The sequence below is a fragment of the Petromyzon marinus genome, chromosome 18 (assembly GCF_048934315.1).
Source record: "Petromyzon marinus isolate PM22_M1 ecotype Great Lakes invasive population chromosome 18, UKy_Petmar_22M1.pri1.0, whole genome shotgun sequence".
Classification (NCBI taxonomy): Eukaryota; Metazoa; Chordata; class Hyperoartia; order Petromyzontiformes; family Petromyzontidae; genus Petromyzon; species Petromyzon marinus.
Window position 1 is genome coordinate 5,909,642 of NC_133684.1, and position 71,499 is coordinate 5,981,140.

At 46.2% G+C, this 71,499-nt stretch overlaps 3 protein-coding genes across 9 annotated transcripts in view; 2 read left to right on the plus strand and 1 right to left on the minus strand.

The window, feature by feature from the left end:
• The first annotated feature begins 8,604 nt into the window (after window positions 1–8,604).
• On the plus strand, window positions 8,605–43,003 carry GALNT7 (polypeptide N-acetylgalactosaminyltransferase 7). Of its 3 annotated transcripts, none has more exons than XM_032956620.2 (12): window positions 8,605–9,003; window positions 12,383–12,912; window positions 23,829–23,995; window positions 25,014–25,144; window positions 26,258–26,337; window positions 29,016–29,198; window positions 29,826–29,943; window positions 32,269–32,385; window positions 34,805–35,023; window positions 36,256–36,354; window positions 37,350–37,478; window positions 39,804–43,003. In XM_032956620.2, the coding sequence occupies exons 1-12, from the start codon at window positions 8,875–8,877 to the stop codon at window positions 39,939–39,941; spliced, it is 2,040 nt and encodes a 679-aa protein (XP_032812511.1). In that variant the 5' UTR covers window positions 8,605–8,874; the 3' UTR covers window positions 39,942–43,003. The 3 variants fall into 3 exon arrangements, with proteins under 3 accessions (XP_032812511.1, XP_032812509.1, XP_032812510.1); XM_032956618.2 differs by lacking the exon at window positions 32,269–32,385 and adding an exon at window positions 33,231–33,353 and having other exon boundaries at window positions 8,608–9,003; XM_032956619.2 differs by lacking the exon at window positions 32,269–32,385 and adding an exon at window positions 33,231–33,353 and having other exon boundaries at window positions 8,610–9,003; window positions 12,386–12,912.
• Window positions 43,004–51,730: 8,727 nt separating this feature from the next.
• On the minus strand, window positions 51,731–56,937 carry LOC116943614 (high mobility group protein B3-like). Of its 3 annotated transcripts, none has more exons than XM_032956621.1 (5): window positions 56,783–56,937; window positions 53,697–53,914; window positions 53,431–53,579; window positions 52,934–53,108; window positions 51,731–52,820 (listed from the first exon to the last, which is right to left on the minus strand). In XM_032956621.1, the coding sequence occupies exons 2-5, from the start codon at window positions 53,844–53,846 to the stop codon at window positions 52,668–52,670; spliced, it is 627 nt and encodes a 208-aa protein (XP_032812512.1). In that variant the 5' UTR covers window positions 53,847–53,914; window positions 56,783–56,937; the 3' UTR covers window positions 51,731–52,667. The 3 variants fall into 3 exon arrangements, with proteins under 3 accessions (XP_032812512.1, XP_032812513.1, XP_032812515.1); XM_032956622.1 differs by having other exon boundaries at window positions 53,697–53,911; window positions 56,783–56,893; XM_032956624.2 differs by lacking the exon at window positions 56,783–56,937 and adding an exon at window positions 55,230–55,652.
• Window positions 56,938–58,581: 1,644 nt separating this feature from the next.
• The window catches only part of SAP30 (Sin3A associated protein 30), a 19,167-nt gene continuing 6,249 nt past the window's right edge, over window positions 58,582–71,499 (plus strand). The window contains exons 1-3 of one of the 3 annotated variants that reach the window (XM_032956625.2): window positions 58,582–60,211; window positions 61,625–61,887; window positions 68,582–68,707. In XM_032956625.2, coding sequence (XP_032812516.1) covers window positions 61,708–61,887; window positions 68,582–68,707 — 306 coding nt within the window. In that variant the 5' untranslated portion in view covers window positions 58,582–60,211; window positions 61,625–61,707. The remainder of the gene's footprint in view (window positions 60,212–61,624; window positions 61,888–68,581; window positions 68,708–71,499) is intronic. The other 2 variants (XM_032956628.2, XM_032956626.2) reach the window with 2 other exon arrangements.

Here is a 71,499-nt window from a genome sequence, read left to right on the forward strand (position 1 = left end):
CACGCGTACTCCCACACTAAATAAAGACCAAGACAAAGATCCCAAGCACATGCATAGACCAAGACAAAGATCCCAAGCACATGCATAGCCACACAGACACGCATTTATACTTGCACCCCTTATATACACACACACGCGTACTCCCACACTAAATAAAGACCAAGACAAAGATCCCACTGTGTAGCCTATATAGGCTGTTGGGGCACGTGATAATAACAAACACCTAATTGTATCACAATAATTTAATATTTGAAAGGTGCATTTCATCCGTAGATCACAAATGGGCGTCACAGTGCACCGGGCACTAATTTAAGCTCTGAGTTGACATACGAGCAGTGACCAGGAATCATACTCGGGTGGCCAGGTTCAGAGTGCAGTGTGTTAACCACAAGCCCGCTGATCCCCAAGCACATATATACAACAAAGACAAAAGTCCCCTCCCCGCCCACATAGCCTTTAACGCACTATGAGGGCAAGTGCTGTTCGTGAGCACCGATGAAGGCTTGGCACGGCACACGAGGGGGCGGCTGTCCAGCACCACGCCCGGCCGCCTTTGTCTCAATCGTGGCGGTGTTTACACACCGCACCAGGTACTCATTTGATGCTGAGACGGCCTAGGGGAGGCCCAGGACCGGTTCAGATAATCGTCACCGATGTTGGCCGTGAGCTGGAATCGAACGCGGCGCGCTCACCACCACACCACCGCTGCCCGCTACGAGGCACGCACGCACACACAGGAATGCGACGTAACACGTGTATACTACTGTCAAGGTGACCCACTTATAAGCTATACACGTGTGCATGCGTATATATATATATGGCTATATAGCTGCTATATATGTTTTGGTGTTTGGCCTTGATGAAAACAAAAGCCCATATTTCTTATTCACATTAAACTTTCCCTTCATATACCGTGAGTTATAAAAGGGCCAGTTTTATTTGTCGGCGTGTGTTTTGTGTTTTTTTTTAAGTGAACATGGATCTCAACTCTCAAGCAAAGCGCACCGTAATAAAACCAGCCGTTCCATCGTGTGCACAGATTTCGTAAATACGATTATAAATTGTGCCGTACATATTGGGCAGTTATAGGTAAAAAATGCAATTTTCAAATAAATGTTTAAAATGACTCGAATGCAGCACAAATGTTTTGTCCTTGAATTTATGGGAATTTTTTTTCGTGAGTCGCTTGGTGGGTGGGTGGGTGTGAGGTCTTGAGTGTCAGTGGGTGAATAGATTAAACAAATGATTTGGTGATGCTTCTGCTGCGTCGGCAGTGGTACACAAGCACAAATAGCAACAACATATCAACACGTTCGTCAAAAACACCGTGGCCTTGAACGTAAAAAAATATAACATACGATAAGTGACGTTTCGGACTATGGCTCTTCTTCATTAAATGGGTGAATGTATAGGTGAGTGTATACATTAGTAAGTGGCTGGGTAAGTGAGTGAGTTAATGGCTTTGTGGGTGAGTAACTGGGTGTCCGAGCACCTGGTTGGGTGAGTAGCTGCCTGAGTGCCTGTCTGAGTTTGCAAGTAGCTGGTTGGGAACACTGGCTTGGCGAGAAACTGGGTTAAATGGCTGAGTGGATGGCTGGCTGATTTAGCGGTTGGCTGATTAGGTGAGTTAGTTCTTTTTGGCAAACGGCCAAGTGCGAGGGCGAGTGACTGGATTAGTGACCGAGCGAGCGGCTCGTTTAGGTGAGCGCCTGGCTGGCTGAGTAAGTGGGCGCGTAGCGATGCTTGTGGGGCTGGGAGGACGAGCGGCTGGGTGAGAGAGGCGCGCGTGTGCGGGGCGGGGTGCCACCGGTGGCCGCGGGGCGATTTAAGTTACGGCCACTCGACGGGGCGACACGCGGAATGGAGATTTAAAATACTGCTTATTAAAGCTGTTAGTCATGGCCAGTGGCCGACGAGACAGATATGACCGGGTCCTTCTTAACTCTCAAGCGCTGGGCGCACTCGCAGCTGCTTCCACATTTCCACCTTGAGGGCTGCCCGAGTGGGTCTCTCAAGCATCGGCCCTGGTGCAATGCAAAGTTGTATAAATAAATGGCAGCGCAAATTAATTGACCCCCGTGGGACGCAGATTGCATTTTAACAGGCCCATCACTACGGAATCGGCTCGTTTTCAAATTGAACTCGCAGTCCTTCTATGTAAGTAGAAACGTGTCCTCTGAGATGTTTTTTTTTGCATGAAAGACCTCGTTATGTTTTATTTTTCTGATGGCCAAATGACCATAAATGCACCCCGACCTCGTCAGATCTCAGACGCTAAGGTGAGTTAAGCACGGATAAATTATTGGATGAGAGACTGCCTCAGAAAACCAGGTAGGCTTGGGCTACAACGTGGCATGGACATGGCTGTAGAGCAATGGATTATTGCATCTATATGTGTGGAGCTTTTTTATTGTTAAGCCTTCATATGTGTGGGTATTCTCCAGTCACTCTGATTTACACTGAAAAGTCAATCGCTCATCACTAGAATTAGCCAAACGTATGAATGCAGGACCGTCCAGAAGATGTCTCGAGACTCTGAGGCCTTCCTGGGTAAACAAGCCTTGTTAATAAATAAATAGCGCTTTTTTGGAAACGAGGTGAATATATTTGGGCGCTATAAATGTCCACGTAATAAGCCACTTTGTTGAGCTATTATTTGTGGCCAGGTCGCTTCTGGAAAAACAAACGATATAGCACAGTGGGCTTTACCTGGAAAAGTAGAGTTGAATCTAGTTAGCACTCGAATGGGTGACCGCAAGGGCTTGCAGGTATTGTAGGTGTGGGCCTGCGAGGTGGCCAGGAGGTGGCAGTCCAGTGTTAGCCCTTAGCTTGCGTGCTGGGTTTTCCCTAGCTTCACCAGACTCAGTTTTGTATTGTTATTACAAAGCTGACTCAGTAAATAATGAGTGGAATTAGTTCAGATGGAGTACCTCCTTGCCTGGTTCATCTTTGGACGTGTATTTTGTTATTTTCTGCATGCAGGTTCAACGTAGCTATCCCAACCTCGAACGATTTGTTTTTATTATCTATAAATATTTTGTCCAGGCCTTGACTTGGGAGAGTTTGGATGGTTGTATCAATTTCCACCAAATAAAATACATTTTTATCGCCCACAGAAGCTAAGTTTCCTGGTACGTATTTTATATATAAGTTGTCTTTTCCGGAAATTGATTGTGATAGTATGACATTATCAGGCATGCTCTGTCCACTGCTTGATGACAATGGCCCAAAATTCCAACATATAACAATCACTTGCACCGAAATACTGATATGTGATGGCATTAAAGTGTTCCGCCGTAGGAAATGTCCAAATATTTATGCATCAACAAATTTAACTGGAGAACCCTAAATACTTTATGAACAAAAAATGCAATGCAACGCCGTGCAGACACTGCCACCTGGCGGCCGTGTCCCGTCTGTCACGTGGATGCCTGAAGCAGAGTTGAAGGAGACCGACACATTCAAGAACTGGCAGGGCATTCCACTGCGGGGGTGGAGCGATGCAAAATCAGCTCGTGCGCAGGAATGAGCCGGGTGGATTGTTCATGGACTGTTGCATCGCGTGACGGGTCACAGATGGTGACCTTCATTCAGCTGTAGATAGTCCATGGCTGATTATGACTATGACAGCTTTCGAATTGGAGTCCTACTTCTCTGTTCCTAGTCACCGTGTAAAGATTCAGACCTCGATATCTCCTCGATTACCAAATGCGGATCTGGAAGCTTCCTAAGCGGGGTTATTGCCCCCCCTGCCCCCCCCGCCCCCTCCCTGGATCCACCACTGACCACATGGTTCATTTTTATGAACCCATATTCAGTCTGTCAGTCCAATCAAGATATAATTGAACTGCGTACACGTGTATCATAAATTATAACTGACAGCCCTTTGTCAATCCACTGCTGGATGAAGGCCTCGCCACACGCCATATTGGCCATAGTTGTTTAGACCATACTTCACCACGCTGGTCAGTGCGGGTTTGAGAAATGAGAGAGAACTCAGGACGAGTTCAAATGGATTCCGGTGCAGCTGCACCGCCTGCACACTCGATGGCTACGCCACTGGCCAAGGCGAGGAATATGAACTCGGGTAGTCAGGTTCATTGCTTAACGCACTAACCACGACCCCACCACTCCACCTCAGTATAAAATAAATGTTGTAAATTTGTATACGGTATGAGTAAAAAATTTTTTATCAACGCTCAAATGAACGTTGGGTGTCATTTGTGACCGAGTGAATGAAATTCCACGTTGCTGTGGCAGAGACCAGCCCATCCATATGATGACCGTCCTGTGAGCTCACCAATAGGATTGCGACATTTGGCAGCTATCACCTTTTACCCTTAACGCGTATGCGGATATAGTTATGGTTTCTACATGTCGGGTACAAAAATCAGGACGTGTGATAGAGAGGAATGATATCTCACAATGCCGAAAAGGGGGACAACTACATAATAAGTGCGCGGTCTTGAGGCGTAAATTACTACGCAAGTAACTTCAGAGAAATGAAGAAAACATTTTGGAGGAAAAAAAAAACCCGGGACAGTTGGCAACCACGGGTACATGGCATTGTAAAGTAATGAATTACTCATTGTTTTTTTCGGTAAAGTCACGTATGTAAAAATACAATACAATTACATTAAAACAAAACGTACGTGACTTTACCGAAAAAACCAATGAGTAATTTTATGCAGTCACGAAAGCTTTAATTATCTTATCAGGTAATGAATTGTTTAACTTGACGTCGCCTCCTACAACCCCTGTTGTGTCCGCATGCCTTTTGCACCTGGTTACCTGGCCACGAGCGTGTTGTACGACGGCAGTGGTGAGTCGTTGTGGGTGGGGGGGGGGGTGTGCACAGGTGCGGCTCCCGTGAGAAGGCCGAATGCGGTATTGCCACGTGTAAGGCGCAGAGGCTATACATAGCCGTGACGCGCGTGGGTAAAACGTCGGAAGGATAATAATATAAATATATTACGATACGTACAAATATGCAGCTGTACGCGAGTGTCTGGTCTGTAAGTGGCCACTTTTTAATTGCCCCGAGAATTTCATTTCACTGTTTAGTGTGTCGCTCAGAGTAGAGTGGGATTCAGACTCGTTAGAGTAGAATAAAGATCATGGTGGAATTCAGAGTTAGAATGTATCAGTATTTAAACTTGGATTCACGTGGGATTCAAACTCAAAACGAAATAAAATTTAACTTACACTACAGTAGATTTAGATTAAATTGAGTATGGGATACGGCTTCTAACTAGACTGGGATTCAGGTTCTAGCGAGACTAGGATTCAGGTTCAGGCGAGAGTGCACTTCTGGTGCAGACTCGAGTGGGATACACGTATTGGTATGGCTGGAGGTGTAATGTAAGCTGCAGCAAAAATTTACGAAGCTAAGGGCAGGATTGTTGTTGGAAATGGCTTCAGTTGAACACACATTTTGTTAAACATCTTAATGAAAGTTTAAACATCAAACCAGACCCTACTAAACACGCTTACACGCACGGCCATGCTTACAAAATCCCCAGATTGCCGTTTGATTTTCGCTGATATATACGTATCAGTCAGTTTATTTTGGGTAAGAAGAAGTTTTTGTAATATCAGCGTTGACCTGACCAAAACGGCTGATATGACGGTAGCCAGCACGTTACATGGGAAGAGATGGTTTTCAGGGGCTGCATATCACAAAAGAGTATACCTACACACACAAATACACAGTCATTTTAAACATTGTACAGTATTGGATTATTATTTCTGACAGTTCTGGGTCCATCCGTGTTCTATTCGGCTCTGCATGAAAAAGTAGGAATATATTTAACGTGTTCGTTTTTTTTGTACGTGGAAAAGATAAACGTTTTCGTTGTCAAAACGTAATCAGCTGTTGCACTTTTAAAACAATGTGTTATTACACACAGGTTATGCCTGCAAATTAAAGTCTTATTTCATTGCACCACGGGTCTCACTCGCAACAAAAACATAACAGACGTAGACATTATCTATGGGACCCTTTTTTGTCAATATCAAGATGATACAAAACAATGGAGGTGTTAAAATGTTCATAGATATAACTGCTGAACCTTGGATATTAATTATTTGGCGTTTCCATTGTCCATTGTACTCTTCGCCTTTTGGCATTCTCTGGTCGAACACTTGTGAGACAAGGCCATAAAGTCTCCGGTGAAGGCCAATCAGTTTCAAGGACAATGTGTATATTATCAAAGCATATTTGTTGGCATGTTTACCACAATTATGTTTAGTTAATGCAGACTTGATGCCTTCTGATAGATGTCTATTTGGTGTTTAAACATCTTAACAACTGTATTAATTGCCAGGAAGGGTAGAAGTATTTTCTCTTTTTTATCAGACATAGACAAAGTGGCTTTTAATTGCCTCTCTGGCGTGTCAAAGGAAAACAACACCAAAAACAAACACCGCATCTTCTTTAGTAGATACACACCGAGAGTATGTGTGTCTCAGTCTGTTAGAAACGACGTATGAAACTTCGTTTTTGATAAAAAAAAAAATACTTTCAATTTACAGCTGAAATTGTCATTATGGCACTGTGGAGAACATCACCGCGATGCAGTGGTGTCACGATGGTGCCAAATGGCAGCGCACCTCACCATAATCGGTTCCCCCCAATCTTATCCCGATTGTGCTACCCGCGCCGTGCCACGAGGCGTAGTCTCCATTCGGATATTTTGCAGAGCAGCGGCAAACCTCCTGTCTCCGAGAATGGCCCACGGAAGCAGATTTAAGAGAACTACTTTCGGCGGCCCCTTCAAGTTAATGCTGATAACTACAGTATTTTTTTGTATTTTGTCAGGTAAGCTATATAGCTTTTTCCAGAAGCGACCTGGCCACAAATGATAGCTCAACGAAGTGGCTTATCATCATGTAGAAATGTATAGCAGCCAAATATTCTAAACGCACGTTGATTCTAAATGTGGAGGGAAAAACCGGAGAGCCCGGAGAAAAATCCACGCGACCACGGGGAGAGCGACACGCAAACTCCAACAGCAGAAAGTTCAGCACCTTGTCATCCATCCTGCCACGTAAGATAACACTTTTATCGTTATATATATAATTAAAAAAAAATTCTGAGCCAAATCTGTAGAGAGTCATCGGTGATTGGACTGAGTCCATACACCTGTAACAATTGACACTTGAGTTTGACCTAATATTCTAAACCAGGATCTAAGCAGTGCCAGCTCAGCGCCCTAACCTCTAAGCCACCCAGCCACCTCGCTTGACCCGAATGTTTTTCACGTATTTTTTTCCCTTTACCGATGAAGCATCAAACGAACTAGTTTCAGACAGTCCAGCCCAGAATTAAAACGTGGGTGTGGTGGCGCATGCCTGTGGTCCCACACTTTAGAGGTAAGAGTTGGTAGATCAAGCAGATTTCCTAAACCCTGTGAGGCTGTGATTTGGCCATGTAGATGGTAGTACATAAAAATGTATGTTTGCACCGATTCGTGTACAGCTTGTGAGTGTTAACCCCTAGCATTGTATGGGTCATCACCTCCTACATGAAGCCAAACTCTGATTAATGGAATCGGCCGAAATATCGCAATGTGGCACCCTCTTGAAAAAAAATAGTCTTGAGCATTTTCCTCAATACATGAATTACCTTTACCGCATGATAATAAGCATTGTAATACAAAAACAAGTATTTACATTATGAGACCTCCTTTGCCAGTAGCAAGATATAGTAATAGGTTTTTACCCTTTTACCTGGCAACAAAACTGACACCTTTATACAAGGGATCATGTTTGCATTAACCACAAAACTTGCGGTCAAAATTCAAACAAAAAGACAACTCTGATGTTTGCACTGTCCTTGGAATTGATTGGTCCACACCCGAGATAGGTAAAAGGGTAAAAACCTATTACTATTACAAAAATAAGTAATGTACTAAATATCCCAAAGCAGGATCCTCTTGAAGAGGAGTCTTGAGACTAATTGTGGCTTTCTTAGGTACCCCCCCCCCCCCAACTATAGAGGCAGTTCTAGACAATCACACTCGAGGGTATTTGGCCTCCTCTTCCGCGTTAGCCTGACAATCTTGGAAGAGGTGGGATTACCTGAACTTTACCCCAGGTGTGTGTGTATATATACTACTGTACTACTGGGTGGACAGAGGTGGGTGGAGTTTAAACAATATAACAAACAGTGTCCATTGTTTCATATACCGTGCCTGGAAGATCGTACGGGCCGACTTCCAAGATGTCAAGCCCAGCAGCTCGCTAACCATTACGCCGCCCTATTTGCGTGTTTGCACGCCGTATCGTTTGGTTGCGGGAGGGAGGGGGGGGGAAAGATCCAACTTGACACGTCTCAACCAACACCCACAACTTGTGGCCAGGTATGTGACACGTGTGACGGCCTGTCACACACGGTCTAACATTCCCCACAACACATACGCCGCATTGGCAGCCTGCACGAATCGCGCCGCCCGGCTTATCCGCTCTAGCAAATCCAATCGATTTAGGTCATACCAAATAGAGACCCCCCCACCCCCAATATCCGCTGTTGCCACCTGGAGGTTTGGGCCAGGGGGCGGGGTGAGGGCTATGGTAGGGAATGGAGGAGGAGGGGGGGGGTCCATATTTAGCATCGCGCCTCCCCGGGCGTTTAAAAGCGCCGGTCGCCCTTCCGTGGACCGCTCCATGTGCGTGGCTCGGCGGCAGCGGCGGCAGCGCGCACACTTTTGCCCGCTCATCTCTCCCCCCCCACCACCGCCACCACCACCACCACCTTTTATTTTGTTTTGACGTCTAATAAAATAACGCCGTTTCCATCATTTGCCTCTGAAACTTTAAGAAGGGGGGGGGGGGGGTTGGTGGGGGGGTGGACGGAATAACGAGTGAATTAAAATGCGACTTAAAGTGGGAGTCGTTCTGCGCAGTGTCATCACGGGGTTCACGCTCTTCGTTTTGCTCGTGTTGTGGTCTTCCCTCACGGGGCAGAGGGACAGCCCGCCCCGGCAAGACGCACGAGAACAGGTCGGTGGACACCTTTCACTGTGCAGTTAATACGTGATTTTTTTTTGTTTGTTTAAATTTAAAATAACATTTATTTGGCAAAATGATGACGGCCGCTTTGTCGGCAATCTGTGGGTTGTCCGATTTTGAGCCGGCCTTGCCTGGGGAAAACTGCCGCAGCCTGCATGCAGGCCGTCGGCTTAGGGCTCGGGCGGAACGAAGCCCGTAAAGTGACACAATGTGTGTCTGCGTTAAAAGATCAACGTTTGCTTTAATGACATTTTTGTTTTCTTCCTTAAAATTCTACGCGAAAAAAAATCTCTTTTGCAATGATATCGCTTTGCTTGGTGCGTAATTTATTTTAAAGCGTACGATATTTTGTGTTGATGTATGCCGGTGTTATATGGTTATGCCAAGCAGTGGATTGATCATGGGCTGATGATGATGATGATGCTGCTGGTGATCGCATTGATCACTGGCTTGTCATTATTTTTTTTTAACTTGTATCACAATTAGCCTTGATCTAGCCACTGCTGGCTGAATGCCAACTCCAGCCGTCCGGCCAGTCCTCTGGCGGCCTCGCCATGGTTACACTTCACCATGTAGCGCAAGCCCTCACTACTACTAAGCAAGACGAAACCCATTGTTACTTTCCTTACTTAATGAATCCTTAAGAAAATACCGATTGTCTCTTTTTATTAGTTTTGCGTTCCCCCATGGAGCTTACCTGGCGACGGTGGTGGTGGTTGCTGCAGGAGGAGGAGGAAGAGGGTCCAGCCGTGACTTGTTTCTTACCTTTTGGGTTGCCACAACTCCGTCGTCTTAGCCTCGTCCTGCCTGCCACCTCTTCCTCCCTGTTTAGAACGTGTCGGAACACGCACCAATGTAACGTTTAATAACTTGTTATTACACATATATTAACGCGTCCTTGACTTAAGAAGACAACCCCCCCCCCCACACACACAAACTCGGAACCACACAATTCGCCTTTTGTCCAAGATCTGATTGACCGGTAGCTTTTGAGAGATTATTTTTTTTAAACGTAAGTTAGGGAGATGGGGTGTGAGCCTAAGATATGCCATCTTCCAGCAGTAGATGACCGGCTGATGATGATGATTATGATGCTAAGTACAGCCATTGAATTGTTTAGAAACCCAAACCACAAGGGAAACTTTTAGTGGCCTCAAGTTATATGGCATTCACAACATGCAGGAGAATGGTCTTTAAAACATCTACTTTCTTGACTGTCCAAGGAATGTACTGTAAAGGCCAATTGAGGACCGATTTTGCTGAAAAGGTTTTTTTTTTTTTAAAGTGTAAATCTGTGTCATTTTGTCAGTGTTTAAGTTTCAAATCCCTGCACGTGTAAGCACGTGTAACCGGTATGCCTTGCAGGTAGAATACTGTACATTTACATACACTGCCTTTTAACATATCCTGTTCGGTATGTATCGTTTAAAAATTGTCCCGTAGAAGCCCTTTTGTAAACTGACTGCCTCACTACGTGGCGATCAGTCGTGGAAGACGTTTGACCATACGTCCCCACCCACGCTGGTCATTGCTGGTTGGTTGAAGAGTATACATATTTACCTGCGATGTTCACAGTAGTTGCAGTTTTTATAGCATTTGAGCACATCTAACTCTCCCGTAACCAATTGCGTTTAAGAACAACGGTGGCATGTGACCCGCATAGGCATACCAAATTTTTTCTGTGCCCTGTAGATGCATAATTCTCAACTTGGTGCTGAACAGGGAGGGGTTTTGTTTGCTCTGTTTTGCCCCGCCACAGTTATGCATTGCACAATGTCCTCTCTCCCACCAGCAACATCGGCATGGATGAGAAATTTGATACAAATAATGACCGAGGATTTCTTTTTTTTTCCCCCATGTTCCTTCCATAACAAAACCGCTAATTTACCTGAATTGTTTGCACCTGGTTATAAAAAAGCGGCCTGAGTGATATTACATTTCCCTGCAGAACACTGCAAGAAAACTAGTTGAGGTTTGATATCAAACTACAATATTGTCCAGAGTAAAGTGCGGTGTATATTAACTTACAGCCTTTTGTCAAGTGCTAATTGAGGGCCTCCTCCGGGCGTGTCCGTAATAGGGGTGGTTTGACCATACTTGACCACATTGGTCAGTGCAGGGTGGTGAAGGCGGGATGGATCCAGGACCAGGTCAGACATCACTTACCGTTGCTGTTAGCTGTGGTCAGGGATCAAACTCTGGTTGCTAGGTTCGTTGAACGACACACTTACCCACTCCGCCACCACCTCCTCATGCCCCGAATATAAGAATAGTTATTTTCCGTGTACCTTTTCACTTTTTGAGTGTCTGTGTATACAGTTATATACACGGTAATGTTTGTTGTATATGCCACTTCACCATCAGAAGAGTGTGCCTACTGTGTTCATGCAGTGGCAATGGAGACCTTGTTAAGAGTCATCATGTTCCACTTCATTCCCTCTTCATCCCAGTTATAGCCGGTCTTGTCGGGGCTGCCGCGTGTACACTTTTGCATTCATGGACACTTAAGCAGTTTGCTCATTGCTCTCAAGATCACGCCACTGCACTCTTAAGCAGGATACAGAGATTTAGCAAAAAAAAGTTTCCTGGCAAATGGTTTCCAATATTTACCTATGGCATATATATGTTGTTTGCGGAATGTCAGCTGGCCAGCAATGGTGAGTGAAATGCAACAGTGCTTGGTCTGTTTGCTCTACAGCACCTGTAATGTTACACAGGTCATATATTTGGAATGTTTCATTTATTGTAGTAAACATGCCTTTTTCTATCGTATTGTGAGCGCATTCTTGTGCAAACGAATGATTACGTGTAGGAAATTATAACTAAATATGATTCCCTTTAACCACAGAGCCTCGTGAATCGCAAGACTGTGTTTTGCAGGAGGGCCTGACTACCTTAAGATATTTATCCAATTCCATTTATTATTGTTTTGGTAAGTGAGTGGGAAAAGAAAGTACCCGAAAAACATCCACACGTGCAGGAATAACATTGAAAACTCTTAAAACAAGGATAAATTTTGCTGTACTGGCATCTTTTAGCTATCTCAGGCTTTAGGATTTAATGAGCTTTGTCTCCGTGGACTTCCACTTGGATATCATTAAAGTTCATGCGTGTGTGTTTACATCGCTGAAAGCTACTAACACTTAATCAATCAGCCCCTGCGCTCTGTTCCAAATTAATGTTTCCCAGAAGCTTTTTCTCAAATGTGGCAACCTTGAACTGGATTCGCCATCTGCAACAGGCCTGCCGTTGCGATTACCTGCCTTGGTAATTCATGAACATCAGTGGTATCAGCAGCATGGTTAATTAACAGCACTGCCCTGATAATTAATATCCTTGTGTCCGCAATGCCTTGGACGTGCGTGTCTAGCAGCAGCAACAGCAGCAGAGGGAGCTGAACGAGCTTCCGAAGCCGCCTCAGGAGGATCGATTCCGACCTGTGATCCCCTGGCCGCACGTGGACGGGCTGGAGGTAAATCTCGAGAACATCCGTCGCCAGAAGCACAAGCGGGAACAGCCCGGCGAGGATGGAGCGCCAGGCCCCAAGCCGGATGGCGACGGTCTCGGCGGCGGAGACAAAGAACCCCTCGATCGCTTCCATCCGAGAGGCGACGCGGCCGAACACAAGCGGGCCGTCAACAAGCAGTACCTAACGTTCAAGCCAAACAAGGTGAAGTACCCGGCGCCCGTGCTGAAGCCGGGCGTCCTGGGCAACTTCGAGCTGCCGAACGGCGAGGCCCCCGGCGTGCCCGGCGGCCCCGGCGAGGAGGGGAAGCCGGTGGTGCTGTCGCCGGAGAAGAAGGAGCTGGTGCCAGCCAGCATTAAAGAGTTCGGCTTCAACATGGTGGCAAGCGACGAGGTGTCACTCGACCGCTCCATCAACGAACTCCGTCACGAAGAGTGAGTGTCGCTAACGCTTCCCCCTCCCCCCCCTGCCATGCTCACAGCTGCCGGAGTAGACGGTTGTGGTTTGGTTGGTTTATTTTATTTTTGTCTTTCCAGTTTTTGGTTCGGTTGCATCCTCGGCGTCGTGGGGCATTGCAAACCTGTGTGTTAGAGAACCTCCGAAATCCCTTCAAGTGGCCACGTTTTCATCAACACACTCTGCTACAGAGTAATGTTTGTGAAATTATTGTAAAATGTATTATTTATTCTTAAATTAAGAATTTTACTAAATTAAGGAAAAACTATATATTAAAAATATATATACAGTCATTGATGATCACCTGGCTGAGACTCCGGTTTTACTACAGGTGGCTGAAACCCGGATTTGAACCCAGGACCTTGGCGGCGGTGTGGGCTCACTGCTCTGACCCCTGAGCCCGCTGGCCCACCTCGCTATGCAAATGTATAATTCTTGCATAGGAATTGTCGCAAGCAAAGTCGTTGTTCTTGTACACACTTGTAAAAAGGATCGGGATTGCCCGGAGAAAACCCACACACATTGCGGGATAACACATGGTAATTTTGGTTGACATCAACATCCAACGTTTGTCTCAAGCCACCGGTAATAATCTTTATTGATTAGAATTTGACCAATACATAAATAAGATATTTATTAAAAAAAAAGTGAAAATCTTGTCGGGTGGTGGAGGGTTAATGACAGGAAGTTTGGCTTAATATTACCACATGGTCTAACCCTTTAACAAAAATAGATCATGTTCCATAGTATTCATTCACCTGTGTCAGTCATTCACCTGTGTCAGTTATTCACCTGGCTTTATCTTAGAGTTAATTTCTGTCCCTCTATTTAAATACTTTTACCTGACTGTTGACTAAAATTTGTTTTTTTATTTTACCAGGTAAGGCCTACTGAGCTATACAGCTCTTTGTCAGAAGTGACCTGGCTAACAGAAATTATAGCTCAACGAAGTAGCTTATGTGGAAATGCATAGCAGCCAAATACTCTAAACGTGTCATTCTAAATGTGGAGGGAAAAACCGGAGGACCTGGAGAAAAATCTATGCAACCATGGGGAGAACATGCAAACTACAAATATACAGATGTCATGGTCGGGATTGAACCCACGGCCTCCTGTATACCAGGCCAGGTAGTTAACATCTTGCCACCGTGGACGCCACAGTGGCAAAATGGCGTTGGTGACTCTCCAAGTGAAATTTATCCAAGCCAGCATTAGTGCGGTGATGCATTGTGCAAATGGCTCCGGTGTGTCTTCGGAGAGCAGCAGTTCCTGATTTTTATTTATTTTTGTTTTTCAGCACGGGTAGTAAAGCAAAAGGTGACCTTTCAGGTTGTTCAAAGCGGCACGCCTTGAGTACAGTTTCTCTATATTTTAATTGTCTTCGGTTGGCCAGAACGTAGCTGGTGCCACATTGACAGGTGACGAGTGTTCATAGTGGCTGTTTTTGGTCAAGTGAGATCAGAGTTCATTGTTCGGTTAGTGTACGTAACTTATCACTCCCTTTCTCTAGCCGTTCATGCTGCCGATTACCTGCTCAAGCTCACACTTGCAACCTTTCCCTTGGCTTTGACTGGCTCTTTTCTTTCTATAAAATAAACATGCTCACAGTGTCTGGACATCTTCTGGAGACGCAGTTATGCTTAGACGCTATATAAATCCACATTGTACTGTATTGTCAAGGAGGGTGTGTTTTGTTGGTTCATGTACATTCAATTTCTGGGTAACAACAGTGGTCGTTGGTAGGGGTGTGTCATTTCACTATCGCAAGCTCGTAATTTAATACATTGTTCAGATTCAGGGGTCGTGGTTCGATCAAAGATAATCTTAACCTTTTTTTACACACTAGAAAATGTAGTGGTCTCTCGTGTGCAGGATGGAGGTGGGGGGGGGGAAGTCCCGTGAACCCATTACCTACAACGCATACAAAATGAAAATAATGGATGTTTACACAGGTGGTTAGATTTGTGTGTTATGAACTTGAGAATAGAATCAATGTGGTTTAATCGGTTCGACGTCACACTCCCAGCAGTTGTTATGAACTTGGCCTGCCCCTCGTCTAAGTTGAGAAGAGCTTAAAATGACTGCAATGCTGAGTGCAGTGTCGTACACCAACTCATTTACGCCTTGCTATGGAGCATCGTGGGTAAAGCAAATACAGTTCGACGCACTCAAATATAACTTTCCATTCTTTCTCGCCACGGGAAAATAATACACTTATTCTTATTTAGTCAGCCTTTTGGCTCGAGTACCCACGTGTGCGGTCAATGTCAGCCCTGCAAATATTAAAGGTGGTCTTTGGTACTGGTTCTTCCACCATGCCGCCCGTGTCATTACGACATTAATATGCCACTTGCTAACGGCACTTGTAAGAACAATCTACCCCCCCATTCAGATCTTTGGTCTGTGTGCACTGGTTTCAGGCTGTAACCTTTTGCAGCGTTTGTTAAGGGAGACTTGAGTTTAGTGAAGCCTCTGAGTGACTACACCACCAGGAATGCCCTCCCTCCCATCTCATTACATCTCCAAAGCTAAGCAGGCTTGAATCTGCATAGTGCTAGGAATGATCACCACCATACATAATTAAATTATCATAGGGCTTGCTTGCAGGATTACCTGGTGAGCAGGAGAGTGCCGTGCAGCAAAATTTATTGTACTGAACTAGATATATTTTTTTACCAGCTAAGTCCCACTGAGCGACATAGCTCTTTTTTGAGAAGTGACCTGACCACAAACGATAGCTAAACGAAGTGGCTTATCATGTGGTGGAAATTTATAGCATACATACAGAGCAGACAAATACTCATAAGTGCATGTTTCTAAAGGTGGAGGGAAAAACCGGAGGACCTAGAGAAAAGTCCACGCAACCATGGGGAGAACATGCAAACTCCAAATATACAGTTTAACACATAGGCTTTCGCAACCAATATCCATAAAAGGTTTTTTTTTTGTGTTAGATAGCATAAATATAATATACAGCTGGTGTCAGGGTCGGGATTGAACCCACGACCTGTATACCATGCGAGGAGGCAGTTCACATCTCGCCATCGTGGCTACACATGTACCCTCCTGGCCCCCACTAACCCGTACTGACCAGTGCGGTGAATTTTGGTCGAGTAACTCCCACGACCACCCGCACCATGCTGTGGAGTGGCCCTCGTCCTTCAATGGATTGACCAAAAAAAAGGTTCTACTTGTACAGGTATACGAACCTCTTAGAGTAAAAGTGAACGGTGTCCATGGTGAGAGTGCGACATAAGTTTTTACCCCCTTTATGAATATATACGCAAACATGTATATGTAAACATATTCCAGGATGCACCTGGAAGACGTAACTCTATGCAACATGGTCTGTCAACAATGCGAGGTCGATTTGCGTTTGCCAGGTCGTGGTCGGGCTGCGGAGAATGCTTTGTGAACAGCGGACATTGAGCCACCTAAAGAGGAGTCGATGTTTGCACAGCGATAAGGCAGTGTGTAGTGCGCTAATGATTAGCCATGTAATACCCTCTCTGGCAGTCATCCATGACTGGGTTGGCTCTGCTGGTTGGCTGGCGTGCGAGATCTGCAGACAAGTTCCTGTTTGCATCTAGAACGACGTGGCACAACTTTAGCGGTGGCTTTGCTAGGTGTGGGGGCGTTTGCGATTGCCCCTTGCATATATTTATCTTTGCGTGTAGCGCTTTGGGTCTGACTTCATTCTTATTTGCAAACAGCTTTCCACAGAACAACTTGTTTTAAAGCACGTTTTTTCCCCCCTCTTCGTGGCTTTCACGTTTTAAAAAGCAAAAAAAATTTCCGTGCACATTTCAAGACTCCTGTATAACTTGTTACCATATCACCTGGAATCTGCCCGATCCCATCATATCACAGACACTAAGCAGGGTTGAGGCTGGTGGATAGTGTTTGGATGGGTGACTGCCATGTGCAGGTAGCATGTTGCGAGTCTGCGTGGCTACGTGGTGGGCAGCAGAGGACCGTCCAGCAAAATCCATTGCTTTAACGCGAAGGCTTTCGCGACCAATATTATTCACGGTAACTTATCTTTGGGTTGGATCGCGGAAATGTGTCGTAAACCCACTTCCACTCGACCACAGCCAAGGTTTGACACGTGAGAAAAACGTCCCAATTTGTTACTGCTGTTGGAGAGCAAACCCACAACATGTGCAATTCGAGTACAACGTTTCACTGGTAATTTTTCAACCTGCATCATCAGGCGATTTTCAGAATTGCGAAGACATCTTCCTGTCTTCAGTCTTAAATCTGGTCGGGTGATATCATCACTGTGTGCCTACAAGTGCGAAGGACCCGGGGGGGAGGGGGCAGTGGTGAAAAACAGGAAAGACTTCTTCACAATTTGGGCAATCGTCTGGATTGATGCTGTTTGTAATCCCCAGCGAAATGCGATCTCGCCCAGAAAACTTTAACAGGAAAAATCCGTTGTTGTCCATAGCGTGGGGGGGGGGGAGGCTCTCGTCTCCCGGTGGATTGACAACAGGATCGCACGCGTCACCGACTGTTGTGAACCTTGGAATAGAACTTGCCAACGATTTGTTGTCAGAGTAATGGGGGCGGGGAAGGAGGCTGAGATGGGTGGGACACGTGTGCAATATGGAGGGTGGGGTTACCGAGACGAGTTTTCGCGTGGCACCCAAAGGTCTGAGATAAAGCGGAAGAGCATAAACCAGATGGTGTGAGAATTTATAAGTGGACCTTGAAGATCAGACGTTGACCTTGCAGCAACTGTGGGATTGTGTAGAAGGATGCGGGTTCGTGAGTTATGGAGTCATCAACGGCATTGACCATGAGGACCTCTTGACCTTTGACCTCTGACTTCAAGACAGTTCAGGTGTCATGCACCCCCCTATAGTCCAGTCACATACTGTTCGGGGTTGGTGGATCGAGCAAAAATGGAGCCTGCATCTGCGTGAGACACCAACCCTCGAGGCAATACAGCAAGTAGTTCTGCTGCATACTGCTCGGGCTATCTTTGCATCATTGTGACTTGCACATGTGACTATTCATCCACCACAAGTATATAAATACGCAAAGTAATTGGCCAAACATCCCAATGCAAATCAGTCCTGGAATTTTCCCATTTAGACGTCTGTGGTTTCCAGTCCTCATCCTGTGTACAACCGCCAGTCGGTGATGGGAATTCCATATTCCTGTGCCAGTGGCCAGTTTTTTTTCCAAGGAATAGCCACTTGGAACAATGCCGGTTAGTGTTTGTCTTTCAACCGAGATTTGAATTTGTAACCTGTACGTACGTATGTCCGTTGAACTTTTTTTCACACTGTACGTAACCAACCACGCTCATCAGATCTGCTTGCTTTTTAAGCATTGTGTTGCTCCATCGTGATACACACATTACCTAAAGGGAGTTTTGTGCCAAAATCTCTTACTTTGAATGAGGATAATGTTTTTGTATGCTTGGTCATACCGGGAGAGATGTTCGCTCTTGGATATCTCCTCACCCTGTGCTCGTTCCCCCCCATCCCATCTGATCTGTAATTTTAAAACTGGGCTTCCTTTATGCACTCGGCAATTGTAAATGGTGGAGCGGATAAGTGGCACCGGGGCTGATGAGCCTTATGAGCTGAATTGTTGGCTCAAAGGTAAAAAATATATATTCAGCATTTATACCTCTTCACCATTAACTACGTATCACAAGCTTTTCCCATGACACGTCAATCATTGCAATTGGTGGAGCAATCGGAGGCGTTCTCAGGATAAACGTACATACCGGGGTTGTTAAGTGATGTTCTTTTTAGTTTTGTCGATACTTACAACAACTTAAAAAAAAACTTAATCGGTTTACCATCCTTCACCAACCATCACGAACCAGCGTGGTGAAGTATGGTCAATCAAGCGGCATGACTGACATGATGTGGCGAGGTCTTCATCCAGCAGTGGAATATGTAATGTATTCTCCGCGGAAAGGATTGTCACTTGACAGATCGCATCCGAACGTGCCGAGCGGTTTGAACGTTTCTCGCGTGCCAATCAGTTTTTTTATTTCATCGCGAAATTGACCTGAATTTTGACTCAATTTCACGGCTTTTGGAACCGGTAATCGACTCCATCGACAATTGTCGAGCAAATCTGTAACTATCCTTCAACCCCAGTTCATAACCTGCAGATTCACTCGCTTGTATACCGGAGGAATTCAGTATTTTTTATATATATTTTGATATGTTCGCCGGGCCACGAGCGTGGCTTGTTCGCGGTGCCGTCATCGCCTATTTCCACACGGGCGTGCTGATTTTGCTGTCTAATTGTAAAATCCCTTGGCGGTCGCTGCTTTGTGAAGGCGAGCATTATTAGAATGCAAGCTGCGGTGCGATCACGCTCTCGTCAGTAGTCGACGTAGCGGTGGGTGGTTGGCTATGTAACAAAGCCGAACAAGCCTAGCAACATGCACTACTAAATGGCTCCGACGACGTATTAACAAGGCTGCCAGTGTAACAACATGGAAAAAAGTGCATTAGTCAGGCATGGGCAGTGCGTCATGTCCAACAAGGACATGAGATTTATATATCTATTCTTTTGCAGTGTGTGTGTATTTGTACAATTTGCAAAACATTTGTGTGGTGTATCCCGATTATAGTGCGACCTCCTTCAGTGACTCTCCGTAAGTATATTTGAACAAAACATTTGGGAAGCACATTTTAGCCACATGTCTATATGCTGATATAGTGGGGAAATTATTCAAAGTATAATGATATCTATTGCTGTTGAAACCATGGTATTTCTTAATAAATATTCTGCAGGATTATCATCACATGGCTGGACATTTTCACACATTAGGCAACCTCTCGGTCTAGATTTGTTCTTATTCCCCCTGCCCCCACGATACATACGTGATGTAATTTTGAAGGTAATTTAAGTTGTATAAATTTGGGCTTATAGATTTGAGTCTGATTTGACACATACGCGAATCTGTTTGCACCACCATCGACGTTTGATGGCGATGATGGAAATAGATTTCCCGCACCTCCGATGAGCATGGTTGACTATGTACGGTACAAAACAAGTTCTGCATGTATACAGGAAAAATGTCACTACGTCCGACACTGCGGCATAGTGCGCATTTCTCACTCGCCAACAAACGTGGACGCGTTATTTCTATGTGAATGGCAGTCCAAATTGATTGACATACTGTCCCCAATTAAAACGCCACTTTCATGATTATGAGAAATTATCCAGAGCTTTAAATTGACTGCAATATTCATGCAAAATTGTGGAACTGCACTGCTATATTATGTACCCACTATTTTTGGGAGGTTTTTTTCCATTACACTTTTAATTTGACTCGTTGGCATCGCGCCATGCAGTGAAGAAATGTCCGTTCGGATCTGGCAGAAGGAGCTGTATTGCCATCCCATGTTCAAGAACATTCTCTCAAAGATCACATGAGCTGTGATCTGACCCGAACTCGTGACCGAGCAGCTCCTAACCCGCAATCCGCTTCAACACCAACCGGACCCAACCAGCTTTCATTCGACCCAAAATCTGACCCGAACCAACAAATATTTTTCCAAGGGTGCTCTTATTCCCGTAATGTCGTGTATGCTAAATTGAAATATATTTTTCAGTGGTTCGAATGGGTATGGTTCATCATGGGTGACTTGCGTTGAATGTGACCTGAGTCGCCAGCCATAAAAACATCTTTATCCTGACCAGAAACCGGCCTCTGTGTGGGTCACACCCGTGAGTAAACCATGGGTACCTGACCCTATGCAGGATTTTAGTCTGAAACCCACATTTTAAACCAGGATCTCAGCGGTGCCAGCTCTAGATGCAACACCTGGCCATCTCCAACAATATTGTTATTTTTAAATCTAGAAATCACACTCCATTCATTCTCACTTGCACACCCTACAGCTGCACAAGTTACGCACACACTGGCATCAGAAACACGGAAACGCACGTGCTCTCGCATTACGTTTCTGGCAGTATTCCTGCAAAAATGTCATGATTTTTTTTTTCCCATGAAAGCTTAACTTTATTTTTTCGTGATGATCCTGCTCAATTTTTTGGTGATTTAAATTCGTGGTGAATAATGGTCATCACCCCCATGGTCCTCATGGCGTGAAAACACCTTAATCCAGCAGTGGAGTAACATCTTGTTCCAGCATTAATAGGTGCCCGCTTAACAGCATTTGCTCCAGAAGTCTGAGAAGTTTAATAGAATGTGTGTATTTACTTTCATGTGTGTTTTTTGTGCATGTCTGGCCCTGTTTGTGTTGTTGGTGGGTAAATGTGTGTGGTATCCATGTGCTAATGTGCAGCTGTAGAATTTTTCTCCTGCCAATTGAGCAGAAGGGGCTCGGTGCCGGGGTTGCTGGGATGGAGTCACTGATAGTTGCACAACCAATGCGTGACTTAACGGGAGTTCACTGTGCTAAGATGCTTTGTGAAAACTGTCCTTTTATAAGATAATTGTTGAATGAATACCGTGTCGGTTATGTGGGTTGTTCACCTACTTTAAGCTCGCTGGTTCTTGCGGTTTTGGTGAAGGTTGGGGTGGCAAAAACCAGTTCAGATTTCACTTGCGACTGATGTTAGTTGTGACGGGAAATAAAACTCGGGTGGCCGCCAGGTTCAGAGTGCATTGCGCAAACCATAATGCCCTGTCGCCCCGACAATTATTGAGTTAAAAGGCTGGAAATTATTTGTTATTTAAAAATGTATTCAATAATTACTTGATTTCCTACGCAGCTGAATGCTCCCATATGCAAATACAGCCCATGGTGTATTTGCGTAACAAGTCCGAGTCGATTTTAATTATTGCTCAAAACGTGGCGGCTTAATGGCACAAATCTGCCACCCAAATCGCAATGCTAAATAAAATCTTCTTTGGTTCTTTCGGTAAAGTCACGTAGAATGATAATAAAATAATAAATTGATAAAATAAAATAACACAATAATATTCTCACGACGTTTCGGCCACAACACAAGCGGCCTTCATCAGGTGAAGGGGGCGAGACTGTCTGGTAGGACAGCGCTGACCCAGTAAGTCTGCAGCGCTGTCCTCCAGACAGTCTCGCCCCCTTCACCTGATGAAGGCCGCTTGTGTTGTGGCCGAAACGTCGTGAGAATATTATTGTGTTATTTTATTTTATCAATTTATTATTTTATTATCATTCTACGTGACTTTACCGAAAGAACCAAAGAAGATGAATCATTGCAGTCACGAAAGCTTTAAAGCTAAATAAAATGTTTTGCGTTGTGGATGTCTCGGCTGATTTGGTGCAGTTGCCAGCGCACGCTTTGTAAGCACTGCAATCCCAGATTGTGAACCAGCTGTTTCTCTTTTACTTTCAGTGATTTTTCTTCTTGGAAATGTTTTTAGTGTTTTGTTTCCAGAGCAGCAGGGATTTTTTTTTCCCCCCCATGATATCATAATGGATTTTTTGTTGTTGCTACAAACGGTTTTGCTGCCGCGCCCAAGCTGAGTGGTGGCGGTGTCACGTGAGGCTTTTGAGAACCGTGCAGGAGAATATCGAAATCCGTTCCGTTCACACCCTGAGCAAATGCCCCAGTCTGTTCTACGTGTTTTTAAAAGCTTGCACTGCGCTATCCTCTGAGAGTGTGACGTCATGATCGATTGCACATGTTTTATTATTTTTATATAAAATGTAGATGAGGCACGTCGATAACAACCAGTGCTAACGATCACGATTGCCGTTCATTCAGTCCCTTTTTTTCAAAGCGAACAAACGTTTTTCATGATACTGCGTTGGCAGCAGTGCCCACCCACACATCGCAAAAGCTCGATGCAAGCTTCAACGAAAATGCCCTAAAAAAAGGGAAATCTACATATAATGGCCAACGTTTCAGCAGTGGCCATTAATGCGCTCAATGTCTCCCTATTTTATTTTTTGAGAAGCGTTATCGATAAATGTACGTAGATCTTTCAAGGCTAGATTTACGCATTGTTCTCTGACTTCCAAGAAATTTGATGGTGCGATGCTGCTCTTCTCTATTCACTCACAAGGGGCCGATCGTGCTTGACAGGGCCTGCGGTACGATTGGTCTTCTGATTCGTGTGACTGCGTACGCACAAAATTTGTTGAAGTGATGAAGACGTATAAAAAAAAAATTACTCAAACACGGGCAATTTCTATTGTTGCGGTAATTGAATTCCACAAACTTGTTGACTTGCGGGCGAGTGGCAATCTTATTCTAACCCAGTAAGTCTGCAGAAATGTTCCATGGCTTACCGAAACAATCGTTTTTGGCCTTGGCTCTCCGAAGTGGTTTTTCAATCATTACTTAATACTTTATCCGACATTATATTTTCTTTGCGCTACCACGTGCTCCCAGTACATGGGGAGCTCCCCAGCACGTGGGGCGAAGAGGGAGCGACATCGCCCATGCTGAGCAACACCACGTGGCACAACCAGAAAATGTATCGGAGAGCCGTAAAGCACAAACTACAAAAAAATTGTACGCAGCAGTCTTAGTTTTGGCATTGATGCTTATATTTTATTTTATTGCACACGTTTCTTGGCCGGTGCGTTTTTTTCCCCCCCTATCTGCTGTGGCAAAGCGCTTGACCTTTATTGCCGTTTTCTTCATGGTGCTCCACATGATAAGCCTCTTTAGTTGAGCTTTCATTTTTGGCCAGGTCGCTTCTGAAAAGAAGTTAATACCTAAGTGGGCTTTACATAGGAAGATAAAAATAGCTAAGTTGTATGTCTATATTCTTAAGTCTTTTGTTTACCTTTCCTATACTTTGCACTCCTATCATGTTGTTGTACTGTTTGTTGTTGTAACGTTCTTACCCCGTGCCCCTACTGGACATCTGCGAAAGAGCTTTACAGCTCATCGGATTCCTCCAGTCTAAGTAAATAATCTGATTCTAAAATGTTCTCATTCTCGAACGCAGGTGCAAGTTCTGGCACTACGACGAGAATCTGCCGACGGCCAGCGTGATCATCGTGTTCCACAACGAGGGCTGGTCGACACTCATGCGCACGGTGCACAGCGTCATCAAGCGCACGCCCGCACGCTACCTCGCTGAGATCGTGCTCATCGACGACCACAGCACCAAAGGTGCGTCACGGCAACGGCAGCCGTGCCGGCAACGGCAGCCGTGCCGGCAACGGCAGCCGTGCCGGCAAGCGCTCTCGCACGAGCCTGTGGCGTCGATAGCGTTGCTTGCTTGTGTATGTGTCTCTCGTGTCATTTGGGGTTTTATGGCTCCAGTGCCTTCACTGGGGGGAGCCTTGTTCTCCTCTGATATCCGTAGGCATCTGTATCTCGTGTGCCTCGAGTCTCGGGGGTGGGGTCAGTGTCACTGATAGTATTTCTCTCCTGTAGTCTTGTTTAGGATCTCTCTCTTGTGGTCTTTGTATGGATCACTCCGTTTCACCTGCAATTGCAGTATAGTTTATCGCCTCTGATAACAATAGGGGGAGGTCTCTTTCTCATGTGCCCTGAGTTGGGATTTTCCTCTGCTGATATCATTAGAGGTCTCTCTCAAATGGGGGGCTCTGTAGGGCTCCATTTTTCCTTTGGTTTGTTTTTCTCTGTCGACATCTCTTACGCTTTCAGTCGGGGTTCTCTTTGCTCTCGTTTCAGAATGGGGGGGTGTCCCTGTCCCCTATGGATTCAACAGAGGCTTTGGCTCCTCTGATATCAGCGAAACCTTCATCGTGGTCTCGGCAAGGGGTGTCTTCATCTAATGTGTGTGTGTGTGTGTTCCGTAATCCGTGTGTTTTACTTGCTGCCTCTCGGTGTAAGTCTTGAGCATGCATTTTCTCCATGCTTCTTTGCACACTTTTTTCAGTTTGTTAAATTTTCTTCGTAAAAATTGTCATGTTTTAGCTACAGCAGGAAGTAGGAATTCATTTTTTTATTGTATTGTGGGACTCCTGCAGGGCTATATTATGTAGTATTCTTACGGTGACACATGCACCTCTGATTAGCACGGTTGGCTCCGTACAGCATGAAAGAAGTTCTACATACGTACATATTCTACACACTTTTGGGAAAGCGTTGCAGAATCCATGGGTACGCATTATTTTTTCTTCGTTTAATGCGCATCTGTTTCTCCCCCCCCACCATGCAGCACACCTGCTGGACCACCTTGATGAGTACATAAAGAGGTGGAACGGCCTCGTGAAGGTCTACCGCAACGAGCGGCGCGAAGGCCTCATCCAAGCTCGCAGCACGGGTGCAAAGAAGGCCACGCTGGGCCAGGTGACCCCCCGGCCTGATCTTATCCCACTTGACCCCATCCGGCCTCGTCCAACACCCTTTGAAAGTTCAGCCAGCACACATTTTCTCACAGACTCCGTTTCTTTCGGTGCGCCCGACATAACGAACCGGAAATACGTCGCGGCGAGCTACATATGGGACGGCCGCAAAAAAACCCACGTAGCATTCAAACGCGTACACGAACGGCTCTTTGTCAAGCCACTGCTGGATGAAAGCCCCCCACCGCGTGGTGTTGGACCATGTTATTGCCATGCTGGGCAGTGTGAGTTGGTGTTGGCGGAGGAACCGCATCGATTTGGGGCCACAAGTATAATAAAGCAATGGATTGTACTGCACCCCCTGTTGCCCGCCCCCCCACCCCCCACGTAGCCTCGCAGAGGCCGATAACCTTCTGAGCATATAGCCACCAAGCAAGCATTACCCAGGCTCAACCGTGCTCATTTTATATAGCACATGCTGTGAATACGTAAAGTTTTGATTGCAAGGTAAGGCTCACGAGGTCAGTCATCGACTACAATGGTGTTGATGCTACCTTACCTTGCCATTGCTTCCTGATGCTTAGATTCCACAGTTGTTTTAGAGGTAACACTCAGTCTCCCAAGGTCTGCTTTTTACAGTATCCCACTATCTGACTTCAGGTCTTCTTCCCCTTGTTAAGCAGTTGATGTGTCCTTCAGTCTCGTAATCATCACCGTCTGGCTTTAGGTCTTCCCCCTTGGTTGCTGAACTCTGGGTGCCTCTCCACTGCCCTTCTCGGTAACTTGCCCTCCTCTGCCCTGCACACGTGTCCCAACTTCCTTCTCCCGATTTGTGTCGACAAAACCTTCTCTCGCATTCTATGCAAAACCGTCAAGTTCCTTACCCTATCCTGCCCGTGACATTCTTAGCATCAGGTGGCAAGCATTTGTGTGGGAAAACCCAGAATGCCTTGTGTGTTATTGGTTAACATACCTTCACAGCAGCCTGTTTTGTAGCCTCTGGCCTTGGATAGTTGTATAGGGTCACCTTAAAAAACGTGGAGGCAACAATGCGATGTGCTAACCACTGATCTGACGCCCCATGTTGGTTTGTGTGGTACCCACGTTGCAATTTCAGGTGCTGATTTACCTGGACGCGCACTGCGAGGTTTGCATCAATTGGTACGCGCCTCTGGTCGCCCCCATTGCTCAGGACAGGTGAGTGGAGTTGGCCGCCTTCACACATGACGCAACAGCTGATTAGCAGACCTTTAAATTCTTATATCTGTTTGTGAACGCATGGGTGAGCTTTCTCCGGGCACTCTGGTTTCCTCCCAGTCGAACATGGGGGCGGGCCTACGTCAGATAGCTGTGCCCAATGGAGGTCAAGAACGGGTAACGCCAGCAGAAGCGAGCGTCGCTGTGTAATCGGGGGAGAGAGTGAGCTGCTCAATTCAGTTCCTGAAGAATAAGCTACCAGCATGTGGAGCGAAACGTCGGACATCGTGCCGACAAGCACGTAGCACAACACAAGAACCACATCATGGGCCAGCAGTTTTGTTTTTTGTCTTCCCTCTCCCCCCTCCCCCCCCCAATGTTAGCTTGATTGAGTTTTTGGCATCATTTTAATGATGCCAAAGTAATTATTGAAATCTCTCAGGGTTTAGAGTACGGCCCACGAAAGTGGATGTCACAGAGCTACGTCTGAGACGCTCGGTAACCTCTGGCATAGACAGGAGGGGACGGCGCCTTCCCACTCGCTTAGCATATGAGAGTAATATTTCATGGGACCTCCTTTGCCAGTACCAAAATATAAGAATAAGTTTTTCCCATTTTTATGTGGCAACAAAACAGGTGTTAAGTTGTTAAAACGCCAAACTGAAACCTTTTACAAGGAATCTTGTCTGCATTAACCACAATACTTGTGGTCAAAATGCAAACAAAAAACACTGATAATATATGCATTGTCTTTGAAACTGACGTTTGCATTTTGACCACAAGTATTGTGGTTAATGCAGACATGATTCCTTGTAAAAGGTTTCAGTTTGGTGTTTTAATAACTTAACACCTGGTTTGTTGCCAGATAAAAGGGGAAAAACTTATTCTCAGAGTAATATTTGTCATATGGCGGACAAACCGGCCCGTTTGCAACCATCTGGAACGCTCTTCCTTCCGATATTAGGAAGCCACTGGAGCTATGCACTTTTAAATCATCGAGATTGAAAACTCATTTCTTTAGTTTAATTTGTTTTTACTTCCCCCTGCACCTCTGATGAGCATGGTTGGCTACGTACGGTGTAAAATAAGTTCAACATACATACAACATGTCATCAAAATGAAGCCAGAGAGCAAATTGTTCAATGTCCATATACATACAAACCAATATTTTTATTCCCATATCTGGAACTTAATCAAATGGATAAGTGAACTGCACTTGAGAACCCAGTTTAATCACAGGATACTGCATGGATGTGAAGCCAGGACCTGAACCGTGCCAACTCGACCCGCTGACCTGTGAGCCATACGGCCACCTCGCTGGCAGTGTTTGTCTAAAACAATTTGAGCCCTGGTGGGAGATGCAGTGCTTTTTGGGACTGTAACGTAAGACTCGCGTCTTGTTTGTGTGTTTAGATTGCCAATAAAATTACGTGGGGGGAGGGAGGAGTGGGCCTGCATCCAAAATCGCACTGCTTTTATCCTTTGTGTAATTTTGGCAGCCTAAGATAACACGTGACATTAGTGATAAATATTTTGGTGAACCGCGCCTAGATATAGCATTGTGACTCGAATATTAGGGATGTACCCCCCCCCCATCCCTGATTGAATGAATAACCATCATCTGTAATAATAGAGTTTTTTCCCCTTTTTTCTGGCAACAAAACTGAAACCTTTTTACAAGGATTCATGTCTGCATTAACCACAATACCTGCAGTCAAAATGCAAACAAAAAACATACTATGGTAATATATGCATTGTCGTTGAAACTGATTGGTCCAGACATGAATCCTTGTAAAAAGGTTTCAGTTTTGTTGGCAGAAAAAAGGGGAAAAACCCTATTATTACATTTTGGTACTGGCAAAGGAGGTCTTATGATGAAACCATCATCTGCTTTTTCCCAGATAGCTCGGTCAGGAGAACATCAGACTTTAAATCTGAGAGTCCAGCATTTATGTCCCTGTTGGCGCTAGTATTTTCGCAACTCAGATTCACCACGGTTGGCTACGTACGGTGCGAAAGAAGTTCTACATATATACGTTCGGGGTCACGATTCGATTCGGCAGTTGGTTCTCTCATTACATTATGGTGAATGGCAGTGCCTCTAGTGGCTGCAGGGGTGGTGTTGAATGCATTACATACCATGCATGCGACATGAGTGTGATAATGTGAAACTGCTAAAACGATAAATTGATACCCGCTCAGAAAATGTGCAGAGGCACAATAGTGGCGGTTCAGTGTTTAACACGCTAAGTCACAATACCAGGGACCATGTTTCATTTCCTCGCTGTGGACAACATCAGTGGCTTGTTTGGAAACTCAATTTATCCTAAATGAGTTCCTCAAACTGTGTGCAAATATCTGCTGTGAAGAGACAAAGGTGTCTGGGCATGGTTTGGACCACAAATATGAATTTGTATGTCATGTGACCTGCCAATCGACTAACTGTGTTGTACCCATTTATACTACTGGGTGGACAGAGGTGGCGCAAAGATGGAATAGGGGCGGTGGGGGGGGGGTTAATAAACTTGCACGATTTGTTTCAACTGCCGCACCAGAAGATAAAGAATCGAACTGGCGACCTCTTAATCACAAGTCCAGTGTGCGAAACCATTACAGCGTGGCCCCAACCTCCACCGTCCCCTCCGCTCTTCCTCCTCCTGCTCTCCTTCCGCACTCAGGACGGTCTCCACGGTCCCGCTCATCGACGCAATCGACGGCAACGACTACGTGCTGCGGCCTCAGGGCGGCGGGGACGAGGACGGCTTCGCACGCGGTGCCTGGGACTGGAGCATGCTGTGGAAGCGAGTGCCGCTGAGCCAGCGCGAGAAGGACAAGCGCAAGACTCGCACCGAGCCCTATGGGTGTGTGCCTGCAATTGCGGTGGTTCTGTGCGCAAAATTCTTGTCATTGTCTCTTCGTAACCCATCATCACGATCCATGGGCATATAACCCGTAGGAATAAGACCTATATTAGGAAGCCACTGAAGATATAAGAACTTTTAAATCTAAATTGGAAAATAATTGATTTTTTTTCCCAAATAGTTTATTTTACAAACGATTTTGGTACACACAGAGGGGAAAACGAATTTCTTTAGAACTGCTTTTCATGTTAGTTTGTTGTCCTTCACCCGCACCTCCGATGATCGCGGTTGGCTACGCACAGTGCGAAAGAAGTTCAACATACAAAAAGGTAGCTGTCGAGTGTGCAGCTAGTGCAACTGCACCGGGGGGTAAGTGGGCCAGGGAGGTGTCCAGTTGCTGGGCTACGAAGAAGGGGGAGGGGGTATATTGGACAGGGGACGCCCATTTAATTTGCACCTCCGATTACCACGGTTAGCTACGTATGGTCCCAAAGAAGTTCGACATATACGCATACTATATGACCTAACCCAAAAACAAACATGGATCAGTGCCGTCGTAGTTTCTGTGTGCGGTTAACAGGAGTTTGGGCATGGTAACCGTGCTGCTGCTGTTGTTGTTGCGCCCAGGTCTCCGGCGATGGCTGGCGGGCTGTTCGCCATCGATCGAGACTTCTTTTTCGAGCTGGGACTCTACGACCCAGGCCTGCAAATCTGGGGCGGTGAGAACTTTGAGATCTCTTACAAGGTACGTGCCCGCCTACCCCCTCCCCCCACCACCACGAGCAAACCTGCAAGTGATGCAGTGGAGGAAAGCATAAATGCATGAACGCATTTAGCAATAATTTTTACTTTATGTGGCTCTGGTCAAGTAAGCTAATTATTCGGTGATACTCCGTTGGCAGTGATGCCCAAAACACAAATAACAACTCAATACATTTGTGAATAACACAGTGGCCTTAAAAGGAAAATTTTGGGTGACATTACGGGAAATGGCCATTTTTCATAGCACATTAATGGATTGTGTGTTTTGTCTGTACTGAAGAAGAGGCATTGCCTCAAACGTGTCGCCTATTATATATTGTTTCCTTTTTATGCTACAGTTGCTGCCGAGCTAAAGTTGGCGCAATATTCCGTATGGCAACACATTGTACGATATACAAGGCCGACGATAATCATGTCATTCGATTTGCTAAATATCATTATTGGGTGATTATCTCTTGTTTTCATTGTCATCAGTGATGGTCTTTCCACAGCTGGATGAAGGTCTCCCCATGCCACCGCCATCTCTCGAAATCCATGAATGTTAACGTTGCTCATTTTATTTTTCTAAATATTATATTTCTTAACCCACTAATTATGAAATAACAAACAATGAATGCAGTTCTACACTTATAGCTATTACCCCTTCAAAATAGTGCCTTCTAATACATTTTTCAGTTTGATGGAAGGAATAGCAGTTATGACTTCATCGTTATTTTCATCACCAGCCAATTAATAATTACTTGTGTAACACGCCATGCTTGTGCGTGTGTGTGTTTATCCATTGATGAAGTTGCAGTGATTATACGACTTGAGTGAACAGCAGTTGAACTTTTAAAATAAACTTTTTTGATTGTTGTAAATAGAGCAAAAAGAATACAACCAAACCGCATAATACAATTAGAACATTACAGGAAATTGACATTGTGATAATCGTCGCATCATGATAATGTATATCTTACGAAAGATGATATTGCGGCCACACAAACCGTCGAGGCCCCAACAAGGCATGAAGCTGACAATCACTCAGGTCCTGCGTTTGACGTTGGTAGGCCACCCACGTCTCCTCACCTGTCGTGTTCTCAATCTCTGTCTCCCTCTTCTCACTACTGCCCCCGTGTGCCACGGCTAGTCACGACACTGACCATCCGTCTCAACTCAAAAGGGTGTAAAGGATACGGGTGGTTTTGTGTTAGATGCACACGTGCCGAATGTTTGTACGAGGTGGGCATCTGTGGTGGTGTGCAGGTAATGTGTAATGTGGAGTGTTGTTGTTGTTAGGACAGAGCCCGGCTGCATCCTGCCGATGGTGCATGTTAAGTAAAAATTGTGATCTCGGCTCTAATCCGTTTTTAACGCTTCTTTCCTACCTGTGTGTGTACACGTGCGATTATGTCTTGATTTAATACGCCACTGCTTAGACAAGGTACGTTGTATTGTTTTAACGTATGCGCAGGTTACTTTAACTTGTCCTTGTCTGCATCTTTGTGTGTGCAGTGGTGTGATGGGGGTTTTGCACGCTGCGCTGAAATCCTAGTGACGTATTTTCGACACCCCCACAGTGGCTATTGGTATCTGAGATTTGTCTAGATGCCCATTGGGTAAAGAGGAGAGAGCCTTGTTCACCCACTACTGATGAAGGCCGCCCACCATGCCATGTCGGTCTTGTGGGTTGTTTGGCCATATTTCATAGCAGTGGTCAGGTAAGTGTTGGAGAAGGCAGGGAGCATATTAGTACAGTTAATTCAGTCAGTGTTACGTCTGAGACGCAGTTCAATAAGTTAGTTTTCTGTACTGCCGTCTACTGCCCAAAACCCAGCCCCTGCTGTGCATGGTGGTCCCCCATCCAAGCGCTATCAAAGCCCAATGCTAATTTGCCTCCGAGACCTGACCAAATCACTCGGAATGTGCCCATTACATCACGTGTGCACATGTACAGCCCTTTTACCAACTCTCAACTGAACGCCTCCCCCACATAGTGTGGGTTATGGGGGGGTGATTTGACCATACTTCACCATGCTGGTCAGTGTTGGTTGGCGGTGGGGTGGGGGGATCCATTAGATCTACTCGCCCTAACATGAATGCCATATCCACTCAATAAGAGTCCCTGGTTAGATTAGACATAGGCAGCTGGGCGTGAGAGGTAACGGTCCCACAACTCCCGCTCATACATCCCAATAACCGCCTACAACTTGCACAGGCTCAACAGGGCCGATCGCCGTCCACGGTCTGCCTGCGCCGTTCGTGTCTTGTCCCGCGGCCCTAACGTGCGAGCCTGTGGCCCCCGCCCCCCCCCTCATGTGCCGGCAAGTTGTGGATGTGCGGGGGCAAGCTCCTGTTTGTGCCGTGCTCGCGAGCCGGCCACATCTACAGGTTACCCGACTGGGCCGGGTCGCCCGTCTCCGGAAAGCCCTTCTCTGTCGTGCAGGTTACCGTCGCTCGCCGCCGCCGCAAAGCGGTCACGCTCTCGCTCCCTTGCGTAGTTATCCACGCGCCCCCTTCTGCCTTCTGTGTGTCAGTAAGCGGGCAGGCGCCGTAGGCTCCCAAAAACGGAGAGATTGATTCCGAGTGAGAGGTTGGCCCATAGTCGACCGAAAATATTTTTGCCATTCGACGTAAAACTTGCAGTCGATCGGCAGTGGCCGTGGCTGCGGTTAAAAAAAAAAAAGTTCGAGCATGTGGCCATCCTCTTGGCGGATTCTTCCTGGGAGAGCGACGTGGAGAAGCGAGATGTGCCCGTATGTTGGGTGGGTGCTGTGATATCCAATCAGCACGGGGGCTCCTTGTGTCTCCTCCTCCACTCCCCCCTCGCTTTGTGAGGCTGGACATGAGATCTAGTGACCTCTCACTACGCGTGTTTGCGTATAATTGTTCATTTATATGCACCAATATATACGCGCGCGATTTTTAAACGCACGTTGACGATTTTGAATCAGAAATTCAATTGTGTGCTTCTAATAAAGTAATTTACCTAGCACCCAGGACCTCGTTAAAGAAAAGTCAATGATTCGATTGAATAAAACTGAGATCATTGAGATCTACCTCCTACATCAGCCACTGCCCGCCCCACATTTGCGAAACGTTAAGACAGCTCGCTTCTCCACCGACGTTTGAACTCGGCTGCGTTTGTGAGCCCACGCGTCAACCATCCAAGTGCCATTGCCGCATTGCCCATTCTGCACCTTCTCTCTCTCCCTCTCTCTGTATTCCTATCCTTCCCTCCCACACGGCGCACACACGCACAAAACGCGCGCACATGCCTGCTGGGTTTAGATTTGGCAATGTGGAGGAAAGCTGCTCTTTGTGCCGTGCTCACGTGCGGGACACATTTACCGCTTGCATGGCTGGGCTGGGAACCCCCCTCCGCCCGGCTTGGGCTCCTCTCTCACTCTCAAGGTGCGTAGAAGCAGGGGGGCTGGGGGGCTGTGCCACCTTTAGGAGGCGAGGGGGGAAGGTGAAGGAGGGAGGTGGCGGAAGCGCACTGGCACACTGGCGTGCTTCAAAGTGTGACATCAGTTTGATAATTTGAATGTTCAGGGGTGACTATAAAGGTATCGACCATCATTTACTAACTCACGATTAGAAGGAAGTTTTGAGCAGTGTGGTTATTAATAATTTTCTAAAAATATATACACATTTTTTCCTTAAATCTTCATCGATCTTGGACAGCGTTTAACGGAAGCATTAGAAACGATGGCAGCTGGAGATGCCGGTGAACACATCGGAGACTCTTCTCGAAACGATGCACGTCGCCAACGGCCCAGCGCCACGGCGATGTGGTGGGGATTAGAGAGATGACGCTCGATCCATTTAAAATCTTCACACTGCCGAGCGTATAGCCCGTGTGTGTGTGTGGATTAATCGTCCTAGCTCAAACTATTCTTATTCCTTCATGTCCCACAATGCAGGCAGACATTACAAGACCCCCTTTGCCAGTAACAAGATATAGTAATAGGTTTTTACCCTTTTAGCTGGCACAAAAACTGACACCTTTATACAAGGGATCATGTTTGCAATAACCACAACACAAGCAGTCAAAAATGCAAACAAAAAGAAACAACTCTGATAATGATATGCAATGTCCTTGAATTTGATTGGTCCACACCCGAGATGGCTTTTCTTATAGCCTAGTCTCCACTGGTGTTTTGAGTTGTACGCCTTATGGTGTCATCTGGTCCAATACCAGTGGAGACTAGGCTATAAGAAAAGCCGTCTCGGGTGTGGACCAATCAAATTCAAGGACAGTGCATATCATTATCAGAGTTGTTTCTTTCTTTTTGTTTGCATTTTTGACTGCTTTTGTTGTGGTTATTGCAAACATGATCCCTTGTAATGCAGGCAGACTTTGCTATTCATGCTCCTGACAGATACAACCATTTTTGGTAGTGTAGCAATGTAGTATATAATGATCAACAAATGTTTGTCCAATATGCAATTGTATATAATCCATAGCAACACCTTTCATATTTATACACGTAATATCAAAGCCTATATTCATATATTTTGTAACAATGCGATATTGTAATTAAAATCTATAATTTTTTATATTGCTATCGTGACAAACAAGGCATTATTTGGATATTTCTCCATGTAAACATTATAAGTCATTCTGTGATATCACCAACATCATCACCACACATCATCATTGCCATCCTCATTATATGGGATCGTTTCCTGGCAATGGCATCACTGCTGAAACCACGTGTTTCAGGAGGGTGACTCCATTTACAAGATAACAGCTGGCTTTAAAAAAAAAAAACAATTGGGTGCAGTCTTCCTTTGACGCGCAACGTTCCATAACGCGTCTCTCGCCCGTGCGACCTCTCCTCCGGTCGGTGGGGGCGTAGAACTACGTGCGCGTCGTCGAGGTGTGGTGGGACGAGTACCGGGACTACTTTTACGCGAGCCGGCCCGAGACGCAGGGCATCGCGTACGGCGACGTCACGGAGCTCAAAAAGTTCCGCGAGGACCACAACTGCAAGAGCTTCCGCTGGTTCATGGAGAACATCGCCTACGACATCCCCGAGTTCTACCCGCTCCCGCCGCGCAACGTCGATTGGGGGGAGGTGGGTCCATGCAGATTTTGTGCGCGTGCGTGTGTGGGTACGTGCATCCACGTGGGGGAGCGGTAGTGTGGTTGTTCGAGTACTGGGCTACGAACCGGGCGACCAGAGTTCGATTCCCACTCACGGCCAACATCAGTGATGATTATCTTCACCGGTCCTGGGATTTTCTGAGGGCAACTTGAACTATTTTGATTTTACCAGGTAAGTCCCACTGAGCTATATAGCTCTTTTTTTTTTAGAAGCGACTTGACCACAAAGTGGCTTATTGCGTGGAAATTTATAGCGGCCAAATACTCTGAACGCGTGTTGATTCTAAATGTGGAGGGAAAAACTGGAGGACCCACGAAAAAAATCTACACAACCACTGGGAGAACATGAAAACTCCAAACGTACATGTGCCAGGGTCTGGATCGAACCCACGATCTCCTGTGTACCAGGCGAGGTAGTTAACATCACACCACCATGGCACCATTCAGCCTTTAAATGAGCACCTGGTGTGCTGTGTAAACGTCATCACTGGAGAGACAAAGGCGGCTAGGCGTGGTGTTGGGCACCAACCCCCTTGTTCGCCGTGCCGGCATTCATAGGTGCTTGATAACAATACTTGCCCCAACAGTCTGTTGGAGGCTATATTGGGGATCTTTGTTTGTGCTTTGTGCATATGGGTAGAGGCTTAATGGGGCGCATGGGTTAGATGAGAGATGGACTGACGTAGTACAGGAAGATGTGGAGCTGAGTGGACTTGCCGACGACTGGTACCAGCGGTGTCAAGATCAGCCTCCTGTGGAGGAGGAGGCTTGCGAAGGATGCTACTGGGCAGTTGAAGGCAGTCGCCCTCCAACAGCAACAACTGAGGGCAGAGGAAAGGCGTTCGTAACAACGAGCAGCAGCGTGCCGGGCGCCTTAAACGGAGTAAGTTGGCAAAGTGGGGAGCACCCAGTACAGAGAACTGGGTGGCTAAAACACAGAAAGTTTAAGTGGAGAATGAATGTGCATGTGTGAATGTGGTATATGCATGTCTGGTCTGCTATGATTATTCACCTTCGTCTTTTAACTGATAACATCCGAGTCTGTCTCGTGACCTCGACCCATGAACCATCGCTATTCCAAATGGGCTCAAACTGCATGTAGCCTGGTGCAAAAATTCTGGCGAACACTATTGCCACCCCTTAGCGGCATCTGTTATCGACTGTTCTTTGTGTATATGATTGGCTTGTGCGTCCGTGGTGTAGATACGCGCATTGGGTTCCAGCTATTGCATCGACAGCATGGGGCACACCAACGGAGGAGTGGTGGAACTTGGACCCTGCCACCGCATGGGAGGAAACCAGGTGATGCGTACACACACAAAGCTAAAGGCAAAGACCCCCCCCCCCCGACACGGCCTTAACAGACTGTTTGGTCGCAAGTGTTGTTCGCGAGCACCTCCTTCAGGCCGGCATGGCACACGAGGGGGTGGCTGGCCGGCACCAAGCCCTGTCTACCCAGCGCTGATGTTTACACGCAGCATCAGGTGCTCACTTGAGGCTGAGTCGACCTAGAGGGATGCTCGGGACCAGTTCAGATAATCACCAATGTTGGCAGGGAGCAGGAATTGGAATTCGGGTAGCTGGGTTCGTAGTGCAATGCGCTAACCGCTACGTTAATGCTCCCAAAACACGCTCATTTAAATCTATATGTGCATGTACGCATGGAGACATGCACGTGTACTACACTGACCAAAGGTCATAACTCAAAATAGTGCAAAGAATCAAAGATTTGCGTGGTTCTGCGATGCAGTGCGTGCACAACACAATCCGTATTGTCAACCCACTACTGGGTGACGAACCCCTCGTGCTGTGTGGTTCATTGGGGCTATTTTATCGTACGTCACCTCGCTGGTCAGTGCTGGTTGACGTAGGCGGCGAGCACCTCCGATATTAGCACGGTTGGCCACGTACGGTGCGAAAGAAGTTCAACATGCATACGTGCATAGACATTGGAGCATCGTTATTGTAGAACAATTTGCTGCAGTGCTCCCTGCAGACAACGTAGGGCAACCAGTGGCCCCTTTAAGAATCTGTTGTGCATCGTGGTCGCCCATCCAAGCACTGTCCCGGCTGAACGTTGCTTGGCTTCTGAGATCCGACAAGGTGGAGGTTGGTGGATTTCAGATGGTTTGGTGCATCGCGGTGAAACGTGTCTTTTATGATTTTCACGGAACTTGGCGCTGGTGGCGATTTGACGATTAGGGCCTGCGACAGCGATGGCGCGACGACGCTCTGCTACTCTACGGATCGGGAAAATGTATTTGAGCGACCTTGCGACTTGCGTGTTTTCGCCACAGCTGTTCCGAATTAACGAAGCCAAGCAACTGATGCAGTACGACCAGTGCCTGACGCAGCAACGCGACGGCAACAAGATCACGATCATGCACTGCGGCATGAAGCAGTTCGAGGAGTGGACGTACGACAAGGTACGATCGCCCTGGCGATGCAATACGCCGTTCAAAAAATTAAACGAACGCGTGTCTGTGTGTACATGTGTGTGTACGTGTGTGGGGAGTGGTAGTTTAGCGGTGTGCACGCCGCGCTACCAACTCTCGGCAACCCAAGTTCGATTCCTACTCGTGGCCATCCACACCAGTGGTGATTATCTGAACCGGTCCTGAGCCTCCCCTAGGTCGACTCGGCCTCAAATGAGTACCTGGTGCGTTGTGTAAACATCGCCACTGGGGAGACAAAGGTAGTTGGGCGCGGTGCTTGGCGCACACACCCCTAGTTTACCGTGCCAGCCTTCATAGGTGCTCACTAGCAGCACTTTCCCTTAAAACCTGTTCAAACAGGCTACACGGTGGATCTTTGTCTTTGCAGTGGTGCGCTACACAACTAGCACAATCTCAACACGTGCGCTATTTAATGCTACCCTAAGGGTGAAAAAACATACATGTAATAGGCAACATTTTGGGCAGTGACATTCAGGATCGTTTTTCCTCTTTAGAACATGGTAATGACGCACGTGTTGCGTTTTTTTTATTGCATGAACTGTTCTGGCAGGTTTGGCAGGTAGCTGTGTAAATTCACTGCGCTGGAATGCAGCTTATCTCTGGTGCTTATAAATAACACCACCACATCACACCCCAGTACTCCAGTCCCTCCACTGGCTCCCAATCCGCTCCCTGAATCAATTTCAAGATCTCGCTTACAATCTTCATGATCCTCCATGGACTTAACCCTGCTTACTGCTCCCCTTTCAGCTCATTCTACTCCCTTCATGCGCTCTCCTGCCTCTCCCCACTCATCTCACTCTACTCCCCTCCGTGCGCTGTCCACTCCAGCAACGGAGTGTTTCTGCCGAAGGCCCGATGTTAAGATGGAAAGGAAAAGTGATGTTTCTTTTTTTTATATATATAAGGAACCACCTCATTTAATTCAAAATGCAAGACGTAACGTTCATGTTTGACACGGAGCGGTGGATAGCGTGATAATGTTGAAAGGCAGCGATGGAGCAGCGATTCCATCATGCCCAAGATGTTTGCTTCTCAACATCACCTCCTGTCTACCGCCCGGTCATGGAACGGTGATTTGGACTCCTCCGATACGTTGGTTTGCGTTGAGATGAAAGGGATAAAATTGTCGCTATGAAAGAACAATGGTGGTGCGTTTTATACGTAATCTGTCTTATGAGGTCAGGTCTCATTGGCCTTGAGCCCAATTCGCTCACCGCCCGCGCCACACGCCAATGAACATCGCACAGTGAAGCCCTCTTATCTCCTCTCTCCTTGAGATGCGGGTTGCGTTTTAGATGCTTTAAGGAACATTGAGTCGTCATTTGTTTTCCCACGTCTTCAACGAGTTTCAAGACACTTTTTTTTCAGGAGGGGGCGGGGGGGTCCTGCAAGATTGGAATGTTTGGCCCGTTCCGTTGTTACGGAGCGTTGTGGCGTGTGGGGAGGAAATCTCGTTCACATTTGAGGTCCGCACTGATCTTGTGCTGAGTCCATGTTCTGTACTGCCATCTTCTGGCCGCCTAAGAGTCGAGCAGGTTTGGAAGTATCCCAAACCTACATGATCGACCAACCTTGACCTACACAGCATCGTCTATTACAAGTGTGTAATACCTTGCTTGTGTGAGATGTTTCAAATGAGATTGAGAGTTGATAAGACCAAGTCGCCCTAAATGCACCGATCTTATTTGGATGGCAGAAGGCAAGCAGGTTGAACCTGGTACTTGGATGGGAGACTACCAGGGGATTGCCAGGAATTGTCGGCATGAGGCTGTGAAGTGGCCAGGAGACACGAGTGCTGAGTGTCACCCCCTCTATATTATGGGTTTTCTCCGGGAACTCCCGATTTTCTTACCACAAGCCCAACATTCATAAATGGAACATTGTCCAAACATCCCAATGCAGGACTTTCCTAATAAACAGCCTTCAGACTCACTGAGGCTTCCCGAGATACATTATTGACATTACCATATAATATTATTTGGTCATGTAGATAGGTTCAAGTTAATAAAAATAAACAAAAAACTATGACGTTTTGATCACAACACAAGCAAAGCGATCTCTGCTATGAAGTAGTACCATTGCTCAAAACGCCACCTATTATGTATTTTTTTCTTTGCAGTGCAGTCCTTGTTATTTGTGCTTGTGCGCTGCTGAGAAACAACAATGGTTAGAAAAAATGTTAACGCCTAACTCCTCAGTCCTTTTCACAGATCATGTGCTCTCATAGAATTTGGAAGAGGAAGGCAATTTTTTTTTTAAATCTCACGGGCACGTGCCCCTCCCCTTCCCCAGGAGAAGCACGTGTTTGTGTACGCGCCGAAGGGATGGTGCCTCGATCGCTCGGAGCTGCTGCACCAAGTGTTCGTGGCGACGTGCGAGGAAGGCAAAACCTCGCAGCAGTGGGAGATGAACAACATCGTCGGCCTCTAACCTGTGACCTGTGTGACCCCGGAACCACGTGACCTGCACATCGACGTCTCTAAAGCACACGTGCCTAGGCATGTAACGATTCACCGCCCCCAGTGATGTGATCGATTCTCTCGATTTCGGGGTCATGATTGCAATCGAAATTCGATGGGGTTTTTGTTTAATGTCTCGTTTTTTATCACCTTGTTTGTATTGTTTGTTTGTGTGTTTTTCCCCTCTCTCCTATGTTGAGTTCCGTTTGCTCCACTCACCCTAAATGTAATACATTTGTGCCATTTTGTGAACGACCCATACATTGTAAATAATCGATTCTCACGCGCACACTTGGATACGTGTTTCATGGCCGTTAATTTCGATCTGAATCGTTACACGCCTCTTTCAGCCACGTTTACATATATGTACGTGTGTGTGTGTGGTCTGTGTAGGGGCCGATGTATGAATCTTTGTCTTTGTCATGTTTGTATATCTATCAGCGTGTGTATATAGTATATATACTGTACGTGCGTATACGAGTTCAGTACTGTCGTGGTTTATGCACTGCACTTCGAACCTGGCTACCCGAGTTCAATTCCTGCTCATGACCAATAAGTGTTCAATATTTTGAACCAGTGCTGTGAGCCTCCCCTAGGTCAACTTGCAACTTGGCCTTAAATGAGTACTTGGTCTAGTGTGTGAACATCGGCACTGGGAAGACAAAGACAGCCGGGCGTGGTGTTGCCTACCCACCTCCTCATGTGCCATGCTTGCCTTGATAGGCACTAGTCACAACAGTATGTTACGGCTATGCGGGGGGGGGGGGGGGGGTCTTTGTGTGTGTGTATATAGCATATGTACATATATGTGTCTATATACCCATACATGTGTGTGTGTGTGTGATACTGGTTTCGTGTACATTTTGTGCACGCGTGTACATATATACAGTATATGTATTATCCTTATGGAAAATAATATTGAAACAAGTCTTGAAAAGATATAAGACGTATATATGTATTTTTTTATAAATATTTACGTTGTATCAATGGCTCAGCCTTCTCATTTTGGAACCAAATTTGTTGCAATGCTCCCGAGTTGGTAGGTGCTGCATTGGGGCACGAGAGAACAAATTATTTCAATTCTGAAGTTACACAGAATACTCGTGGACCGGCTACATACGTTTAAATAAACTTGCAGCATCTCGGTTGCTTTATTTATTACAATACCAACAACAATAATGGACCGCAGCAAAACAAAAGTTTACGTTTCGACACGTAATGCAATATTTTGTGAATTTTCAACACTTTCGTCAATAGTTGCCTGAGAGAGGGGGGAGAGAAAATATATAAATACTCGACTTTCCGGGCAAATTGCCATGAATTTCCCTACGATGATGTTAGGCCATTGCCCGAAACGTCGACCTATTGTGTATTTGTTTTCCCCTTTTCTAGCGCAATGTTATTGATGAGTGCGTCGCTTTTTATTTAATTTATGCTGGGCACAACTACCAACGCAGTGTCACCCAAGTTTTTGTTATTTTTGTGAATTGGAAATGTGTAAATTCAAAACAATTTTCAAATGTGATAGATTTTTTTTTACATGATAGATTTTTTTTATATGATAGATTTTTTTTTTTTTACACTTGAGTTGTTAACTCGAGTTTAGTGTTAGGGTCGCCCAGCCTATCGTGCAGGGCACTGTGTAAGATAGCAGAAGCCACGAGCATCTGTCGGTAGCCCTGGATTGCTCAATTAAAACGCAGGCAGGGCTTGTAATGCCGCGTCTGTGTCGCGTTGCGGAAAGTAGCTTCTGTAGCGATCGGCCACCTTTGTGCTCTTCATACTTTCAAAGCCCCCCCCCCCCCCCCCGAGTCTTTGTGCGTACACATAATCACGGCCGTTGGTAACCCATGTGTACAGGGCGGTCCAGGTGTCTTGTGATCCCCATTTAATTCTCTAAAACTTAATATGCTTGCACACCGTTGGGTGTGAAAAGGGAAATGAATAAGCAAAGGGAAGAAAAAAATGTTAGGGGCCAATTAGAGGTCACATGACATCTGGACCCCAATGTACATGTCCAGCCTTTAGTCGATCCCACTGCTGGATGGGGTCTTCCCACACCGGGTAGGTCGTGGGAAGTATTTGACCGCAGTGGGAGTATAGAAGCACAGTAGAAAAACGGATTTTAGTGGCATGAATATCTTGACCTTATTTTGACATTGTTATTTTTGTACCATCAGATTTTGGGGGCCCTGACTTGAAGAAGTCACTTTATTTTTTTTAAAGGAGATGTATTTTTCTTTATAGTTTTTTATTTTGTCAAATAATCGCTGTGCATGATACATTCCTTTTGCAGTACGGGTCGCCAAGAATACCGTTGGGTATGCGCCCGGCGTTTCCTTGAAATCTCTCCATCTTTCGTGTACGCTGCAGTGATGCTGATATTTTTTTTGCAACGCAGCCTTGTTGAGGTTCCGTTGAGGCCGTGCGGCCCTCCGTTGTCGGGAGTGGTGCGTGGCTATCGAGTGTGCAGGTGGTGCAACTGCACCGTAGGGTGGGGGGGTACGTGGGCCGGGGAGGTTACGAAGAGAAGTGGAGGGGGTGGGTCATTGGACAGGGGACGCCCATTTAATTTGCACCTTCTGATAACCACGGTTGGCTACGTACGGTGCGAAAGAAATTCAACATGCATTCATTCCTTGCAGCAGGGCCCGTGCCAACCGCGCTATGCCACTGCGTTGTGTCAATTCGTCGTTCCACGCAGACATTGTTGATCTTTTAGGAAAGGCGTCGCTGTTCGGAAACGTTCCCAGGTTTAACTTAAGAAATTCAACACATACGTCGATAAAACGTAAAATGAAAAATATATCAGAAGCAATGTTTTGAGCAGAGGCCCCTCACAGGACACACATGACGTATGTGCATATATGATGATGTGTGTGTGATTTGGAGAAGGATCCATGCCGAAGACGTTGCCTAGTGTTTATCTTTTCCATATAAGGAATTGTTATTGGGTGTGACACGCAGTCGGCTTTTACGACCACTATCCATAATAAAGCGGGGGTCTTTTCGGGTTAGATCGCGTAAATGTTGGCGAACGTTTGGAGGTTTTTTTTTGTCAACTGTGCTTGGGAACCACTGCAAATGCAGCAGAAGCACCAAAATACATGGTTTAAGTTTACATAAAGTAGCTGCTGTGACACACGAAATATATTCATTCAAGCTCAAGGCATCGCACCATTTCTAATCTTCACGACTCCTCTCTCCCTCTACTACCTACCTTATCCAGTCCCATACCACTTTTCAAATCGCCTAATTATTTTGTTTTACCTAAGGGTCTCCAAACGTATTTGTACGACTATACAAATCGATACCAGCGACCCTTACCATCGAACAACCGCCAGTCACGGCTTGTCCACCCGGCCTCTCCCTTCCCACGTCCTGTGTCATCATCTCCCGTCTGTCTCTCCCTCTGAACGTTAGGATCCGCTCGGTGGGTCCTGGTCCGTGGACGATTGTACGCCTTAACACGATTTTTCGCCTGAACTCTCGCACGATTGTGCGCGCACCGCACTCTGTCACGGGCTGGACTGCGTTGACCTGCGCCTTGAGTAACAACTCGCATAAGCATGGCTGTCAAACCCCTTATCGGTGCCCTACCTTATTACAGACAAATTCAGACCTTATTGGTGACCCCGTGCCCCTTATAAATCTCAACGTTCATCCGACGAAGTCCCATCACAGGGGGAGAAACGAGCAAATATACAAAACAAAATGTTTGCCCGTATCTGAACGGCCGTACGCCGTAATGGACCTAAAAACTAAATGTCCCTGTACAAGAATACGTGGTAAAATCGTACGGGTTGAAAGGCTACGGTAAAGGGTGTTGCTGTTGGTTGGTTTAAACTTTTTGCCTGTGCTGGCACACCGCTCCACGTCTCCCCCTACCGGGGACATGGCTGCTACTGCGTGGGGCGGAGTGGTTGTGGAGGAGCGGCTCGCTCCCACCGGCGGCGGCGTCGTCGTTGGCGCGGCGAATCGCGCGGTGCATTCGGCGGCCGGTGGTGGTGGTGGTGGGGAGGAGGAGGGTGGTGAGGAGGAGGAGGGTGGTGGTGGTGAGGAGGAGGATAGTGGGGAGGAGGAGGGTGGTGAGGAGGAGGAGGGTGGTGGTGGTGGTGAGGAGGAGGAGGGTGGTGAGGAGGAGGGTAGTGGGGAGGAGGAGGGTGGTGGTGGTGAGGAGGGTGGTGGTGGTGAGGAGGAGGGTGGTGGTAGTGAGGAGGAGGAGGGTGGTGGTGAGGAGGAGGAGGAGGGTGGTGGTGGGTGGGGGGAGAGCGGTTGCGCAACAGCCTCTCTCTCTTCACACGCTGCGGCCATTGAATGCGGTGTCGTGAAGCACGTACGACTTGACTGGACTGAGCCAGTGCGCGCACGTGTGAGTGTGTGCGTGCTGAGTGTGACTTACGTGTGTATGTTTTGTGTGTGTGGCTTACGTGTGTGTGCTGAGTGTGTGTGTTTTGTATGTGTGGCTTACGTGTGTGTTTAGTGTGTGTGGCTTGCGCATGTGTCTGTTGCTTGCGTGTGTTTTATGTGCGTGTGGCTTGCGTGTGTGTTGTGCGTGCTGAGTGTGTTGCTTGCGTGTGTTTTGTGTGTGTTGCTTGCGTGTGTTGTGTGTGTGCGTGCTGAGTGTGCGCGCGTCTCCTTCCGCGTTGGAAGAGCGGTGGCGCAGCTGTTGGCGCACTGCGCCGAGTTCGATTCCCGCTGCAACGAACAACAATAACAACAACAAAACACGGTGGCGAATATCGCGGGCTTCCCGCCTAGGTCAACTCAGCCACAAATGAGTACCCGCCGCGGTGTGTAAACATCAGCACCGGTGATACAAATGCTCACAGCACGTGTAACCCCCACGGTCCATGGAAGGCGATGCGGCGAGGGATTATGTATTCATACTCTTTGGTTCTATTCGGATTATGTATTGTTTCTTGTTGATTATGTATTGTTTATTCGCGCCTACACGCACGTCCACTAAGCATACATATCCAGAGAGATGGGCGCTCGCAAAAATTCCGTCCGCATAAGTGGAGGTGGGGGGGGCAGGTGATGGATCGATTGATCGTTGCGCATAGGTTTACTCCACACGTTTACCAGCAGAGCGAGAGATAATTGTCCACCTTTTGTGTTAATGAGTGTCACGCATGAAGAAGGCGGCGGCGTTCTTTCGCGTACTGCGAGTACAATGTGCGCGTGTGTGTGTGTGGCTGTCAGAATTGGATGATTTTTGACAAAGATACGGAATGTTCATTGGGGGATTTAATTGGGTTGACGATCGTTCAAGTTGCCGCTGTGCTGTTGGGGGATGATTGCGAAAAGCCACTTGCGTGTGTCTTATTAGCACGGTTGGCACTAACGTACGATGAGAAAGTAAGTTCAACACACAACGTAATTAACAACGCCTCTTCTCCATCGTGTCACGGTCCCAAAAGCACACAAACTTCCAGGAGTCACAAGTGGTGTTTTGTGGCGTGAGACCGCTTTAACAGTAACGGATTGATTGGTTGTAAATAGATTTTCTCTCGAATTAATTGACATTTTTGGGAGATTGTTCTTTCAAAAAAAAAGCTCCTTGATGCAATGTTATAATCGCTTTGTTGTAAAGTGTGAGATACTGTGATCCAGCCACGTGTCGAATGGCGGGGGGAGAATTGATCCGGTTGGCGGGTTGATGACAACCGCAGTTGTCTTGGGGTGGATTCTTTGGCACGTTTGTTTTTTTGTTTTAATATCCCACGGAGGGAAACTTTTAAGTCGTCTTTAACTTATTTCCGCGTAAGTCACCACCGAATGTGGTCGTGCACAAGACGCTGGCGAACACACAAAGGGGGGGGGGGGGATCTCCAAACAAGTTGAGAAAAATCGCACTGTCGTAAGTAACGCTGCGATGTATTCTAAAGTAGATGGCGTAAATATTTCTCAAAACGATACTTTACTTGTCTTTTTACCGTACAAGTTAAACATGGGTCACGTTACTCACATTTGTCAACTCGGTATCCTATTGGGCTCAACATGACATCCTGTATTCAAGTCCTGAAAGTGTAATGTTATGGTCTGCTGGTTGCAGTGGGGACACTGAAAATGTGATGTGGGAGTGTGTGCTCGCAAGCTTCAAATGCACCGTTTTCATTATTTGACTGCCCTTATCATCTACAGCCATTTCATTCGTACTGCACATACCAGAAGCTTATTTTAAAAGGCGCCTTTGTTTTGACTTTACGATTCAAGTCTTGTTGATGGGCTTGCAGATCTACTTGTGGCTCGTTTAAGTTGCAACATGTGACACTGCACAAACACATTTGCCCCCATTTGTAGATCTACTGAATGATATTCACTTGGAACGTCGCCTACCACTTAATAAGACATCCCTTGCCTTTCATAGTAGCTTGTTTGGGAGTAGGGTTATGGTAGGAACCAAACGTATGGAATACGATTGCATGTTAACCGACCTGGAGTATATCTTCCGCAAGAGACAAACACACAACAGCGGACGTGAACCCGGCCTTCTTACCCATTACCTGACGTTTTTACTTTATTTTATTACTTTACTTTGCTCAACTGATGTGTGTTAGTCGGTATGTTCATCGTTACAGGGCAAAACGGTGAAAGCTTTTGTTTTTACATTTTATTTATAGCTTTACTTGGGATGGGTTACTGTAATGCATTGTGGCTGTTGACCGATGTTATGGCCTTTATTCTCTTAATCATATGCGTTTTGTTTCTTTTACTGTCATTACAATCGCATAAAACAACCCACTGGGAACTAGGCTTTCAGCGTCGTGATTATACATTCCATAGAAAATAACTCCTGTAGGTTGATATTTGAAAAACATTGCCGAAAAGTAAAAAAAAAAATATTCTGATGCCTTTTTTGTTTCAATATGTATGAAATTGCATGTGTATACAGACTGACTGCAGATATGGTTGCTGTCTACCCCGTGTCGACACCGATTTCTGCAGGCGACCACTTTGCGACCACTTCTATTAATAATCTTAACAAAGCGAGCTTCCTTTACACGCAAATCTAGCGACCACGGTGATATTTTTGAATTGTTATATATTTTTTTTGGATGGGCTGGTGGGTTTCATTTTATTGTATAGACATGTTCAAGTTTACATTGGTAAATTATTCAGTTATCAGGTGTGTAGGACAAATAACTTGTATGCAATGGGTATAAGCGTTTTATATGTATACACAACGTAACTTGATGATGTTTTTGATCGCAAATGTCATGGGAACACTGGCACCTGTGGTTGAAGTGACATCTTGTGCCCAAAGCTGCCGTGAAGATTCCCATGATGAGGGTAGTCATGATGATACACATATATTAGGACACTCCACTCTGTTTGCCAACCTCAAATTTAATATTCTAATGTATAATCCCAGTTTAGTAATTTTGCGGGTCATCTTTGAGTTTGGCGAATACCACCATTTGACCAAAACGTCTTGTGAGCTCTCCAATGAGAGCAGTCGACGTGGTGTGTCATCTTCTTGAAGGAGTGAATCCAGTGTGTGAAATTTGCCCCCCTGAACGTGAAAAAATGCATTCCAAAATCGCCCTAAGGGACGTTTGCCCCCCCCCCCCGGAGCTACTCAATTGGGGAGAAAATGTATGTGTCTGACATATTTAGGGGGCAGACTTGCATTTGGAAAAGGGGGGACTTTTTAACTTGACTGCAAAAAGTAACTTGAGTCGTAACAGCAATTTGTGCGACATTAAATCATAAACCACTGCTAGTGCCAACGATGCACTGAAACACCGTGCCGCTGTTCTGTACTGCCCTACTGATTCATCGTTCACTGTGAAATGCACAAATTACGCGGTAAACAACCAAAAGCTAAAAAAGCATCGCTCTAGTGCAAGCCGTGCCCTTTGGCTGGAGGATGTTTGTTTCGTATAATTTTTTTTGCAAGGAATTTTAGATTTATAAGGTCCCTGTACATGCACAGGAATCTAGCCTATAAAGCAATGTGAACATGAAAGGTTTGAAATTTTGGCGAGTTGGAAATATTGAGCTGTTTCTTTCCACTCGTCTTTCTTAACTCCTTTTGTAAACTGCGGGACAAACCTGTCCCCCACGAGGTTGGTAAATGAGATGGCCATGTCAGTCTCATAATAACGGATAAACCACTGCAATTTGAATTGACGCTTCTACGGAATAATTGTTCCATAAAAAAAATAATGTGCCATGATTATAGCTATGTATCTTCCATACAAAGTGAAGTGGGGTTTTTTTTTGTACAAGTCCTGGGAAAAGGCTGTGTTTTATCTTGTGTTTTCAAGTAATTCTTGAAAGAAAATTACACCAAAAATAGATGCATGTTCAAAAAGAGAATGTGAATTGCAGATGTGCAGGAAATTCAACTGTAAATCTGTCTGCTAAGTACCTGGGATTGGTGAATTTCTCTTGAATGGGTGTTGCGTTGTCATCTTGTTACCGTAGTCTCCGTGTTATTGCGCACCCTTTTCCCGCCCCAGTATTTTAAAGAAAAAGTTGAGGCTGCGTCTTGTAACCCAATAGGTGGCCATTTGTTTGCGCGCGGCCGAATTTGTGTAACCTAATTGATACCGGGCACAAGTTTGAGGTGTGTCTTCCTTTCTGGAGCGGCTATTATAATCTGGAGAATACGGTAAACACCATGGTAGTTTGTGGTCCATCTTTGAGACACGTTAATGTGTTTTTACATTTGTGATACGAACTAGCTGTAACAGTGATCGGCAGTGCGATTCCATGATGATTATAATTTTGGCCTTGGGACCACGGAGCCACTTTTACAGAACTAGCAGTGTAGAACTGTTGCTTGAGATCAGATTGGTTCGAATTGTGTAAAACTGAATGAGATTGGCAGCATGTAGTTTTATAAAATGCTGAATGAACTTATTAGCAAGTGGAAGGGGTGTTACAATATTCCATTTCATTTACAATTCCACAAACATGCAATTTGGTCTCCTGCATCAGGTTTAAAATCAATAAAGTGGCTCCTTTAGCCAACAACCCCTTGCTTCAAATAGTTACACTTGACAGTATGCAATATGCTTCTGCTAAACGAGAGGTGATAGTAAAAAAAAACTAAATCTGTACACTGGAAATAGGGGCTTATTTTTATAATTGTGATCAGTTTTTTTTCAGTAGTGATAAATAAAGTGTATATATTGTCAATGATGTCATTGTCATAACTTATTTCATTGCATTTGGTCCTATGTTATTTTTATTCCCGCGTGACATGCAAGTGAACATTTGTAGGAAAATCAACTGATCTGTCTCATGTAGTGTGCAGCCTTTAGATTCCGTCACTTTCTCTGGCTCAGATCATTTAACAGCCATAAAAATGAATGCAAACTGGAAACTATACTCAAATGGTTAACCATCAAAACAGAAATCTCAGCATGCTTTGCATGTCCAGATGACGCCACCTTTCCTGCACATATTTTGCAGTCTTGTGCAAATGAGACTATCTTGGTCTCTTGAATTTTCACCTGGTCAAACAGAATAAACGTTAAACTTTTGGAAGGTGGTGGGTGTGAAAAATGGGCAAATTGTCCCCAGGCCTCACATAGAAACCCACAAAGGACCTATTATTTTGTCCCTAATGAATGAGGCTGCATGTGGCATACTGCCCCAGGCATATAGAAACCTCTGGATGGCCCTGGTCTCAAGAGCTGAGATTGTGGAAAATATTTCAGGCAGATCGTACTCATTTACGACTCCCCAGTACAATATGCCACCACATTCTTCTCTGATTTGTGTCCGAGGTATTCGTTGACCAACCGGTCCTAGCACTTGCCGTGGCTGAAGAGGTAGTTTGACAGGCATTAAAAATGCAGGACCAAAACAATATGTACACAACTCAAGATTGAACTCATTTTGTAAGAACTAGTTTTTGTGTTTAGTTTGTCCTTCCCCACACCTCCGATTCGCACGGTTTTTCTCGACACTGTACAAAAGAAGTTCAACATCCATATAAAAGTGTCAACCTCCAAGCATAATAGATATCGCCCAACATGCCCTTCATGCCAACGAGTCCCAAGAAAATAAAACAGTTTTTTAGCTGTCATGTCTTGCTTCCTAAAATAGGAACTTAGTTGTTGCCTTAGGCAGTGTTGAATTTATCCCCAGTGTAGGGAGGGCTAGTCGACGTTACGTTTCCAAGCATAAGTGACAGGCAACAATGGCTTAGCTTTACTGACGAGTCTTATAAACAGTGAAACAGTAGTTACTGGGGTTAAATACTAACTGGTACAGCACTTTTAAAACTCTAAAACCAAACTTTTTATTTTACCAGGTAAGGCCCACTGAGCTATATAGCTATTTTCCATAAGCCACCTGGCCACAATAGCTCAATGAGGTGGCTTATGTGGAAATGTATAGCAGCCCAAATGCTCGAGGCACATTTATAAATGTGGAGGGGAAAACCCAGAGAAAAATCCACGGAGAAAATGCATACTACAAAGGCGACAGGGCTGGGTACAAACTAACGATATGTATAAGTGAAGTATTAAACAGCTCGGCACCAGTGCCCCATTTTTATCATCCATTACCGGTTCGTGTCAGGACCGGAAACCATTTCAGGTGGAATTAATGCACCAGTTAACATGCGACTGGCCAGCAGTAGCTGTTCAACACCTATGACAGCCTAGGTCACCGCCCTCTACAAGTTTTTCAGTTAAGGTGCAGCCCTGCAACTGGTTGTTCATGCCACTGGTAGAACGGCCTCTACTAGAGCAAACGCTCGATAGTGTTTTACTATTTCATGCCAACAATATATTTTATAAGAGGTGGGCATATTCATAATTTACCCAACCACATGAAACCTGTTATTCGGATGGAGTACCCATACTGCTTCAAAAACAGGTGGTAAGAAATTTAGAAACTTGCGTCGATGCACGTGCCCAAATGACTATCGAACCAGTAAACCTGAATTGCAAATCCTGTGGTAACCATGACACTATAGCAGCTCCCTTGTTTCTCCGTTAAGGTGAAATACGTGTATTACTCTGGACATTTTCGAAGTGTGGCAAACTAGCAACCATTCTAGATTAAGCTTTCGTGACTGCAAGGATCCATACTATTTGGTTCTATTGGGTAAAGTCACGTACATATTTTATTTTTTACCAACGTGACTTTACCCAATAGAACCAAAGAGTATAGCAACCATTCATTTTTTGGTTACTTGTGCATTAAATATACAATTTGAACCCTAATTCAGTATTTTCCTTGACCTTAAATACAAAAAAATGCTGTCAGCCAAGTTCGTGGTCATCACAAGGTTATGTGCAGATGATGCAATGGTGCCATTTTAATATGCAAGGAATGCCTATTCGAGTTTTTTGCAAATGAATAAACTTAAAATGGGAAAAAGCTAAATGTGGTTGATTGCTTTAAGTTTCAAAATTCAGTTACTCAATCTGGTCAATGTTTCTGAAACTACACTTAATTTCCACGTGTAAATGTTGAGATCATCCAGCCAAGATTCTCAATTTGATATGGATTGTTTTAATGAACCTTTTTTAAAATGTTATGGCTCGTATGGATAGAAATTGGCATTGCCACCAAGCGTTTACAATTTTCATTAAAAATTCTAAGATGCATAAGGTCATTTTCATTAAACCTTGATGTAAACGAAATTCTCAGAGTATGGTCAGTTTATTCCAAAAGGCAGAACACCAAGACTGAGCAACTGAATGCAAGCGCCTTTGAGTTTTCTAAAGCATCATGTTTGTCTTACTTCCACCGAGACTTTTTCAAAGAATAAATAAAAACAGCAAAGTCACTAAAATGTTTATTAGTAAATCAAATACAGAACAAAAAAGCACAATAAAACATGCAGCTCACGAGTACTGTATTAATGTACTAGAATAATCATTTGGCAGTTTTTTTACAACTGCAATTATTTTTTGTACAAAAAAAAGCCTGAACTAGAAAGGCAAGCAACAATGAAGCGCCAAATGAAATGTTTTAACTTTCCACTTTAAACAGAAATGCTTAAAGGGAAGAGAAAGCCTGTACATGAAGCAGTAACTTACAACACAGTGTACATTGATCCATTTATAGCTGAAAAGCATCTGCTCATTTGCCACATCCTTGAATCGCTAGCATAAATTTCACTCGGCAACAACACGCTACTAAGATGCCAAAATTGACAGGTTTTAATCTATTACTGTTGCCACAAAAACCTGCAGTTTCCAAATTATCTAGCCATTATTGCCTTAAGCATATAATACGCACAAGCTCAGCAAAAAATATGTCATCAGGTATGCTCACTAAATTCAGTGCTCGTCAAACTGTGGCTGCAGTAACCATGGCATCCCTTACACAAAAACCCCGAACTAAAGTTTAGTAAGTACAAGAGTGTATTTATTTGAAGTATTATCTTGTTTTCTTTACAGCTAGCTTACTTCACAATTCCCTGTGTCACCATCGTAAATTCAATGAGGTCTGGCATGGGAATGTTTTTGCACACTCCAATTTTGGTTTCATGAACCACCCATGGGTGTTAACGATTTTATTAATGCGGACAATCCGTACACAGAGTTTCTATTCATGAATGGTATCCGTAGATCTTCAATATTAAAATTTCAAAACACCTTTCCCAACCGGGCAGCTAACCAGTTTCAAACAAAGTGAGAGGAAACGAACGCTAGCAAAACCAGCCAAACCGTGAAGTAAGCCCACCATACTTCCATTTACACTCCTGCTAGCACTCCTATTCGTCATCATCATCATCGTCTTCGTCCTCATCCTCGTCATCTTCCTCATCATCATCTTCATCGTCGTCATCATCCCTCTGCTTGCTGGCCGGTTTCGAGGCCCCCTTGCTGGTCTCGACCTTGCCCTTTGACCTGTACGAAGCCATGTCCTGTAAACAGAGAGGTAAAACCATGCAACCTTGTCCAAGTGAACGCTACAGGTTTCCATCAAATTACCCAACACTAGGAAAGGTGAGAAAGCAGCCTCTCCTGTTGCACTCACCTTGTCGTACTTCTCCTTCAGCTTGGCTGTCTTGCGCTCGTAGATCGACTTTTCATCAGCAGGAGCGTTGTTCCACATCTCACCCAGTTTCTTGGCAATGGAGCCAATGGTGAGACCGGGATTTTCGGCGCGCACCTTGGAGCGATACTCAGCGCAGTAGATAAAGAAAGCCGACCTAGAGACGCACGCACGCGCAGGAGCAGCATTCGCCGCACGCGGAGAAGCACGCAAACAGTGTGAGGGAGCGACTCTCGCTGTGTGAGAGCCTGCGGGGAAAAGCACGGGCCAACACAACAGAAAAAAATGCATAACACGACAGGCAAAATAATGGATACAAAGCACACAGAAAACATAAAATTATTGCAACAAAGCAGTTTCAACAGTGCAATAAAATAAATGTGTTTTTTTATTCTCAACACTGTGATAATAACACCCTACTGCATCAGGCCCAATTAACAGGGCTGTTATTTATAACTGGCGTGCGATGAGATTCTCACGGGGGTCTCTTGGGGGCATTGGGGTCCTTCTTTTTCCTGCTGCCCCTCTCGCCCTTGGGAGGCACGTACGTCTTCATCTCCCGGTCATACCGCACCTTGTCCACCTTCGCCATGTCCTCAAAGCGAGTCTTCTCCTTCTCAGACATCGTCTGTATGACAAAAAAAATATATTCCTTGAATAAAACCACGATAATTTCACCATTTGACGTCAGTTAGACCAGCCCCAAAAAACAGTGCAAGACTCGATGATCGCCACGGTCGCTCACCTTCCACCGCTCGGAGCACTTCTTGGAGAACTCGGCGAAGTTGACCGACGCCTCTGGGTTCTTCTTCTTGTGCTCCTCGCGGCACGTCTGCACGAAGTAGGCGTATGATGACATCTTGCCCTTGGGCTTCTTCGGATCTCCCTTACCCATGGTTGGTTCTTGTTGGCCGCTGTCACCGACAATTGCTGCTCAAGATTCTTCTTGTTTCCTTGACACTACTGCCATCGCAGGGTAGTGGTACAAACAGACGTTAGATATTTAATAGCTCGCATCATTTGTAGCTTTAAAGAACTTGGAACATATTAAAGCAATTTGGTACCTTACTCTGGAAATGTATAACTTAAAAGGTAACAAAGCTTTTACAATTGTTCGCTAACAATTATATCACGTGACTTCATTAACACTACAATTACTACAGAAACAATATTACATAAGCTTAATGACCGAGTACAAGATAGCGCACAATCTTTGCTGCTCAAACAGCGTTGACTTGATGCATGAAAATGTGTTGGATAATACGTTATTAGAGTTTTGCTGCCTAAAACGTGGTTATGTCACCAAGCAAATATGCGCAACGGCACCACCTGAAACCCACATGGTTTATCCGCAAACATGCGTGGTCAGTTGCTGGCTTTTCTACATAAAGAACTCGTTTGCATTCAGATCTTAACTGGCACGATGCTAATTAATCGGGCGGGCATTGCGTCAAACTGGCGGAGGTTACCAACATTTCAGATGTGGTAGGTATGTCAATTTGGTTGTTTTAGGATATTTGTAGATTTTTTTAACGAGAACTGTGGGGGGGGGGGGGTGTAGAGTTTTTTGGAGGGCTTTATAATTGTAAGGAAATGGATTTTTGTAACATTTTAAGGGGATATAATTTTCGTAATATTTTGAGGTATAACTTTCACTTACGTTTTACAAAACCTCCATATAAACATTATTTTAAATACACCAATATACATTTTTTTAATGAATAACGGCGGCTTTTAAATATCCCGATGCCAACTTCACTAAAAAAAGAACATCTTTACCTCAACAAAAACCCTCGAATCAAAACAAAAAATAAACAACCTAGGACGCCATTTCGCGAAGCTCCCTTCTAACCACCCCCGCCAAACCTCTCCTTTACCCATCATTGTCGGCGCGTGTATTTTTTTCCCCTCCCCAAGTACGAAAACAAAAAGGTATCGCGGCTAAATGTGTGTAGGTGCGTGTGGCTGGTGGCTGGTAGTCGTAACGTTAATTCGGCTGCAAGAGGCCCCCCCCACCTCCTCCCCCCTCGGTGCCATTTTACGCGGCCGCGCCTTCCCGCCATTATCTCTGGCCCGTGTTTGCGAGCCGCCGCCGCCGCTACCACCACCACCCTCTTATCGAACAACCCTTCTTTCTTTCTCTTATTTACCACCGCCACCATTCTCGCGACGTTTTTTGTAAAAAAAAAACAACCCCGGCTCGCTAAAGTTTAAACGAGGTTTTTTTTTTGGTGTGTGTGTGTTGGCGGTAACCAACAACACCGCCGCCGCCTCGCACCGCCTAGGGGACTAGGCTCTCCCGTGCGTTCGCCGCGGTGGTTGTGTGTAGTAGTAGTCGTAGTAGTAGAGACACCACACCGCACGACCGCAGCAGCGCTTCCAGCGCAAATGGCGACCCGCGAATACGATTAAAGCGCCATTCGTGCGTGGGTTTCTTAACACACGCGATAAAATATGACCGATGAAACGAATTACGCAATCGGCTTTCGTGAGGAAATATCAACCCGCGCGACCGCGGGGTAGGAGGAATGGGGGTGGAGGGTGGGATTAAAATAAACCACAATATATTTCACTTGTAATATATTTCCTCAAATTACTAATAGTGCACGTCTTAAAGCAAATAAATTTTTTATTAAAAAAATCACATTTTTTTTAGTTTTACACGCGGCGAGAGATGAACGCGGCAGCTCTTACGAAAAAAACCTCAATCCTACCCCCCCCCACTAAACCCCCCGCGGTCTCGCGCCCAACGTTCGCCTCGCGATCTTTTTTTTTCCCGCGCGACTCGCGCACCCATAGCAATGCACGGGGACGATGATGAGGGGGGGACGGGGGCGATTTGACCGCGAGGCGGTTGAACGGCGGGGATGTAGTGAGGAAGGCGAACTGGAAGGCGTGGGTTGGGGTTGGTGATGTCGCGAGGCGGTAGCCAACAGCGGCAGTAGCGCGCGCGATTTTTTTTCCCGCGCGAAGCTCGCGCGCCCATAGCAGTGGGGGGGGAGAGACGGAGGGGTTGGGGGGAGGCTGCGAGGGGTTGGGGGGAGGCTGTGAGGGGTTGGGGGAGGCTGTGAGGGGAGGCTGAGGGGAGGCGGTTGCGCGAGGCCGAGCGCGCGCCAACGTCAATGAGTAACGCGGCATGTAGGCGAACAGTAACGGCGATAAAGAGGCGTGCAGTAAAGGCGGATGATGGGCGATACAACAAAAAACTAGACCTCCGCGCAAAATGGCACCATTTGCCGTCCGCAGCGAATTGTATATTTATTTACCATTTTTTTACCATCTTGGTTATATATATTAACCTATCGTACTTTTTAGTCTTTATCCGTTAATTTGTATTTAAACTTGCCAGCGCGGCGCGCGCGCCAGGGTGAGGAGCGATGGGAAGGGTTTCGAGGGGGGAGGCGGGGTAAGTTGGGGTGGCTGAGGGGAGGAGGCGCGGGGGGGAAGGCAGACTCGGCTGAGACGATTTCGCATTAAAAAAATAGAACAAAAAAACATCGCGCGGCCGATATGGCGTTACATTTGAGAGAAAAGGCACTCTCCCGAGACGAATGGCGCCGAAAACGTGGCGATTTAGAACGGAAAATTACGCAAACGCACGGCACTCAAAGTTGCGCCCATTCGCGAACACTGGCGAGAAGCTTAAGCACTGTCGGCCATTATATGTAGATCCGCCTCGCACAAACTGAGTCACAAAAATTGTGCTCACGGCTCGGGCACGCGTCTAAAAACGCGCCAATGTCGCGCACCACAACGGCCCCGAGGGAAACTCGACGGGAATTCAATTGGCGACGAAACGCTGGCCGCCGACGGCAAATATCCGTAACTTACGTGCGCTCGCTCGCTGCCTCTCCACTGTGCACCTCGCCGTAATGCTGGGGAATGGGAAGCTGAGGCTGCGATGAGACGGCGCCTTCTATTGGCCGGCGTCAGTACGCGCAAATGAGAAGCGCCTTCCGATTGGCCAGAGGTTTCCCGTCCAAACGCATAAAGACGGCGCCCGATTGGCCGAGCGCTAATTTATGCGGCGCTGAGAGAAAAGCGCGGGAGATTCGCTTTAAAGCCGTAGAGCCCCCATTGACACCGCAGCAGTGCTTATACGGTGTGCGAGGCGCGCTATAGTAGGGCACTTATTGCGTGCACCGCGCTTAGCGCTAGGGCTGCGTCATGCGAGATTATTTATGGGGCGCCGATTAACACCGCTGGGCCGACTTTCGTGCAGAATATATGACCCGGCCGGTCACATGCACGACGTATTTCGCTTCGCACCGAGGAAACGGCAATCGCCTCGAGCTTCGGCGCATCGCCGGCTGCGAGTGCGACGCCCGCGAAGGCGCGTGCCGCCGATTCCGGCCCCCCCCGGCCACGAGACCGTGGGGGAAATTGGGCCCCCCATTCCGCACTCTCGAGTTGGCGCGTCTAAATTTAAATCCGATTGGCCGCCGCCCGGTTGACGTCATCGATGGCCAGCCAATGGACGCGAGGGGGGGCTTCGCCGCGCGCTCCCCCCTCCCCCTTTGCGCGTTTCCAACGCGCGCCCTTCGCCTCGCGCCGGGTGGGCGAGGCCGAGCGCGCGTCACGCAAGGGGGGAGGGCGGCGGGGGGTTGGATATTAGCCACGCCTTTTAGTTAAGCACCGCCCCCCCTCTCCGTGTTCTGATTGGCTAGTGAACAGAGGGCACAGATAACGAAGGTCTTACAAAACAACACTGGGGGAAAATTTATACGGACGACGTTTCAGACATTTGCCCTTTTTCATAGCACATATAATAACATGTGTTGATGTTGCTTTGGCAGTGGTGCACACAAGCGCAACTGCCGTATTTTTTTAATATTTTAAATACGTCATGAGCTATGATCAAGGGCCATTGCCTGAAACGTCGCCTGTTGCAGTATATTATGTTTTACTTTAAGGCCACAATTATTGGACGAACGTTGTAGACTCCTTTTTATCGTGGGGAAAGAGTTGGGAGAGTGAGTGCACTGTGTAACAAATAAAACCTTGATAACTGACGAATGCATTGGATTATGTTAATGTTTTACATTTCCATATGCATTTTTCCTGATGAACGGGTTTTATGGTTTTTTAGCTATCATTTGTGGCCAGGTCACTTTTGAACAATACGTTAATATCTTGATTTGAAGCTTTCGTGACTGCAGGAATCCATACGTTAATACCTCAATGGGCTTTGTCTGGCAGGACGGGGATGGTTTAATTTAATTTGTATGCGTTTGGGTGATTTGTTTACCTTTCATGTATGCACTTTGCACTCCATATCGTATTTATGTATTGTTCGTTGCTGTTAACGTTCTGACCCGCCCCGACTGAACATCTGTGGAAAAAACAGCTTCATAGCAAATCGGATTCCTCCAGTATAAATACAATATTCTAATTAATTATGATAAATTTGCCAAAACCTTGCATCTCAAATTGGTTAACAGCAAACGCCCCGCGTCGTCGCTCGCATCAACACGCCCCGCCCAATTCCCCTCGAGGCTCCGCCCATCTCATGCGAGGCTCCGCCCACTTCCTGCGAGGCCCCGCCTACTTCCTGCGAGGCCCCGCCTACTTCATGCGAGGCCCCGCCCAGGTGGCGTTTGGGGGTTGGTGAGGAGGAGGGGGTGTGTGGAGTGGAGGGGGAAGTGGAGGAGGAGGTCTCTCGTGGGTTTGGCTTTTAACATCCAAACAAGCCGGCGTTTTTTTTGCTCACCTCTCCACGGTGGTGATGATGGTTTGGGGAGTTACCCGCCTCTCTTTTAACATGCGGTAGCAGCAGTCGCGGGACAGAATCGAGAGTGCTGTAGTTAGTTAGTCAGTCTTAGGGGAGGGAGGGGTTGTGTGGTCATTCCGCTGATTTCGGTCGGCGCAACATTGTGTGTGTTGTGTGCGTTGTGTGCGCGCGTTGTCGGCTCGACTTCACCGCCGGTGCAACTTCTGGCAAACCCACCACCAACGTTGGAGCTTGTGTGGCGTTGATGGTGGTGGGGATTTGCTGTCGTGTTCATTTCTTCCGTAGCTGTTTGGTGGCGGGCGGGGTTAAACCTCCGTAGTATTGTAATCGGTAGTCCCGCTGTTATAGTTATTAGTAGTTGGGTTGGTTGGTTGGTGGGTGGTGGCTTGAAGGAGGGCGGAGGAGGTAGGAAGCCGGCGTGGCCCTCGCTGCCATGTTGAATGCGCTGACACATGTAGCAGCAGCAGGCTGTAGTTAGCAGCAGCAGTAGGCTGTAGTTAGCATCAGGAAAGCTGTAGTTAGCATCAGCAAAGCTGTAGTTAGCATCAGCAAAGCTGTAGTTAGCAGCAGCAGCAACAGTCCTTTACAACAACAGCCAATTAACAACCATATCGTTGTTGGCTCATCCTCACCCCTTTTTTTCCTCGTCGGCGCAGTCGGCTCGCTCTTTTATTGCATCGCTGCCATTAATTTTACTTGGTGTGGTGGAAGCGGAAAGGGCAAGGGGGGGCTTGTGGTGGTGTTGGTGGCGACCGTGCAAACGGAACAAAGCGCGTGGCTGTGTGTGTGTGTGGGGGGGCAGAGACTGGCATCAGTCGTGTCGCTACTGTACCGCGGCGTGTGTGCGACACGGTACAGTATACAGCACGCAGCAGCGGGGTAGGGGATATTTTGCAGCAGTGATACAGACAGCAGCATACAAACATCAGCAGTGAGGCAGCAGCAGTGATACAAACAGCAGCATACAGACAGCAGCAGTGATACAGAGCAGCATACAGACAGCAGCATACAAACAGCAGCAGTGTTACAGGCAGCAGTATACAGACAGCAGCACACGACAGCATACAGGCAGCAACGCCTGTCATCAGAGTGCACACGGAGGGGGAAGAGTCGTGGGTGGAGGTCGCGCTTTTTAAAAGGCGGCGGTGGAGCGAGAGCCGTGTGGGTGGTTGTGTGGCACGGGGAGGCGGTGACAGCAGGTGACCAGGGGCAGCGGGAGATTGGAAGAAGAAACAGCAGCAGCAGCTACAGGCATCGGGCAAGCTACGGCAGCTAAGCCGCAGCAATCGGCAGCAGGCTGCAAAGCGGCGGTCATTTAAAACAGCAGGCGACGTACGGGGCGAGTGTAAGAAGCTAACCAGGTGGCGAGAAGAAGATTTGCGAGGCGACAAACTCTACGGACGGCTCACGAGCAGAGAAGCAGGACGAACGGAGAAAGCCGAGGAGCAAGCGACAACGTCGTCGAAGTCGGCGGGGCTTCTTACAGAGCCGTCTCAAGCCTGCGGCGGCGGATTGACTGACTGTGGTCGGTAAGCGACACGTACAGCAAACACAAAATCAGCAGGCGACGGCCTCCTTGCGGGCAGTATATAGTTGTAATAAGAGGCAATTTGAAAGCTGCAGCCCGGAAGGCAAAGGGAGACTAACATAGGGCCAGGCAAGCAAGGCACTGTTTGCAGGCATCCCGACAGCGTGCTGCAACAACCATAGCGCAACGGCGGTCCCTCCCGAAGCTTCCAGGGCGTCAAGGTACAACAACAAAAAAAACATAATCTACGAGCAAGTGGGTGGACTGAAAGCTTACTAACTTACTAAAAGCACCCCGGTAGTGTCGGCCGTGTCGCGCTGTTGTCATGAAACAGTCGTCGGCTGTCTATAGCCTACCGGGTTGGTCCTAGAGAGAGAGAGAAACTGCCGTTCTCCCACCACGTGCTTTTGAGAAGCAACCCCTATAGAGTGGAGCGGTAGTCGATTCGCAAGAGCATTGGGTCTGCCGTCGGTAAGTAGGCGATGCGAATTAGTCCCGAGTCTATAATATCTTGGCTGCTGTCGAGGTAGGGTGACGGGGCTGTGTGGGGCAGGCCGGGGACATACATTACTGGGCGACTGGACAAGACAACCCAGTAAGTAGGTCGGTCGTACGGGCGACTTGTGGTGGTGGTGGTTGGGTTGGGGGGTGGGTAGTAGACCGGCTGGTAGACACGCGGTGAAGATGCCCGTGGACGTAGAGACCAGGGGGGAGGGCAGCACTGGGGAGAGGGCCGGACAAAGAGTTGCACTCGCGTACAGGTGGGTAGACAAATCGAGGTGGGCAAGAGTTGAGTACAAACACGTGGACGCGTTAGGTGAAGCGTACAGGTGAACAAACACGCGAGCAGAGGTACTGCATACCTGTCACCCCATTATCAGTGCCCTACCTTATTAGAGACCAATTCAGACATTATTGGTAACCCCGTGCCTTTTATAAATCTCAAAGTTCATCCTACAAAGTCCCACCACAAAGGAGAAATACAAACAAGTCGACAACCACCACTAACTAGTCCACTCACCACTAGTACACTCACCACTAGTACTCACCACTAGTACTCACCACTAGTACACTCACCACTAGTCCACTCACCAATAGTACACTCACCACGAGTACACTCACCATTACATACCTGTTAACCCCTCAGTGCCTACCTTATTAGAGACCAGTACACAGACCTTATTGGTAACCCCGTGCCCTTAATAAATCTCAACATTAATCCTACAAGTCCCATCACAAGGGAGAAACATAAATAAACAAAACATGTTTTGTTTGCCCTTATTGAAACGGCTGTATGCCGTATGCACCTGAATAATTTTCCTGTACAAGATTATGGGGTAAACCGTACGGGTTTGACAGGCATGCGGTGCAGGTTGGTGCGTATAATTTAAAAAAAGTTGAACGATGTGAACAGGACGACGGACGGGAACTTCAGCTGGACTGAACGGAACCGACGCAGGCGGCGAGCTGCAGGTGGACACGCGAGGCCGTGGGGCGATGAACGGCTTCAGCACGGAGGAGGACAGCCGCGACGGGCCCTTGGGCCAGACATGTTGCCTCATCGACGACGGAGAGCGGTGCGGGCGACCGGCGGGCAACGCGAGCTTCAGCAAGAGGATCCAGAAGAGCATCTCGCAGAAGAAGCTCAAGCTGGACATTGACCGCAGCGTAAGTCTTGTACGTGCAAAGGCGGACCCCCCCCCCCCCCCGACAAGGCGGGCAGCGAGAGAGAATATCTTGGGACCTTTGTGTGTGCAAATTCATTCATTGAGTCGGTTCAATCAGTGCCATGGGTCGTGTAGGTCAAAATATCTCGGCGAGTCAAATTTGTCAGCTATTTCATAAATCAGTCGTTGCACAAATCCGTCAAGCCATGAGACACGCCATATATCAGGCGTTTTATAACTTAATCCTATCAACTATTCCACAAATCATTCAATCCATAATTAATTCAGTAATTGCATATAGCAGTCAACGTGTCGTGACATTATTTAATGCATTAGTCATTCCATAGTCCAGTTATTCCGTGAATTAAGCATTCCTTGAAATAATTGAGCCATTCAATAAACCACTCTGGTCATTTGCCTTAGAATTTGTTGGTCAATAAATCAGGCCACCACTTATCGCAAATGTCTCCCACTTAAATAGCAACAACCTCATTGGCGCCCCTACCTTCAATAAAAGCAAATGTACAGAACATTCATCCTTTATTAAATCATTCTGTTCATCCTAAGTCCAGAAGGGAACAATCCCCTTCATGGGATGTGCAATGAATAGGTGGGAGCATTGTGAACACAAGGCTCTGTGCTGCAAGAGACATCTGGATGGAGAGCACAAAGTAAAAACAAACAATTGGGATAGTGTAGAGGGATGTATTAAACTTTTTTAAATTGCTTGGGAAATATTGCAAGATTAGTTTACAATACAAGGATGCAAAATTGTACATCACGCTATAAAATTAACCAACTACTTTAAATTGTAAAATGATAGACATATAGTCTTATCAAAGATCCACAGTTATTCTGAGGTGCAAATATAAATCAAAAAGCAGCTACATCATGGGGACCTCCCTTGCCTTTTGATGCATTGTCTTTGTTCTGTTCGTTCACCTTTTGGTCTTCTCTGGTCTAACACCGTTTGAGACGAGGCTCAAAGAAAGCTGTCTCTGGTGTGAACCAATCAGTTTCAAGGACAATGCATATATTGTCAGTGTTTTTTGTTTGCATTCTGACCACAAGCATTGTGACCACAAGCATTGTGATTAATGCAGACATGATTCCTTGTAAGATGTTTCAGTTTGGTGTCTTAACATCTTAACACCTGTTGTGTTGCTGTAAAAAAGGGGAAAAACCTATTATAAAAAATATTTGTTTAAAATATTTCTAAACTGAATAACGGCGTACTTTGAAGAAATGCAGTGACTTTATTTTTCCCCAAAATGATTTAAAAAGCGGCATAATCACCACATTAAATTCATTGACTATAATGTTCATCAAAAACAGTTGTGTTGAGGTGCAACGATTTTGCACATCTTTAAATAGAAACCTTAATCTGTATGTATTCCTCAAACCATCTGGGGTACTTCCGGACAAAGTAGAAAGCTGAAATTTGGTACTTGGGTAGCTTTTAGGACACAAAAAGAACAGGAAACATCTGAAAATCCGATTTTTTTCATTTTAAGGTCCTCAAATCTCGATTTGAAGTGCCCCATAAACCAAGAACTATTCTATTTTTTTAGAAATTTCGGATTAAAGCAGGTTTGAACGAAAAAATACGCATTTTATGATGTTCAAATCTTAATTATTCGAAAACGTTAAAAGATAGGATCTTCCCCTCACAGAGTATTAAGTTCGTTAATGTTTGTTCTTTTCTAATAAAAGATAACGGTATCTTTAAATTGAGAATTTTCCGATGGGAACGTCTTTAAAAATAATAAGTTGGATCAAGTCGTCAACAATTTTAGTGTTTTTTGCGGAAAAATATTAATTTTTGGAGTGGTTGTGTCTGATCGTAGATAAAAATTGTAAACAATAATATCAGGTTAAGTATTTTATTTATTGGAAACGTTTGCCTGGGGAAGATAGGCTTTATGAACTAGTACTGAATATGAAAACAAATCGGCATCCTTTTATTTAACTCATGAAGGCCCACTAAGATTCATTATCACTTCAGCAGGGACGTCTTGGGGGCACCTGTAGTTTCATGGGGTTAGTACCATTGTGTCGTTATATTGTTATATTGTTAAAAGTATTTTAGAGTATAGCCAAATGAACGTTCCGCTGGTTAACTGCTTTACTATCTGGTTAAATTATTGTGTATTTATGCTTACGCATTAAGGCCACCCCGTGCATGGACCCCCCCCCCCGCTTCACCAACCTGCACTGACCAGTGTGGTGAAGTATGGTCAATCAAACACCCCCCCTATCATTACATGTTTGACATCGGGAGGCTTTGATCCAGCAGTCGATTAACAAAGGGCCGTTTATTATAAATGCAGTTTAAATCTGACAATGTTGTAGATCGTCTGCATTGCATTTAATTTGGCCTTTTGTATATGTGCTGTGTTTCCAGTATTGAAGATGTGCGTGCCATTTTAAGTCCTTGTGGTATACTGCAGATGTTTTGTGTGCACAGGCTGTGTTGTGTATTGCAGGTTGGTCTTAATCTCTGCCGGTGCATTGCATGATAGCCGTGCATGGAATATTGCGTGCACCGTCTGCTGCACTGTCTGCATACTGAATTCGCTTTTGACATCACCTTTTCTGTCGAACACGGGCTTGCTTCGGGTCTCGGCTACGTTATTGGGCCTATCGGCAACTGCCTGTCAGCCGTGCAGTGTTCCGATTGTCTCACCGTACAGGTTACTGCACTTACAGCCAGAAAGAACACTCTCACTGTGTTTGCCCCGTTTCTTACACAATGGGGCCGCGTTGCAGCACACAACTTGGCTGGTGGTCTGGACTTTCCCCTCTAGTATCGTGCAACCCAGGGGGGCTTCCATTGTTAGACATTGCAGGGGTGGTGCAGTAATCACCGCTCGTGCCTCAGAACAGGAATCACCTGGGTTTAACTCCTGACTCGCACACCTTTCTGCATGGCGTATTTTTTAATGTTTCCTCCTGTTCTGCATGGGTTTGCTCCGTGTTGTTCGGTTTCTTCCCATTAGCTAAAAACGTGTAACGTATGTACAGTGTGTGTTAACTTATTTTGCACCGTACGTGGCCAGACATGTATTCCTGGGTACGTTATTATATAAATAACGCAAGCGTGATGTTTAATATCTTTGGTCGTTATAGTGTCTTTGCAATATCTCCCTCACCACGTCTATGCTCTCTGCTTTCACGCCACCCACATGAACCAGCATGGTGTGAAATATGGTCAGATAACACCCACAACCTAAATGGCATGGGACCGGCCCTCATCCAGCAGTGGATTTTTTTTGTTATCACTTGCTGCGCACAGGCCCAAAGGCAAACCCCCAAAAATGCCAAGCAGCCAGCAACAAACTGCACAGGTGAAGGTGTAATAGATAAGAGTTCATACTTTTATTCGATTTATCAAGGTTAAAGGAACTCGAAGAAAAGAGTTGATGTGGCAGCAATTGTCAAAAGGGCTATTACAAGCACAACCAACCGCCCTGTGGTTGCGGCTGGCTTGCCTGCTGGGTGGATTTGCACAGAAAGAAATGTCAGTCATCGTGTGGCGGTATTGTTGTTCAAGGCAAAATGATAGATCTTTAAAAAATATATGTTTAAGGGATTGAGATTCCGACAGAATTCTGAGTGCCTGTAGAAAGAAAAAAAAACACGCACATTATTAGAGAACGCTGGAAGCTTTTGGAAAAAAAAACTATTTGACTTGCTAACTGGTATAGGCATCATATTGCCCAGCAGGTGGGAGTCTTGCACATCAGCAAGGTTCGTGTTTTAGCTGGCCATGCCTTTTGTATCATCCCCACCAACCCAGACATCACAACCCAGTGCTTCTTGGATATTGTCTGTCATACAGTCAGACTTTATTTGTGGACTGCATTTAATTCTCCTTCATCGCTGCTGGATGAAAGCTTCCCTAAGCAACCATCATCTCAATGCTGTGATAGAAAGACGAAGAGCCCCCACCCTATAGCCTTAACAGATGTTGGGGCAAGTGCTGTTAGTGAGCACCTATATACTCCACCTAGCACCGGCACACGAGTTTATTTAATCACTCCATCTTCTCGGATGTTGTCTTGGGTGTATCAGCTATTAAATGTGGGCTTTATTATTATAGTGGTTTCGACAAATCAATTTGTTCTTCCTAATAAGCTGATCAAACCGGACTGTTGTTGTCAGGGCTATTGATAATATGCTGATCAAACTGGACTGTTTTCATTAGGACTTGAGAGCTTATGCATGTAGTTTTAGTCATCAAAATAATAACTTGTATCAAGCTATGTATGTACAGTGGAAAATATTCTGGCACTAACAGACTGCAAATGGAGCTCACTGCCGTAAAACATCGATGCTGTTGCCAATATAAAAGATTACCCATTTCACGTTGCGCTCCTTATAGCCCAGCCAATAAACAAAAATAGGGCACTTAGTTGACGCTGTTAGTGGTAATGGGAACCTTGGTTCCTGCATTAATCTCTACTGCCTGTGCCGGTGTATCCTGCTGCCCGTGCAGCATCTTATCTGCCGGCATCCACCGATTTGTGCTTTGCTTCAAAAAATGCAACGGCTTGCGCGTCAAAGCTCAAATCATGTTCCATTACCGCTGCCCCGTGTACTGCGTTAAATGCCGGGCCCCCCGTTTGCGGTGGAACTCAACTCGCTTTCCAACGGAAATGGAAATCTGCAAAATGACGAGAAAATCCATCGTAACAACAGCAGCAGCAGCAACAACAAAAAGTTTTAACAAAGGGCAGGGGGAACAAAAAAAAGAATACCCCGCACACCAGGCTACGCACTTTTTTTTACACAGCGAGCGAATGGCGCCACTAAGCACAATCGCCGCCTCTGTGTGCGAGTGTGCGCGCCAAAGGGTATAGGGCCCATACCGGGGGATGGGATGTGTGTGTGTAGTTGTAGGCAGGCAGGCAGGCCTCGCCACCAAAAAAAAACTGTGGGCGGTTACATTCCTGCTGGGCCCACCATGGCAACCCGAGATCAAGTTCGCGTGCCTTCTTTTACCCGAGAGCCTGAGCCATTGTGTACCGACCGTGTCATGACCCAGCTAGCTGCTGCTGCAGCAGCACAGCCCACTTGCAATGCGGTCACGACAGAGTGTTGCGGTGGTGCACGTGTGTGTGTGTGTGCACTGTTTAACATCGCCGCTCGGGAGACAAAGGCGGCCGGGCGTGATGCTGGCCACCCACGTGTGTCGTGTCGGCCTTCGTAGGTGCTACTGTACTCGCTAACAGCACTTGGCCCAACAGTCTGTTAAGGCTATGCGGGGGTCTTTGTCTTTGCACGCCTTTGCATGCAGGGCTGCCATCGTCCATGGCTTTAGTAGGTTTCCAGCTGTGGTGGAGCGGTTAGCGCGCTGTGCTACGATCCCGGCGACCCGAGTTCCATTCCTGCTCAGGGCCACCAACACCAGTGACGAGATTATCTGAACCGGTCCTGGGCCTCCCCTAGGTCGACTCAGCCTCAAGTGAGTACCTGGTGTGATGTGTAAACATCGCCACTAGGGAGACAGGCGGCCGGACGTGGTGCTGGCCACCCACCCCCTCGTGTGCTGTTCCGGGCTTCATAAGTGCTCACTGACAACACTTGCCTCAACAGTCTGTTAAGGCTATATGGCGAATCTTTGTCTTTGTACTGTACTCCCGTGCGTTATGTTTACCGATTTATTTTTGTTCTCCGGCTTTGCCAAACCGGATGGGTCACAGTCACTTGGGGCCATGTCGTGTGAGGAGGCGGTGGTGCAGCGGTTAGCGCACTGCGCTACGAACCCGGCGACCCCCCCCGCTCCCCAGTCAGATTCCCACACCACGGCCAACATCGGTAATGAATATCTGAACCGGTTCTGGACCTCCCGTAGGTCGACTCAGACTTACATATGTGAGTACTTGGTGTAGTGTGTAAACATCAGCACTGGGGAGACAAAGACGGTCGGGCTTGGTGCTGGCTAACCACCCCCCCCCCCCCCCCCCCGAGTCCCTTGTTGACCTTCGTAGGTGCTCGCTAATAGCACTTGTCCCCAACAGTCTGTCAGTGCTATACGGTGGATCTTTATATTTGTGTTGTGCCATGAGAGGTTGTTTTAAGAGCTCTCATTTCGACCGCTTGTGTGCTTCGTTAATGTCCGTGACCGGTTGCAGAGGCCGGGGAAGGTCGTCACTCTTAGCTTCATGTCTCTGAAATATCCTCTTCTATCTTGCAGTGACGGTGGTTGTTGTATGCCAGAGATTAATGGCATTCAGTCCCAGTTGTTCTTGCCCTGCCTGTTTTTGTTGCTGAGCGTTTGTGAAATTCTGTAACACATTTGTCGATATCCAAATTTGAAAATTTGGATAAATTTGAAAAATTTAAACAATAACCCCCCCACCAATTATGTAATTGGAATATACGTAGCAATCATTGCCCCCCCTCCTGCGAAAACTTGGCATGATGATGATGATGAAAAGAGTCACAAGCCTCAGACATTTCCGCGTCTGTATTTTGAACTTCTTTTGTACCGCATGTAGCCAACCGTGTTAATCCTAGGTAACGAGGATGAATAATTATAATATAAAATTTCTACCAATGCTTTCAGGTGCTGAAACGTTACCAAAAACGGCAACCACATTCGGCAATGACGCACAATAACTTGCGAGCGATGAGTGCCCCTATAACCAATTCATTTCACGTTCTTATATTTTTTCACTTTTTTTGCCTTGCTGGACAAGGTGCGGCACTTGTACATCTGCGACTTCCACAAGAACTTCATCCAGAGCGTGCGCAACAAGAGGAAGCGCAAAGGCAGTGATGACGAAGGAGGAGACTCGCCCGACCATGATCTGGAGTCACCCGAGGTGAGCAGAGGTGGTGATCCACGGCGGGGAGTGGTGATGGAGTGGGTTTAGTCACCAGGGCGGTAGGAAGTGAAAGAACTTGTTCCTGGGGGAGATCGGGGAGGATCGTACGGGAGGCAAGGTGGGGGCTTATACTTTCGTGCAGCACAGCTAATTTTTTACCATTTAATGTTACCAATAAGGACAGTGTCATTTTTTTATGCGGGGAAGCCTCCGTGATTGTTGACTCCCTTAATCAGAAAAACTCTGCATTGTGATGTTTGGCCAGTGCCTTTTTAAAATGAGTCTTTTGCTTCGTGCGGGAGGAAACCGAAGTACACACAAAACCACGCACCTACTGGATAGGCTCGAGAGTCCATTGTTTCACTGTCACCTAGCAGCTCAAGCCTACAACACCTGGTATTCTCAGGCAGTCGTTCATCCAAGTGTTCGCGAGGCTTCAGAGTAACCAGCAAAAACTCACGCATACCGAGGAGATAATGCTCCCAATTGGTGTGTACTGCCTTCTGGTCACTGTGCAACCCATCGGCTTTGGAAGTTTCCACCAATCTCTCCACGAGTCACCAACCCTTGCCCTCCAAAGTGGCTAGAATACCAATGTGCGCCACCAGTATAGACTTAAAGGAATTGTTATCAGTGGTGCACAACCCGAATTTAAATTAATTAAAACTCGCTGCCTCATAACAGAAACATAAATAGCAGCAATACATTTCAGCTTGCTATGTTTTTAGCTGTTAAAATGTAGCATTAATCTCAATGGTGATGGATTTTGTGATTTTTATTTACCCGTCCCTGCTCTGCTCTGCTTTTGTGGTTGGAGGGTAGACAGTGGGCATGTAACAATACATCGAGTCGTCAATTTAAATTACATTCTTACATTCACATTGCATGCATTGAATCACGTGTGAAAGAATTCATTTACAATTAATACAATATAAAATGCCCAACATATATGGTAATTTCATATTTAGACTAATGGAGAAAATATTAATGTACAAACTGGCTAGATAAAGCAATGCACAACACAAACAAAATGGTGAAAATGAGCCAAAACGATTATTCGTTTCTTGAGTCATATTGCAACCATGAATTGTGACAATTCATCGTATTTTTGTCAAGAATAATCGTTACCATGCTGATGTAGCCGGTATGGGCTTAATGTAAATGAACTACAAGTATTTGTGAATGAAAGTAATGACCATGGATTGGACCCACAGTCACGTGAGTGCACAGTAGGCTACGCCCACCAGTAGAGTAATCAATTCAGGGTACAGGGCACCTATTCAGATTCGGGTGGACACTGTACAGCACGGGTTGAGCAGTGAGGTGGGGTTAATTGGGGTTAATTGGTGTGCATCTGGTCATAATTACAGAAGAACACTTTGAAATAAAGAGTTGCAGTTACACAACCCTCTGGTGTCTCTTGGTGGTGGAGTCATCCGATTCTCAGGAGGGCAGAACACTACTTAGAGTATCCACTCATCACCTCTGAACTCATCTACTAATGTTGTTATTACTTATTAACCGGCCTGTCCCCTCGTAACGATCACGGAAGGAGAGGGATAGGGCGGACTGGTTACACTGAGTAGGCAGCTGACTTCATGAATAATTCTCCTTCATGTGGATTGTTTTTTTACATGTATATATAAACTAACACTGCCTGTGCAATTGTGCGGGATCCATGACCGGGGTGGATGGTGGGTAAGGGAGGGAGGCGTGGTGTCAAAGCTACGCACGAACCCAGCGCAGCGCTATGGGATGCGGGTGGCGTTCACACGGTGACGTCACTGCCGCACAAACGCATTTGCGCATCAGCCAGGCAGACAGGAATCCATGCAGAAGGCCAGCCAGAACTTTTTTTGGAATGTATTATGAGCTTGTGATAGCATGATGTCACGGTTGCTGAACGCAGACCCTGAGGCCCAGTTTGCCAAGTGACCGGCAACAAACGACACGATTAAAAAAATATATGGAGATGCTGGGATCCTGGTTTTACTTGTTTTTCACTGTGCTCTTAGTTTTTTTGGCTTTTCACTTGGTTGTTTTTTTTTTCAAGATGCCTTCCTTCGAAGTGCCTCTTTTTTTTCATCTGATGGCACACTCTTTTGTGCCTTCCACCCAACTTTTTTTTTCAGTTGTGGAGAGCACTGTGACAAACGCTAAGTTTGTTAGGGGGGTGGGTATGCACAGAATATTCCTTGCATTCCGAGGGGTCCAAACCCCATCTCCCCACCCACCTCCTGCAATTTGATGAAATGTCATGTTTCAGAGTTGCAGTTGATTCCTCTTAAACATCATGCGCGCGACGAAGGGACAGATGATATTAGTCTGCACTTCGCTACACCACATTCCCCCGCCAAGTCAGGGCATGGCACCTTTCTCGCCCATGGGAAGGGAGTTTCGCAAGATGTGTGATTCACCAACCCTCGCTTTCACCGTGCCGGATTAACAGGCACGCGCCACCACCGCCCTGTTATGGTAGGGCCTCTCGTGCAGGGGTCGGCAACCTGCGGCTCTGGAGCCGCAGGACTGCTTCGAAATTCACACGCATTGCAGATCTTGAAATATTGTGGGGGTTTTTTTTTTCTTTTACAGAATTCGAAAAAATTGGCTCTTGTTATTTTGGTTTGTCCACCCCCTGCTTCTTCCAGTGCCTTGCGTGGTGCTGTGAACTCAATGTGTACAACATCCGATGCACGCTTTACAAAATAGTTATTCTTAGTCGTGTAATTCGATGGTGTATTTTTTACTTTAAGAATTCATATTTTAATTGACGTTATTAATTGCTGCAT

Bases quoted from the DNA above. Each gene is read 5' to 3' on its own strand.
- GALNT7 (XM_032956618.2), top strand. From the start codon at position 8,875: ATGCGACTTAAAGTGGGAGTCGTTCTGCGCAGTGTCATCACGGGGTTC. The intron at 25,145-26,257 runs GTGACCCCCCGG...TTGCAATTTCAG, and splicing joins AGAAGGCCACGCTGGGCCAG to GTGCTGATTTACCTGGACGC. The intron at 35,024-36,255 runs GTGGGTCCATGC...TCCGTGGTGTAG, and splicing joins GCAACGTCGATTGGGGGGAG to ATACGCGCATTGGGTTCCAG.
- LOC116943614 (XM_032956621.1), bottom strand. From the start codon at position 53,846: ATGGGTAAGGGAGATCCGAAGAAGCCCAAGGGCAAGATGTCATCATAC. The intron at 53,580-53,696 runs GTGAGCGACCGT...TTTGTCATACAG, and splicing joins AGTGCTCCGAGCGGTGGAAG to ACGATGTCTGAGAAGGAGAA. The intron at 53,109-53,430 runs GTGAGAATCTCA...GTGCGTCTCTAG, and splicing joins AATGCCCCCAAGAGACCCCC to GTCGGCTTTCTTTATCTACT.